Raw genomic sequence first — 69,813 nt, 5'->3', positions numbered from 1 at the left:
TATTCATGAAATTATATAAAAGATATAGAAGTGTCCGAGCTCTAATTTTTCTCTACTATTTGCGGGTACACAAAGATGAATTATCTTCAGTATTGGTATATCTGGTACAAAAAATTAATTAAAAATATATTTAATGCCCTTTTGTTAAATTTAAAAAACAATGACATTCAATTTTATAATTTTTTCATTTTAAAGCAATCAATAAGGCTGGAATTTGCTTTCGTCACTAGACTTTTACCTCGTGTATAGGTTTTTTTGTGGGTATTTTTTGCAATTGCTTTTTTTTACATTATATTATAACTATCATCAATGCAGACAGATAATAAAATATGAAAATTTATTTGCTCGCTTTGCTCGCGGTGAGGTGCGGCTACAGTCGTGCACACTCGACAGTAGGATAACCTGAGCCCAGAAAGTTGATTTGCGACCAATTGTTCCTATGGCAGCTACATTATATATGGAACCGATTTAAACCAAATCTGTACAAAACCAACATATATCCATATTCTATCAGTTTGGTAAAGATATCTAAAAAAAAAACATTTTCAAACGAAGACTTGATTTCTGTTTGATCGGTCCTATGACAGCTATATAATATAGTGGACCGATTTAAACGAACTTCGGTCAGGATGTTCAAATCTAAGTTAAATGCATATTCTATCAGTTTGGTTAAGGTATTTCAAAACAAAATACTTTTTCATACTAAGACTTAATTTTCGATTGAGCGTCTCTATTGCAGCTATATAGTATATAGCTATATAGTAAGCCGATTTAACTTAAATTTGGTCAGAATGTATAATACCAGCCCAGATGCATATTCTATCAGTTTGGTTCTGATATCTCAACAAACAAAAAACATTTTCATACTAGAACTTCATTTTCGATGTATCGTTCCTATGACAGCTATATAATATAGTTAATCGATTTTAACCAAATTTGGTCAGGATGTATAATACCAGCTCAGATGCACATTCTATCAGTTTGGTTTTGATATCTCAACATACAAAAAACTTTTTCATACTAAAACTTCATTTTCGATGTATCGTTCCTATGACAGCTATATGATATATTGGTCCGATCCAAAAATAAACTTGACCTGCATATGGTAACCAGGAACCTACATACCCAGTTTGAAGTCTCTAGCTTTTATGGTTTCTAAAATCAAAGCGATCAAACAGACGGACGGACGGACGGACAGACAGACGGACATGGCTCAATCGACATTCTACCAAACACAATATACCCTTTTTGCCCATTTTTTGGGCTCAGGATATAAAAAGAATAAATAAATTTCAGAAAGACACAACAAGTTCAGGTCAATTAAACTAGCTTAAGCTCGAATTGTCAAAAAAATAAAACTAAACTATCTGGCAGCACTGGCTTTTTCTGCAACACAAAACAGAATTTTCTGGCAGCACTGGCTATTTTTGTCGCGCAAAAGCTGTCTGCTACAGAGGTTTGCTGGTATGCCACTTTAAGGCTGCTGTCATCTTTGAACTCTTAGTAATATGTATATATACACTTGCCAAAACGAATTTTTACAGATAAGTGTGATATACTAGAAACGCGGAATTTTATTGACTATAACCTATTAAAATTTGATAAAGATTTCATGTGTCAATTTTTCAAAAATCGCTAAAATGTAATCTAAAAAAATCTTATTTTTCTTGTTAAATGTTACCTGAGTACTTTGAAAAAAAAGTTAAAGGTACGCCGAAAATCCCTCAAACTTACCTTTCCATTGATATATAGGACATATCTGTAGCTTCTATGGTTTTCCCGTTAAACTAACGGTTTTTTAAAAAAGTCGTAAAACAATCTTTTCTAGATTTTCGAAAAGGAATAAATCCCCATCATTACATCTAAGGTTTTTTAGCGCTTTGATGCAAACATACAAGCACACAAACTGACTTTTCATCTCATTTTGAGAAGTCCACTAAAATTTTCAAATTTAATTATCTTTTTAACTAGTTGTCGGAATTGGGTGATCGTGGTATCAATCGACGCGTATTTTTAATTAGAATTTTTAAAATAAAAAAAAATTGTTACCAAAAGGGTCCAACAGCTCCACTAGCTGCAATCATTTAAATGTTGCCCCTCCCACTTACACCCCCTTATCTCATGAACCAGGTGAGTTAGCAAAAGTCTTAGTATGCCATTTTGTTAGCTAGGACTAAACCTATCGATCGGTAAATAACTCGATCTAGTCAGACAGTCGTTGCAAATTTTCCATATTATCTGTATATATTGCTAATCGCCTTTCGCACTCTTCGTGCTGCTTTCGTCACTAGCGCGAACTGCCGTCCGCAGTGATTAAAAAGTCTGAGAAAAACAGTTTTCACACTTTCTTTTGTCAACTTGTGTTTTCGCGGCTTTTATTTTAATTATCGAGATCAAAATCAAATCAATGTGCAAAGGGGTCGTTCCTGAAACTGATTCAGATTTGCTTAAACCAAATCAAAACCAAATCTGAATCTGTTTTAGGAATACCTCTAATTTCAAATGTTCATTGGTTAATTTCCCATAGCACATTCAATAAGCTTGATTTGGGGAAATAAGAATTATCGATAGTATAATTAGTATATATAACAGCTTTATCACAGCACTAAGCGAATATCCACGGTAATAGCAAACAATCAATAACTTTCGATCAACTGTGTGTTTTACCGTCATTCAGTCGACAAAAAATAATATCGCAACAAACAAAAATTTACCGATCGCTGGTTGAGTGTAGGAACGTGCGTGCATAAAGTAATATTTCAATTAAATACTATAGACTTTGAATAACGTTGTCGATAAAAAAAAAAAAAAATATGAATTCCCAAAATTATAGCAAAGTGATAAGTTACATTAAAGAGAACAATTTATTACTATTTAGATCAATTTCTTACAGTCTAAATTTAAAGGTCGACAAAAACAGTATTTATGAGATATTGTTGACTACTGCAAATCGTGCAGATTTCTTAAAATTATGCATTGAAGAAGGCTGTGAAGCAGACTACGTAAGTTTATTTTTTGTTTAATACATATGATAGGCCAATATCTCAGTGAATATATACAATAAAAATTTAATAATTTGGGTGCAGATGCTGTTGGTATTATGAACACATTTACATAAATAAAAACAAATTTCGTCATTCGTTGCTCGATATATAAATCAAATCGCTTGTATTACGGACATACAGTGGCTCACAGTTTCTTTTGACATATTAAACCATTTATAAGAAATATAAGGAAATACTTTAATACAGTCAGTAATTGTTTTGACATTTTTAACTTTTTTATACAAAATAAAAATACTTTTCGTGATTCTTAGTAACTTATGTTTTTTTTAAATAATTAAAAAATATATATATAAAATTCAAAAGGCTTAAGTATTTTTAACAGGAACGGTAAATAATGATTATTTTGTTAATTTTATTTGAAACTTATATTATTATCCAATTTGCAATTCCTCCATGATCTTCAAATTTACGATTTTTATTATTTAACTTTAAAAAAATAATTAATTTTGAGATAACATATATTATAAATAAAAAATGATCATTATTTTTGAAAAGTAAAATAAAACTCATAAAATATTGATAATGATTCCCTGATTTTTAAAATAACTAGTATGAAATATATATGACAACAGTATGAATTTATTAACATTTTGTATGTTGGTACACTATTTTTCGTTCTATTTTTGTACGCCATTTTGTATTATCGTGTCACGAAATTTTTTACAATGGAAAAAATCAAGTATCGCGCAGTGATTCAATTTTATTTTTGGAAGGTTTAAAAGCAAAGGATATTTATGAACGAATGTCAAAAGTGTATAAGGATTCTTCGCCTTCGATAAGCACTGTTGAAAGATGGGTTTCTGAATTTAAGCGTGGTCGTATGAGCCTTGAAGATGATCCACGTCCAGGACGTCTTAAAACAGCAACAGCACCAGAAATTGTTAAAAAAAAAATAATGAATATCGTATTGGAAAATCGTCGAGTGACTGAAATAGATTTAGTAGAAGCCGTAGGCATCTCATTGGGGGAGTGTTAACAATATTTTGACCGAAGTATTAGGTTACAGAAAGCTGTGTGCAAAGTGGGTGCCGCATTCGCTAACAATGGAGCAGAAACACACTCGAGCACGACTTTCCTGAACCATGATCCTGAATCAAAACAAGAAGCTAAAGAGTGGTGTGAACCTGGTTGTTCGGCTTTAAACGAGTTCGTGTCCAGAAATCGGCAAAGAAGGTGTTAGCATCAGTTTTTTGGGATGCAAAAAAAGTTTTGTTGGCGGATTACCTGCAAACTGGTAAAACAATAAATTCTGAATATTATTGTAATCTTTTAGACTAGCTAAAAGAAAAAATTAATGAAAAAGGCCCAGATTGCAGAAGAAAAAAGTTATTTTTCATCAAGACATTGTCATTGTCACAAGAGCATTTTGACAATGGCTAAATCCAACGAACTAAAGTTTGAATTATTGGAGCATCCCCCGTATTCACCGGATTTGGCCCCTAGCGACTTCCATCTGTTTTCAGATCTTAAAAAAAGTATGCGGGGAAAGCGTTTTTCATCAATTGATGACGTCATAACTGCAGTAGAAGCGTATTTTGCATCCCTTCCAGATTCTCACTTCAGGGATGGAATCTATAAGTTGGAATTCCGTTGGAACAAATGTATTGACATTCAGGGAGACTATACTGAATAATAAAATATTTTTTAAGCCATATAAATATGTTTTTCCTATCGAGCCGCAATATTTTTTGAACAACCTAGTAATAACATTTTTTTCTATACCTGCATTTTCCAAACATTTAGACGCACATATTCGTATCGAGTATATTGTATTCGTTGCATATAAATAGATAGTAGAAGTAAGCGTGGTAAACTCCATAAAGTACTTGTATACATATTGTTACTCAACATTAATAGCCGAATCGATTTAGCCAAGTACTTCTGTTTGACCATCTTTAACACCTAAACACCTATTTCTTAGGGACCATAGGACCTAGAGCCACCAAAAATGTATGATACTGAAACTTCAATGTACTCTACGCACATGGGACTAAATTCTTCGAACTATACATATTGTGCTGAAAATTTATCCCAATTTGAATTGAATTCTTAGATGAAAGTTGGAAAGTGAATAGTCGCTTTAACTCTTTAAGATTATCACACTTTATACAATCAAGATCGTATTAAAATAAATGTATGCACTAATTATTATAATGTTGGGCTTACAAATAAAACGTATTTAAATTAAGCACCGGGTATCTAATAGTCGGTGGCTTAGGTAGAGCGCCCTTCATTGTTAAATTTAAAATTAAAACATTTTTAAAATGTCTTTTTAGGTAAATCCAAGCCTTGGAAAAGCCGCAATAAATTACGCCGTCGAATCGTTGCATTTTAGTAATTTGATTTTATTATTCTATAATAAAGATGGCAACAATAATAATAACATTGATGTTAATCGGAAGTATCTAGTGCAAACTCCACTCAACTACTTAGCCAAAAAATTAAACAAGGAAAATGCGGGTGAAATTCGTGAATGCATGGAACTGTTACTACATAAGGGTGCCTCTACAAATATTCCGGACAATGATGAAATGGTACCGCTGAATTATGTGATGGCAAACGAAGAACTTCTACCAAATGATAAATTTGAGCTGATCGACATGTTACTTTTGCGATATGAGCGTAGAGATGCACTGACAGACAAGGCGCGTATACTAGCAAACGATTTGCATACACAATTGAAATTGGAAAGAGAAAGAATTCCTGATGACATAATTTCTTATCGATTGAAACCGAAAAGAAATTATTTGAAGTTTTCTGATAAGTTAAACTATCTAATTAACCTGTTGGTCAATCGCAACGATGAACACGCTGTAGAAGTTATTTGCCAAACGCTTAATATAAACTCAGACGAAGACAACAGGGAAATTATCCTCAGGGCCAGAGACATTAAAAACGAAAATCTTTTTAAAAAGATTATAAATTCGAAAAATCTAAATCTCAACCAATTCACATCCATAGAGCTGACCAAAACCATTATTCATACTATGCCATCAATGTTAAATGACAAAGAAAAACATTTAATCGATTTAAAATGTCTTAAATTGCTGTTCAAAAGCAGACACATTGACGTTAGTGGCGTTGATAAGAATGGAATACCTCTTCTCAGTTATGCTGCACAAGAGCGCAGAGAAAATGTTGTGAAGGAACTGCTTAGGCATGGAGCCTACTTGGGCATGAGAAGTAATTACAGACAAAACCCCATGGCGCATATAAGACCCAAGATACTGGAAGAACACTTGAACTCCTGCATTACAGTGGATGAAGAAGAAACCCCAGACAATAATATAACCATAAGTCTACAAAATATTTGTCATCCATCAACTGGAACACAAAAAAACCTTGCTTACAATGACATGACGGCCATCTCGCATATAAAGAAGTCTAGAGATCTGCAACATTTACTAACTCATCCAGTAGTGACGACTCTTCTAACTCTTAAATGGCAGTTGTATTCCAAATTCTTCTATATTCATTTAGTAATCCATTTAATTTTTCAAGCTTTTATAACCACATATATTATTTTAAAATTTTACAATCAAAAGACTGGGATAGATACAATACGATATGTCTGTTTGCCATTCATAAGTTACCTGGCTTTTTGTGAGATTGTGCAAATTTGTTTGGGATCTCTGCACTACATAAAATCGTTCTTCGTTAATATCACGGATCTGGCAGTTATTGGATTATCTTTTTCAACATGTTTTTTTTTATCAGATGAAAATCAAAACACTATAGCTCCAAGCATAATACTGTTAACATTCTTCAAGCTTTTTTCATTTATGAGCTTACTGCGAATCAACTTTATATCAATGCCACTTCTTATGCTATTCGAGGTTGTCAGATCTGTACTTAAGTCGAGCATACTCCTTGCCGTGGTGGCCGTCTTTAGCGTATGTTTTCATTTGGAGTTCGGACATAAAACGAATATAGTTTTAACCAACTCATCGGAAAGCTTAAGATTGAATTTCGACTCGATTATTCCATCTTTCTTTAAGTCTATTATAATGTCAACTGGCGAATATGAGGCAAGCGATATGAATTTCCAAAGTATATTTAGTTTCATTTCATTATTTATATTCGTGATCATCGTGGGAATTTCGTTATTTAACCTATTGACTGGTCAAGCAGTACAAGACATTCAGGTAAGTTGCACTACATCGCATTTTCTCTCAAAATCATTTTTATTTTATATTCCCATTTTTTTTTTTTTTAGATGATCAAAGATCAAGCGGAAATAATTAAAGCCAATAACTGCATCAATTTTCTGAACACCTGTGAAGTGTTCCTCAATGATTTTAGATTAAAAAATATTAAGTTCTTGCTAAAACCGGAAAATGGAGCAGTCCAGAAAATTACCATTCGCCAATTCCGTTATCCCTTTAAAATGACTTGCCACATATATGTTCCCGATAACAACAAAGACTATACTTCCAAAAATGCGGAGAAAGAAAAACAAAAACCATATCGTTCGGTCCAAATATGTGAAAATAATAACCCTGCTACCGACGTTAATTATCATGTGCCACCTTCTTCCTCATTTGGGTCTGTCAAAATACCTTTTAAAGCAATTAAAGAATTTTGGTGCAATTTGTTTTCTAATGATTTTATAGACACTAAAACCGTCGAGCGTGCAGTTCAAATTGCTAAGAAAAGTTCAAACAACATTTTACAGACTGACATTGAGAAACTCCTTACATTTCTAGAAACTTTTAGACCACTGGATAAAACAATAGAAACTTGACGGAGATGTATAAAGCTGTACAGTGTACAATAAATAATTTTTTCAGTAGAGTGTGGAGAGTAGAGTTAGTGCTCAACCAACTTCGTTCAGACTGTAGAGCAAATCTACGACCATAAAGTAAATTAGTAAAGTATGGTATCAAAACGCTCCTATATGTGTTGTGCTGTGTATTTATTGTCTTAAGTTATTTTACATAATATTTATGCACTTTTTAAAAATTAAACACACACTAAAATGCTTTATTTTAATAAATTGTTAAAGTAATCGAAAATTGTACATTATCATTGTTATCAAATATTAAATAAAAAACCGTTGAAAATCAGAAGAGTTAGTCATAATTATCCTACCTACCTTTAAGGTATGTAGTCACTAAAGTTTGGGAGGAGCGAAAAATAAAGTGATATATATAGACGCCTAGCGTCGCAAACTAGTGTGACTAACGCAACACAAAAAAGCAACCAAATGTTGAGTGGTCACATTTTGGCGTCAGTTGTGGTTTGTTTACATTTTAAAATGCGCCAAAACTTGAAAAATAAATAAAGAGAATAGTTTTTAAGATATGGAGAAGGGATTGTTGGCATATTGCCCTAAGCTGAAGGAAAACGAGATCTATAAAAATTGCATCGATATGCCTTTTTCATCCAAGTCATATAGGATGGTGTACTTCTCCAGGTCTTTTATCAACTTTATCTTATCGTCTGATTTAAAGAAGTCCAAGCGTCTTCTTTTCACTTTAAATTTATTAATTCAATGTATTATCTCTTGTGTGCCAACAAACAGCTGACATTTTTCTAATGGCTGTCCTTGTATTGAACACCACATATAAATGGTCAGTAGACAGAGAAATATAAGCTGTTGCCTTTAGTGTTGAAAAACGCAGCATCTTATTTGGCAACTCTTTTTTCATGCCTTTTGTGAGTACCGCACCAGCGGAACTGAAGCAAGATAATTTATCTTGCATTCCGCCACTGTTATTTTTTAATGGAGTTTGGCTTAGCGAACGAAATTTTTTTTTATGTACAAAAGGTTAGTGTAAATTTTGGAGTCTTAAGTAATAAAACATACAATAAAAATGTGGGAGGAAACAACAAAGTGGATTTCTTTGACGATGAATGTGTGCTTAAGCAAGATGTATTAATAGTGGTCTCATGGTCTCACTATATTACACCGGCAGACTTGTAGACGGCACACAGCGATTGTCCGATTTAGAGGAGGAGAAAATTTTCACTTTTAACTAGCTAGCTGCGCGCCCGATAAACAGTTTTAAAAATTGCGAATAGCTGCAGTTCATCTTGGCCAATTTACAAAGAAGACAATCCATATTTTTAGACAAACGCCTACTTGTTTCAGGGCAACATGGGATTTACTTTTACTTTACCAAAGTTAAGGCTTGCTCCCAAAAAGAGTGTTATAGGCTTTTCCACGACCATCAAATTTACCACATTTGCTCACTTTTGAATGTGGCTCATTTTTGGCATTCCACGACCAAATGTGAAATTGTTAAGACATTGACCTTCACCCATAGCAAATCGGTTTCTGTGCACAAATTATAAAAAGCTGACAATAACCACATTTTAATATTTATTTTGGTATTATAATTGGCGCAAATTAAGTGCATACCGATTTGATTGAAGAAAACAACTGGTTAAGGTGATAATTGCTTTCTTTTACGAGCTTATCGATAAACATCGCGTGCTCGATAAAAAAAAAACTGAAATTCGCCGGGGCGAATGTCCAAAAATCTTAACATTACTTATGAATGAGCAAAAATGATCATTCGGATTTTGTACTGAAATGAAGTCAACATTAGGCAGAATGATGAAAATGGCTTCAAATGTGCCAAATGTTCTGTCGTGGAAATATGCTATTACAAAGGCTGTAAATTTTAAGCACAATTCAATAATATAACACATACATATATATTTTATTACATATTTATTATTTAACAATTTTTCACAACAGTGTGAGAACCTTTAATAAACGTGGCTAACAATTTTTGGTACACCTGCGTTGACAAATGCGGACTTTGAAAGCTCACAGCTGATCAAGAATGTTGATTAAATATATATACTTTTTTAATGTTAATTCCTGGGATTGATCTCTTGAATAATCGGTACCACAAAAATTTATCGAACAAAAAGTGTGATACCTGCAGGGTTTAAAAACTTACAGTCGAAACAGCAAAAGTCGATTGATTTAGACGTATTTATGACTTAGACTTTGACTTGAGATATTTAAACAGTCGAAGCAAAAGCTAAATTATTGTAAGTTTTTAAAAACTGTTTAAATACATTTCGATTTATGTTTCGACTTTGACTTCGACTTCAGATATTTTCGAAGTCGAAGCAAAAGCAAATGAAGTAAAACTTATTGTAAGTTTTTAAACCCTAAATACCTGATACTGACTGTTTATTACAAACGACGAAAGGAACTTTTTAACAAACATAGTAGGCTGATTTAACAAAATGGCATCATGTCATTCAGCAGATACTGATTACTGATAGTTAACAAGTAAAGGTGCGATTACTAATGGAAAAACCTTCTAATTGTCCCCAATTTGACAACAGTGCAAAAATTAAAAAGTGAACAAAAAAGAGCAAACTTAAAAGAACACGTTCACTCACTCATTTCAATAAGCAATCTGTAAACAAGGTTATAAGGAATGACTGTTAATTTGTTGAAATCATTTATTAAATTCTTATAAAACATTTAAAGTGATAAAAATTTAAAAATATATTACCCTTTGCTAGGGTATAAACAAAAGAATTTTGTTTTCTAACTGCATACGCCGCCGCCGCCGATTAATTCGACGGCTTAGTCGCCGCCGCCGGTTCTCTCTGCCGGCTACGTCGCACAGTGGGACAGAAAGGTGTGGGGTATGTATTTAAATCATTTTTTCGATGAAAGAGATTTCAAAAGCAATAAATGCATTCGATAGTGAAATCTTTTAAGATTACAAATCCAAAAGATTTTGAAATCAGGTAAATATAGTGGGCGTGGCAGCCTATCAAAGTTGACCCTTTTTTCAGTGCGCGCACAAATGTGCAAATTTTACTAAAAATGCAAACTTTAAAACTGTTTTGTTGTCAAGTTATACGACCGATCTATATGTTTTTGATTTCAGTTAATTTCATGTTAATTTTTAATTAAATGCCGTTTTGTTATTTTGTTTCTTCACTTATTGACTTTTTATTCCAGCAATGTTAAAAAAAAATAGTAAAATAAGGCTATTTTTTGACTTTAATTGACTAGAACTTCTAATGGACTCCTTTGGACTCTATCCCACTACTACAGGAGTCTTCGGTAATCAATTCACTAACTAAATAACCCCGGTCTTTCTTGCGTCTTAGGAAGTTATAGAGCAAAAAGTGATGCAACCTCGCAAAAAAATGGTGATAGAAGAGGAAGAGCGCAGTGCAATTACATACGTTTGAGCTATGCAAGCCATCATAAGAGATTAAAAAAAAAATTTTTTTTTTTTTTGAATTAGCGTTAGAATACTATTTTAAATACTACTAAATGTTCTTCAAAAGATGAAAAGAGAATAAAATGTATATTTTGGGGAAAAAAAATTGATTTTTTTAAATTTTACATGTAAAATATGCTCTTAAAATATTTTTCAACTTTGACCGAAAGCCCTGAATCAACCAGTGGGCCTATCACGCAGTGTAAAAAGTCATCTTAAAGCTAAAATGCTTTTTAAATTTTTTAAATATCGTTATTGGTTTAAAAGATATGATTTTTGTACAGCAAAATCAGAAAATGTCCCAGTGAAATTTTAAATCATTTTATGGCAGTCGGCTCAGTGACTTCGGAAATAAGCTCCGACATTTTCAAAATCCTTAAAATCATTTCTTGAAAAAATCTCTATAGATTTTCCGATATTCACCCGGAATATCATTCTAATCATCATTTGGTCCCTTAATTGATTCTTTAGCTAAAAATGAGTAGTTACTAAAAATTCTCATCAATCTCAAAAGCCATGTATATATGCTATACGGGCATAATATGTAAGTGACATTACATATTAATATAGAAGTCATGAAATTCATTTTGTTTGTTTAACATAGTATCTTATTACATATTAATATCGACGTCATAAAATGTACAGTATCTTGTTACATACCAAAATCAGATATCAGAAATTTTGAGGCTAGAAATTGCATTCGTCACTAGACCTCGTGTTGAGGTTTTTTTTGTGGGATATCAGAAATTTTTGCATTTGCTTTTGCTTTTGACATTGTAACTTTATCATTAATGCAGGCAGATAGTAAAATATATAAATTTAGTTGTTAAATTTCTTTCATATTTAATAATTTTTTTTTAATTATAAAGAAAACTAGGGGTCTGCGCCCACCGCTCGCTTCGCTCGCGTTGCTACACCGAGCATACTCTACTGTCGGAGACTCCGTACTTACTATAAAAAAAAAGTTTTTATACTAAGACTTGGATTTCGCCCGATCGGTCCTATGACAGCTATATGGTATAGTGGTTCGATTAGAACCAACTTTGGTCTGGATATATAAGTCTTACTTAAATGCATATTCTATTAGTTTGGTAACGATATCTCGTAAAACCAAAATGTTTTTCATAATAAGACTTAAAATTGGACCGTTCGGTCCTATGACAGCTGTATGATATAGTAGTCCGATTTTAACCAACTTTGGTCAGGATATATAAAACCAAGCTAAATGCATATTGTATTTGTTTGGTTAAGATTTCTTATAAAACAAATAAGTTTTTCACACTAAAACTTTATTTTCACCTGATTGGTCATATGACAGCTATATGATATAGTGGTCCGACATGAACCAACTTTGGTCAGGATGGATAAAGCTAAGTTAAATGCATATTCTATAAATTTGGTTAAAATATTTCACTAAACAAAAAGTTTTTCATACTAAAGCCTAATTTTGACCTGATCGGTCCTATGACAGCTATATGATTTAGTGGTCCGATTTGAACCAACTTTAGTCGGTTTTAGACTTTAGACTTTAGTACGAAAAACTTTTTGGTTTTATGAGATATCTCAACCAAACTGATACAATATGCATTAAACTTGGTTTTATATATCCTGACCAAAGTTGGTTCTAATCGAACCACTATGTCATATAGCTGTCATAGGACCGATCGGGCGAAATCCAAGTCTTAGTATGAAATACTTTTTTTTTATAGTAAGTACGGGTTCTCCGACAGTAGAGTATGCTCGACTGTAGCAACGCGAGCAAAGCAAGCAGGGTACGGAGCCCTGAAATATGAATATGAAATACGTTCAACAACTAAATTTATATATTTTACAATCAGCCTGCATTAATGATAAAGTTACAATGTCAAAAGCAAAAGCTATTGCAAAAATTTCTGATATCCCACAAAAAAACCTCTACACGAGGTAAAAGTCTAGTGGCGATAGCAATTTCTAGCCCCAAAATTTCTGATATCCAATTTTGTGACGAACAAAATTCAGTTTACTCTAAAAATTTTAAATAAAAATATAAATTAATAAAAAAAAAAGCGAAAATTGGCATTCGGCACTGCGCAAAAAGTTATTTTTATGCACAAAGAAGCTCACCTTTTTTGCTCACAGTGCCAATTTTCGCTTTTTTTTATTAATTTATATTTTAATTTAAAATTTTTAGATTAAACTGAATTTTGTTCGTAACAAAATTGGATATCAGAAATTTTGGGGCTAGAAATTGCTTTCGTCACTAGACTTCGTGTAGAGGTTTTTTTTGCGGGTTGTTTATTACTTCGATATTAGTATGATATGAGATACTAAATTTTTTTTTATATTCGATATAAACAATTAAGAGAATTCAATTATATAATATTAAAAAATAACGAACTTTTAATTCCAATACTTTGATTTCAAGAACTTTAAGAATACGCGTTGCGCTATGTGGAGATCTGTCATTCGGCTACGAGAGTCACATATGACACATTTTATAGCGTACTCTAGCCGTTCCGTAGGCACTAAGCTACCAGGGCTGATGAGGTACCTTAAAGCGATTTTATAAAGTCCCGGCATGGACGCCTTATGCAAATTCCAGAACTGCAAGCAGCCGGCAAGCTGAGATTTAACTTCAGCTGACTATTTTCGGGGTCGCTTTCGCTTGCTATCCAGACTACAGACTGACTAACGCAAAAATATCATAAAATATGCCAACAAAAATATCGCATATTTGATATTTGGACAAAAAAAATATTACGAAATAAATATATCAGTTTTGGAAAAAATATCGATATATTGATATATTATTAACAACCCTTCAAAAAAGGAAATAATAAAAATATCAAATATATCAATATATTAAATATCATTTTGATATTTTTTTAAAACAAAAAATATTATCGATACGATTTTTAAAAAATATTCGACAACCCTGTCCATTTGGCTGCCCCGGGAGGCCTTGCAGCAGGCCATCCGATCGACCCAATTTTTAGCATGGTCCTCAATGGCGACTTCAATCTTTAGGTCGTCAAGCGTCTCTGGATGGTTGTCATAGCATTAATCCTTGACAGCAACACGCAAAAATAATCCAACGGGGTCAAATCGTAGCTGCGAGTCGGCCAGTTGACATCGCCTCTTCGTCTGTTTATTTGATTTTCAAGCGTACGCTGTGTGACACGTAGCGCCGTCCTGCTGGAACCATATGTCGTCGATTAGTGATGTAAAAATATATCGAAATATCGACAACTCGATTTTCGCGGAAGCTATTATCGATTACTTCAACTCGATGATTTTTTTGACAATCTATAAAGCTGATTAAATCGATTTCCAAAAACAAAATCAACGACTCACTGTCCCAATTTTCTTCGAGCGTAAACTTAACCATTTCGTAAGCCGCAAACCTTTTACTTGGTATTTTACACACTGGCAATGTCATTCGAGCTGTCAAAGTTGAAATAATGAGTAGTTCGAAATGCAACCGCTAGAAGGGCCACCCTATATTAACATTCTTGATCGACTGCTCAGCAAGCAAAACATAAATCATGCACATAATGTATACCCTTTACCATTAAGGCCCGTATTGAGTAGCCCAGAAAAAGTTCTGGTAGGTCTAAAATCTATATAAAAATTTTAGTGCCGTAAAGAGAAGAATTTGCCAACAATTCCATAGAAAACTTTCTGTCGGCGGAAATTTCTGGTCTACTCGAAACTGGCCTTTAAATCTTTAATACCCGGAAAATTTGTATAGCAGTCAAAAAAATGAAGTGTTGGTAACGGGCAATAACAGAGACAAGTTGCACAAAGCAACAACAAAAAACGCAACTTTGTATGGAAACTTCAAAGATTAAAAAAAAACTAGTTGAGTTTCCAAACTAAATTTATGACAAATCGCCTTCTATTCGGTCTTTTTTTTTTTTGTTTTGTTTGGAGCTGGCCCAGGCTAGTAGATGTTTTACCTAATCAAAACCAAATCTGAATATATTTATGGAATACCATTTATAAAAAATAAATAATTACAAAAGTCTGTAATCGCCCACCGCCACAAGCTATCGGTTTGCATGCTGCAATATCATAATCGATATATATGTAGGGACTAGAGATGAGCGATATTGATGTGGTGTCTGGTATTGAGTTTTTCACTGCCACTTTATAATATTTTGTAGAGAATTGAAATTTGCTTTGTAGTACATAAGAATAGTAACAGCGCCGTAAATTTTTTACAAAAAAGTGCAATCAAGAAGGCTAATTTTAGCAAAATATTCACAATTCATACAGTATAAAAATCTATCGATGAAGTGCTCAAATGTATCGCATACGGCTCATATAACATCACTAACCTCGTGTTTTCCTTTCATCGCCATTGCTTTGTAGCCGCAAGTTAGTTTCACAATTTTAGAAATATATACGTCAAAATGTCTGCCGTGGAGACACCAAAAGTTGAGGCCATCGTGTCCGAAGTTGCTGCAACAGCAACCGGCGAGGATGCCAAGAAACAAAAGAAGCCAAAGCCGAACAACAAGAAACTGCGACAAGGTGAGTGACCTGCCAATTGCAGTTGTACTTTTATATACATATAGACATACGTATGTATGTATGTACATATGTAGACATATTTTACATGCGCAATTCAACCATATACATATGTATGTAATAATTCAGAGGCTGCTGCTAAAATTGTGGCTGAGGGAGGCGAGCCGGTCGCAAACACAAATGGCGATGCGGAGAAAAAGGCGCCAGCAGGAGCGGCTCAGCCAGCAAAGAAGAAGAACAAGGGCAAAAAAGTAGGTGGTGGTCAAACAGATCCCCCAACTATTCCCATTTCGGAGCTGTTTGCCAATGGCAACTATCCCGAGGGTCAGATAATGGAGTATCCCACGCCAAAGGATATGCCCGACGATCGCACGGCCAAGGATCGTTTCACATCGGAGGAGAAGCGCGCACTGGACCGCATGAACAATGATATCTATCAGGAGCTGCGTCAGGCAGCCGAGGCGCATCGTCAAACTCGTCAGTATATGCAAAGTTACATTAAGCCAGGCATGACAATGATACAGATCTGTGAGGAACTGGAGAACACCGCACGTCGCCTTATTGGTGAGAATGGCTTGGATGCCGGCTTGGCCTTTCCCACCGGATGCTCGCTAAACCATTGTGCTGCCCATTATACACCAAATGCGGGCGACACAACGGTGCTGCAGCACGATGATGTGTGCAAAATTGATTTTGGCACGCACATCAAAGGACGCATCATTGACTGCGCCTTCACGCTGACATTCAACAATAAGTATGATAAACTTCTCCAGGCTGTCAAGGAGGCCACCAACACTGGCATCAAGGAGGCCGGCATTGATGTGCGTCTATGCGACATTGGTTCAGCAATTCAAGAGGTGATGGAATCGTATGAAATCGAACTGGATGGCAAGACTTATCCTATTAAGGCCATACGTAATCTGAACGGACACTCAATTAGCCCGTACCGTAAGCGATGAATCCCAACTTAGTAATAAGACAGCTTATCATCATCTAATTATCTGCTTTGTTGTAGGTATTCATGCTGGCAAAACTGTGCCGATTGTTAAAGGCGGCGAATCGACTCGCATGGAGGAGGATGAGTTTTATGCGATTGAAACCTTTGGCTCCACAGGTCGTGGTCTAGTGCACGATGACATGGACTGTTCGCATTATATGAAGAACTTTGATTTACCATTTGTGCCATTACGTCTGCAGTCTTCCAAGCAACTCTTGGGTACCATTAACAAGCACTTTGGCACCTTGGCCTTCTGCAAGCGTTGGTTGGATCGCGCTGGCGCCACAAAATACCAAATGGCTCTGAAAGATCTGTGCGATAAGGGCATTGTCGAGGCCTATCCGCCACTGTGCGATATCAAGGGATGTTATACGGCTCAATATGAGCACACCATTATGCTTCGACCGACCTGCAAGGAGGTCGTCTCACGTGGCGATGATTATTAGATGGGAATGAACAAGACGAGTTTTGTCATTAGACTTTGTGTGATGCATTAAATACATAACTGCTGTTTATTTTATATAAGTTCATTCGATTGTTGGATTTGTGTAAGAGTGAAGCGATTTCAATATACTGTGTATTGTGCTAATCATTCACATAAGAAAATTGCATTATTATTTAGTGCTGCCGCACGGACGACCCAGTTCCATGGGGAAGCAACTCTTCCCAATTAAGTGAGTAACTTTGAGAATCAGTTTTACTGGTTTCCTTTTTACTTTTAAAGGACCTGTAGTAATGCACAAACCATTTGCCCGTCAAATAGTAAAGAATTTCTATGTAACTAATAATGCTAAAGCCATACATCAGTGAGAGAATGCCGCCAAATCGATCTGTAAAGAATGAAAGATCTGAGTAAAAAAAACAAACCAATTGTATTCAAAAACTTAGTTGGTACTTGAACTTGACTTGGATTTGGGAAACGCTTTAGTGTCACAGAATTCTCTTTCTTATAGAAACATATTTTAATTGGACAAAAAATCCCCAGTCAATTTAATAATTTAAAAAAAAAATGTATTTCTTTCACATTTTGCATTCTAATTTTTTTTAAATAATTCTTTTGTATTTTAATACCTGTTTATAAATATCACATGAGAAAGGAAAAATTGCTACAGTCTAATTAACTTTGCGTGAGATTCCGTTGTGCCGCCGACCTGTTACATAACTAGAACCAGTTCAAATAATAACTGGGTTCGAATCCTACACTGCCATGTTGAAAAATCTGTTTCATACATATTCTGTTAAATCTTGCTATGATGTTTAGAATGTAGTGTTGATAAATAATTTTAATAATAATATTATATGTAATAAGAAAAACTTTAAAAAACTTTGCTAATGCTTTTTGAAATTCTTTCAGAATCTATCTGCATTGGTCAAGTATTTAGAAATTATGCCACACTATTTAGTTTCCAATCCAAGTCAAGGCAGTATCAATGGTTTAAACTAAAGTAGACCCAACTCAACAGTATAACCCAATCTCCAACCATATCCATTTGTGTGGCTTGAGCAAAGCGTAGCCTGAAGAACAACTTGATTATGGATAACGGTCGTTCGTTAGTCAATCCCTTTCTAGAAGTAAAGCATTGCTTGGATATTAATCAGTTAACTATATAATTGACTTACAGCAAACCGTGAAAATAACCGGACGAATTGTAAGTCCTACGCAGTGGAGCCACATTGCTAACTATATCAAAGTTGACGCCATCGCAGGTGGGCAAACAATGTTTACATTGTTCAATGCTGGATTCATCATCCTGATCGTCCAGCTGCACATACGGATACTCCGTGTAGCCATACCATATGCGCTTCCACCTCATCAGACACGGCAAATCTAGCAGCGTGCAGTAGGCGACGTTTATGGAACTACCTGCCATTGGTGATGAGGCACAACCGCAATGCTGCACCATGCTCTCAATGCGACACAACAGTAGGCACTCGTCTAATGAGTAGTAGGATCTGTAAGGCATAAGTGGCTTACAATTAATCATATAATGTCTACAAATTATCCACCAACTAAGATATCTATGGCTTTTACTGAGCTTTTTAATTATCAATATAGTTCAAAGGGGAGCCCCTTTATTTATTGACAGGTACTTGTATTCTTAAATTTTATGACCGGTACTTGCACCTATTATAGGGCCAGGCCATTACACAACCTCTTCACAACCTTATTACAAAATTAATCAACCTAAAAAATTCATTCAAACATTTGCCAAAAATAACATGCCTTCTTCATACATTGCACACATTCAAGAGCGTGTCAGCCTCAAATGTAACGGATTTTTATCTATATTGTTGCTCTTAAAAAATCTGTAAGTCCAATGTTTTTCCACCGATCTTAACAGTTGATATGGTCTTAGAAAGCAAACAGTTAGGGCTTATTACAAAAAATTATATTTATTTTTTAAATAACTATCTTTTGGGATTAAATGACGGTTTTGTCGGATTTTTTGAGTTTTTGACTGCCGGTTAAAAAGTGGCCGTCTGAACTGGGCAAAACGAAAAAATCTAGTAGCAGTCACAAATTCAGAGCAGGGCTCATACAAAAACTTGACAGTTGAGTTTAAAATAGTGAATGCCGCTGTTGTTAGCGACTGTCAGAGCCAGTGTTGGTAATTAAAATGTTATTAACAGAGTGATAACATTGTCAATTTTATATTTTGCAACAATGGAAAGTCGAAGCGACAATTTTGAAGAGCTATTTTTCGACAAGTGAAAAATAAAAAGGTATCATTTGTTAACAAACGACAAGAGTAAACGCAATTTATTTTACGAAAAAAAATGTATTTCATTAATACCTTAATTTTATTAGTGAACAATGGTAAGCAGCGCAAGAAGTGAATGGAAGATCTGGAGCATATACTTTTAGAGGAATGGTCTGATCGGATTGGAAAGTTGCGCGGCTAGAGAAAAAATATGCATGTATTTTCAGAGATGGCGCTGTCTCTCAAAACCATGGAGCCTCAGTCACAGCAATGAAGCATCAGACGATCCAAGGGATGCTGGGGCAAAAGTTCGTTTCTTTTTTCTCCAATTGTGGTAGCTTCTTCACTATCTCCTCAAAAATTAGCGCTCCATTTTTAACTGCTGTTTTCCCAAAAGCAGCCGCTCCGTTTCTATGCAAGAAATATTAGTTCCACCTTACTATGCGCATAAATAAACATAATAAACTCACTTCCATGCAAATGACACTTTCCACTGAAATCATTTTAGATAAAATTTTAATTGTGATACTACAAACGTTTGTTAAAACAACTCAGCTCTCAGTTAGTGACTATTTTTTAGTGGCTGATGCGGTGTGAACGAACTTTGTAACGCAGCTAGCGACTTTGCTTAGTGACTCCAGTCTAAAATGGGTATTAAGAATCGTCTGTGGGCTTTGTTTTCACTTACTGATTTAATAGTCGTCTGCCCTCCTCGGGAAAATAACAGCGCCGTGTCTGGTTAGTTACACCACGCACCGCTTCACTGCTGTCAAAGAATGTAGGTTGTATGGGTACTTCCACAATGGTATTGTGATCGACGAGAATCCCTCCATTTGTATTGGACTGAATTGTCGCATAATCTTCCTGAGGAAATATTTGCAGCTGAAATGAAGTAACGTAATGTTAAAGTTAGACAGGAAAAAACGTAAACTTAACGTAAGGTAGACTTATTAAGATGCTTATCAACATTGTTACTGTTGAGCTGAGCGCCATCAATTGATAAATTTTTTTTTGATTTGAAAACGTCTAGTAATATGTAAATCGATATTGTTTCTTGTGTGCATTTCATGATTAAATTATTTGGTATATTAAAAATTATCCAATATGTAAATCGATATTATGTACGTTTAAGTTCAAGAAGGTTATGCTGGGCTTACATAGGGGCACGGAGAGTCATATTTGACAGGCACAGAGAGTCAATGTGAACACAAATGCTGTGACATAAAATTCAAATGTTCTGCACCGAGCTTGCTGAACCCGGTTCCGTTCGGGATTTTAAGCAATCCGAACCGGATCATGAACAGAACATTTGATGTTGTATACTCCGTGCACCCGCACCTGAACCGAACCCATTTCTTAAATAAAAGGTTCGGTTCGAAAAAAAAAAATAAATACATACTTTTCATTAGTGTTGTAAACATACGTCGAAATATCGACAACTCGATTAACGTGAAAGCGACGATATATCGAGTTGATTGAACCGGTTTTCATGAAAACATCGACAACTCACTGGAGTTTGCTCATCGAAGCGCATTTGCGGAACTAAATGATCTTCAATCGAAACTTTTCTTGGAATTTATAATTTACTTAAATTATATTATAACATAAAAAATAATAAAATAATAGTTCATCTTAAAACTAATTTAGACTATTATATTTTATTTTATTTTAAGGTACTTCGATAAAAAAATCAAGAAAAATTATACAAAAAAAATATTTTTTTTTTTTTGTGATTTGCATCCTTGATATCGACACTAAGCAAATAACCTACAGAGAAGTAATTTCATACAACGAAAATGCACCCAGACATTGCTTCCACCTGTGAAATTTTCTATGGAACTTAAAAACAGAACCGGTTTTTTTTTTCAGGTCCATAGAAATTTTCACCGGTGAAAATGACTTCTTTATAGGTTATTTGCGTAGTGATATCGAGCAAGTTCGATTTTTTGGGACATAGACACAGAAAATTTCATATCCAAATTTTAAGAACAATTTAATAGCTAGTGACACCAAACTTGGTAAGCAGATTCCTCTATATTGCAGACAGATCAAGCTTGTTTCTTTTTTCAGTATATCATGTAGCGCCCATAGGAACAATCTGGCGAAAATCAAGTCTTTGTATGAAAAACTTTTTTGTTTATGAAATATCATAACCAATATATAAATAGAATATGCATTTAAGTTAGTCTTATACATTCTTACCGAAGTTGGTTTAAGTCGGACAACTATATCATATAGCTGCCTAAGTCTTAGTATGAAAAACTTTTTTGTTTTTTGAGATACGATATCTGATACAATATGCAATTAAGTCAACTAAATATTTTTTAATTTTTTCCATTCTTAGTTTTTTTCATAGTATGTACGGGGTCTCCGACAGTCGAGTATGCTCGATTGAAGCACCGGCCCACTAGTTTTTAAATTAATGTGATCTTGAAATTGATTCTCTAGATAAGTAAAAGGTGATATTGGATGAATATATTTTATTTAATAATGTTAATTAGACTCGCAAGAAAGAAGGGATGCTAGCAAAGTTATGTGGAATGTTCAGAAATAATCATTACTTGATAAATATGCAATAAATTTATTATGTTTGCTGGGCGAAAAAACACGTCAATTGTTTGTTTTTATTCATTTAGTGGAACTTGCCTATTGCTCTTGAACATGTTCAATGTTAAATTTTTGTAAGCTTTTCGAAGCTGTGTGAAAATGACAAGTAGTGTTCACCAGAGAACTGCAACGGGTAAGAGATGTTCGATCAGACTCGAACATTGACTCTTACTCGTTGTGATTTTATTTATTACGGGCTGCGTATACATACGTACATACATATGTATATACATACATACATGCAATTACACATGCCCATAATAAAATAATACTATTCTAATTTTTTTAAAGACTGGAAAAACTATCAAACTTTAAATTATTTAAAATAAATTATACTTTTATAATATTAATTAATTTAATTTTTTCATTTTACTTTTAATTTAAAACTTAATTTTTTAACAGACATTTTTCATCATTTTATTTTATATTTTATAAACTATTCTAAGTTGACATTAAATAAATAAAATAAAATTAAAACTAAATAAATAATTAATAATAAATAAATAAATTATAAATAATAGTTTTAATAAAATGTGTGTACATAATTGCGTTCATATAAATATGCATTTACATAAATATAATATTATTACATAAATGTAAATGTATGTATGTACATATATGCGCACATTTACTTAGAAGAAGAAGCAGGAAAAAAAAATAAAAAATCAACACTGTCGTTTTCGATCGTACTCGAACAATCACAATCAAATCAAATCAGTCAGCAAGTTCGATCATGACTCGATCATTGCTACTCGAACGTGATTGGATCGAAACGAACGCTCACAAACGATCACAATCAAATCAGATCGTATGACTCGAACGCCACTCGACCCGAATTGTTCGAAAGCAAAAAAAATCATACCCGCGACTCGATCGTAAACAAAGAGACCCGTGACTCGATCGAACCCGTTGCGACCGAGTCTCTGAGTTGATTTGATCGAACTTGTCGCTGTGGTGCTCAATCAGTTGCAGTTCTCTGGTGTTCACATTGACGGCAGTCATTTTGGCTTGACACAGTTCTGTGAAGCAAACACTTTGACTAATGTCATGAGTTGTAAGAAATTGCCGCAGAATATGATGCCCCTATGTAAGTTCAGCATTAATCAATAAATACATTAGTGTGGACAATTTTAATTGTCAGTAAATAAACTCAATTGCTAGGTGTTCGATAGTACATAATTAACTTATCTCACCCGAAATGCCGTATTGCTAAAATATGTCTGTGTATAGTCATCCTCATTTGTGTCCTGCAGCACAAATTGTATGCCATTAAGTATGGAATTCGATTCAAAGATTAACTCTGGCAAAGAAGCCATCTCAGCATTATCCTGAGCACGTTTAGATCTAAGCGAACATATATTTCGTAAGTCTATTCTATATTTCGCAACTCTACACTCACGGATATTGCGAATAACTTGGCCGTCGATAGTTAAATATGCAGCACACACCCGACGAGGTTGCACGTTTGAGAAATAGTTGACTTGTGTCAACAGGCGAGCCATAGATTATCCCACGCGGCACCAAGTCAACACAGTCAGGCGAAAGCTCCCGCAATATATCATGCACCGAGTAATCGCTTCCATTGTAGTAACTGTTGAGCACCCAATGAAGTTGACCCAATTCAACGAGGTCCAACGGCGTCTCATCGTGGGCATTCAGGTAGAAGTTGGCCAACACCAACAGGCGACGCGCCAAGTCGTCCACATCTAAAGCCAATTGGGGGGTATCCGTCGGGGAGTTGTCGCCCCTCTTGCCAGATGGTGAATTGCTTGTAGACTGGTGTAGATAGCTGTCGATTAGATTGGACATTAGCATGCAAGTCGAGCGTAAATTCAAATAGTAGTGTTCTTTGCAAATTCATAATAAAAAACCAGTTAGAATGCTACAGTCAGGTATGAACTGTAAGATACCCGTTATCAATTTATTTATTTAACGTCGACTAATGCCACTCGACAAAATAAAAAATTCTTGAAAATAAAAATATAACTTTAAAAAAATAAAATAATATCAAGTAACAATTAAATGAAACGACTTATATACAAATTTTGATGAATAACTCAATAGATACAAAAGTTACATTAACACCTACGTTCTAAGTTGGTTTTCGATAGGTTACATCTTTTTTTGCCTGGTACAGAATTGCTGAGATACAATATACTTTTGCTCTCTAATGCAATAAAGCTGCGAAACTGAAGTATACTTGTTTGTTTAAGATTCAGATCTAAAAAGCCTTACATTCTTTATGATTTTACTGAATACGATTAAAACAATGGATTTCACGACGGAAAATAAATAAAAGTTGCAATTTTGAGTGCACGTCATATTTCAAGATTTATAATGAAGGTGTTGTTTGATAAGACATACTTATACATATTTATGTACGCGTACGTTATCCCCGTACTTTAAGCCTATAAGATTGACAAACTCCAAGGACTATAAATAAGATGCCCACAATTCAATTATCAGCTGCAATCCATCAAAGACAAAGAATCAAGCGGCAGCACACCTAGCCTATATAAGACCACCGCACACCTTAGCCAACCTCATACCAACGACAACCATGTCGCTGAACAAGTGTATTCTATTCGGTCTCTTGGGCCTGTTGGCCACCGTCGGATTTAGCCAGGCGGAACGTGTTCGCTACGATAACTATCGCCTTTACAAGGCCAAGGCGGAGAACGAGGTTCAACTGGCAGTACTGAAGGACTTGGAGGGTTCCACTGACTCCATTATCTTCCTAGATGGTGTTCATATTGTTGGCGCTGATGTTCAGATGGTAGTTGCACCCCACAAGGTGCCCGATCTACTGGAGCTACTGGGCAAGGCTGAGATCAAGTATGAACTGCAGTCGAAGGATTTCCAAAAGTCAATGGATGAAGTCGATGAGAAAGTTGCTATCAATGGACGAGCTGGCGCCGAGTACAACTGGCAGCAGTACTATGCGCTGGAAGATACCTACTCCTGGATGCAATCCTTGGCCAAACAATATCCCCACGTTGTTACACTGATCGAGGGTGGCAAGACCTATCAAGGTCGCTCTATTCTGGGTCTAAAGATTTCCAAGAGCGGCACCGAGAAACCCGGTATCTTTTTAGAGGCTGGCATTCATGCTCGTGAATGGATCGCTCCTGCAGCCGCCACCTACATCATCAACCAACTGCTTACTTCAGATGTGGCATCTGTTAAGCAATTGGCAGATAACTACAACTGGTACGTGATTCCCCATGCCAATCCCGATGGCTTCGTTTACACCCACACCAAGGATCGCATGTGGCGCAAGACCCGTGCTCCTTATGGTAGCTGTTATGGTGCTGATCCCAACCGCAACTGGGGTTTCCACTGGAACGAGGTGGGCGCCAGCAACAGTGCCTGCTCGGATACATATGCTGGCCCCTCGGCTTTCTCTGAAATCGAGACCCGCTCGCTGTCCGAGTACATTAAATCGCTGAAGGGCAAGATCCAGCTGTACATTTCCCTGCATGCTTACTCCCAGTATCTACTGTATCCCTATGGCCATACCAAATCCTTGCCTGACAATGTAAAGGACTTCCAGCAAGTCTTCAAGGCAGCCGTCTCCGCTGTCTCCAAGCGCTACAACACCAAGTACACTGGTGGCAACATCTACGATGCCATCTACCCGGCAGCTGGAGCAAGTGTTGACTGGGCCTATGGCACTCAGGATGTGCGCATGGCCTTCTGCTATGAGCTGCGACCTTCTTCCAATGCCTACTTTACAGGATTCCAGCTGCCCGCAGCTCAAATCAAACCTGCCAGCGAGGAGTTGTTGGACTCCATTGTGGCCATGGTTGGTGAGATCAAGACTTTGGGATACTTTAAATAATAATCTTCAAAATAAATGACTTACATTTTCGCAGCATAAGTTTGCATTTGCCGTTTGCTGATCATATTTGAGCTGCAAACAGCGACCGCGGGAAAGGGACTGTTTGCCACATGCACCAGATTGGGTGCCATATGGATCTCAGTGGGTTGGTCAATGTATTCAAGTGTCAGATTGACGATAACGATGTGGGTCGATACAACAATCGCAGCTAGAAACGTTAGCCAGAGTGCTCTGTCAATAGACATTATAGAATTAGATACGCTAAGCCAAAATAATGGGGAATTGGAGCATTCACTAGTATCTACTCACTTGGCATAATGCACAGACGTTTCGAGCAGAAAGGGCTGTAGTCCACTGATATAACTATTGCGCAGAAAGTCTTTAAAGAGTCGTCGACTTTTGGACTCCACTTCAGATAGTTGATCCATTTCGACGTCTTCTCCTAAACAGAATCAGCTGTCGAATTAATCTATTCCTGAACCTCATCGGAAGCGGATTTGGTGTGCTCATCAATCAGGTCGCATGTCAAAGGGCCGTCATGGGCTGTCAAAAGATGATTGATTGATGTGCATTAATGTGCTCTGAAGGGATGGACTGCTCAGTGAGAATTAAGGCTAAATTTTGTGAAAATAGTTGGACTAACACAAAAAATAATTCAAGTACTCTTCAAGATTTTAATTTATATATCAACCAGGGATTAAAACCGTCTTTGAAACTGTAAACTTGAGGCTGTATAAACCGATTGAAAATGAAAACCGTAAACGAAACCAAACGTTTTTATTATACCGATACCGAAATAATTCATATGAATCACCGATTAGTAAACGATTCTTGTATAAAGGTTAGTTTCTGTTCAACTAAGCATAAACCCTTTCGCCCCCAACTTTTTTCCTGTGGTCTCAAACCTTTTTTTTACTTTGAATCGTTTTTTAATAATTATAGGAGTATTAAGCCAAAATTTGAAGTTGCCACGCCCATTGGTTTGGGTGCTACCACAGGAAATTTGATGACGTTAAAAAATTAATTTCTTGAAAATTATGCTAATATTATATTTTCAACTATTACTCCTATAAGTTTAATCTATTCTGAAAACAATTGCTTTTTTACATTTAGAATTTTTTTAACGATTAAAAAAAAAAAAAAATCAATTTAAAACGTCTTCGATAATTTCTCAGTATGTTCCACAACATTTTCTTTGAAGCAGGCTCAGTCATTTGAAAGTAATTTCGTTAAAAAACTTCAAAATGTGAGTTTATTTACTCACCCATTGAGTAAACATATATACCTCACGATATTATAAAGAATCATATAACAAAAACATGGGGATCGCTCACAGTTATTTGTCAAACAGCCGAGTTGCTCACAGGCAACGTTGGGAACGAAAGGGCTAAGTTCAATTATGTTGATAAAGTGTAATCATCGTTTTTCAAACTAACACAAGAGATTATTTCGATAACGTAATTACTCTACAGTCAGCTTCTAAGAATTTAGTCGAAGTTCTGCAAGAAAATACATAATCCCTTTGTGATCTATAAGGTTCCCTCAAAGAACTAAACTGCTATGAGAATTTTAGAAGTGCGTATTCAACGTATTCAATTTATAGACTGAAAGTCATTGAACAATACACTTGATAAACGATCTTGGTTAAACCCAAATGGTTTATGACCAGCTTAAATATAACTCTTGCTTTCGAGAAACTTACGAAAACATTATTGATTTCCAATAGAAGTTTGGTGCGGACATAAGATACGGATTTGGCGTAATTTATACCTCAAGAACTTGATAACTTTTGAACGCAGATAACTATATGATTATATTTATGTTCACAAGAGAGGTGACAATATAAGCCGAAGGTTATAAATAAGATTTGGCTAATTGTCTTATCGGCGCTTATCAGAGACGTTTTGCCCAAAACCCCATAAACTATATAAGCCACTTATGTACTCGTGAAAACCTCATACCAACGACAACCATGTCGCTGAACAAGTGTATTCTATTCGGTCTCTTGGGCCTGTTGGCCACCGTCGGATTTAGCCAGGCGGAACGTGTTCGCTACGATAACTATCGCCTTTACAAGGCCAAGGCGGAGAACGAGGTTCAATTGGCCATACTGAAGGACTTGGAGGGTTCCACTGACTCCATTATCTTCCTAGATGGTGTTCATATTGTTGGCGCTGATGTTCAGATGGTAGTTGCACCCCACAAGGTGCCCGATCTACTGGAGCTACTGGGAAAGGCTGAGATCAAGTATGAGCTGCAGTCGAAGGATTTCCAAAAGTCAATGGATGAAGTCGATGAGAGAGTTGCTATCAAGGGACGTGCCACCGAGGAATACAACTGGGAGGAGTACCATGAGCTGGAAGATACTTATGCCTGGATGATTACACTGGCTAAACAATATCCTCATGTTGTTACACTGATCGAGGGTGGCAAGACCTATCAAGGTCGTTCTATTCTGGGTGTTAAGATTTCCAAGAGCCTCTCCGAGAAGCCCGGTATCTTTTTAGAGGCTGGCATTCATGCTCGTGAGTGGATCGCTCCTGCAGCAGCTACCTACATTATCCAGCAGCTTCTGACCTCGAAGCTCGATTCCGTTAAGCAGTTGGCAGATAACTACAACTGGTACGTGATTCCTCATGCCAATCCCGATGGATACGTCTATACTCACACCAAGGATCGCATGTGGCGCAAGACCCGTGCTCCTTATGGTAGCTGTTTCGGAGCTGATCCCAACCGAAACTGGGGCTTCCACTGGAACGAGGTGGGCGCAAGCAACAGTTCCTGCACGGATACCTATGCTGGTCCCTCGGCGTTCTCTGAAATTGAGACCCGCTCGTTGTCGGAGTACATTAAATCGCTGAAGGGCAAGATCCAGCTGTACATTTCCCTGCATGCTTACTCCCAGTATCTACTGTATCCCTATGGCCACACCGCTGATCTGCCAGATAATGTCGAGGATTTCCGGCAAGTGTTTGATGCATCTATTGCCGCAGTATCTAAGCGCTATAATACCAAGTACACTGGTGGCAACATCTACGATGCCATCTACCCGGCAGCTGGAGCAAGTGTTGACTGGGCCTATGGCACTCAGGATGTGCGCATGGCCTTCTGCTATGAGCTGCGACCTTCTCCCAATAGCTTCTTGACGGGTTTCAAGCTCCCCGCTGCTCAAATCGTACCTGCCAGCGAGGAGTTGTTGGACTCCGTTGTCGCCATGGTTGGTGAGGTTAACCAATTGGGTTATTTCAAATAAATTAACAACACTTTTCTATTAAGCCTTTATATTTGAATTTATTAGCTTATATTAGTAACCAATTTACTCTTTTTAATGCATGTTCTCGATTCGTGGCGTGGCGTTCACTCGAAACGATTTTCAATCAAATGTTATTGCAATGTTTTTAACAGAGCCAAAATCCAGCACATTCTATTATTTTAACAGTTGCTGTTGAACAATTTTCCATGAAAAAGTTAAAAAGAATAAATCAAGCACTTTGGTCAATTTCCGTTTAGAAGAAAAAAAATGAATAAAAACAATGACAAATTTGTTTTTTCGTGCCCATAACAAATTTCAGTTAGCGAAATTTACGATTACTGTTTATAACATAAGCTCCACAGGCCGAAGTTGCAGTCCACATTTAGTCACGAGACCACCTACCTATACTTATTTCATCATGTTGTAAACTAAGACAAATTAACTTTAAACGTGCTGTTATGTTGTTTGAAAATTAGTCTCGATCTCTGTTGATATAGTGGAAGATGGGCCGAAAAGTAAGGAAATACACAAACTCAAAGGCAGTGACAATGCTGAAGCCAAGAATGAGACCCAGCAGGCCGCCAAATGACGCTGTGGATGATATTAGAACTTATCAATAAGAACAGTGATTTTAAAGCATAGATTACTCACCGAGTGCTGAAAGCCAGTTCTGAAAGATTTCCATGCGATATCTGGTGGACATCAAGTCGCTAAAGAAGACATGCACTAGTATGCTATCGGTGTGATTGGAACTGTGAATTGTAAAATGGAATATCCGGTGTTATGCTAGGTTCAAACTGCGTCACAAGTTAAAAGGAGTCATATCAGTTGTGCGGCAAATCGATAGACAAAACTTTGTCAATATCAAAAAGCTTCGCAAAAAAAAGTGAATTTTAAACAAGTTTACGAAAAGGCAAGTTTCACTAATCCAAAAAAAATAAATAAATAAATAACAAGCAATTACTTTTGAGAGTCATTTTTGTGTTGTCGAATATATAATATCTAAACAATTCAACCTTTAACACGTCCTGGGAAAAACTTCCGATATTAAAATGAATCATGTAGCACAATCAACAAATCGGTCAAACAGGAACGTTAGGGTCAAAAGGGTTAGAAGTTAACAGCAAACAACTTGCCTGCTAGTCATTTTGTTGGCAGAGTAGTTAATGTCCAGTCTGCCCATGGTGCTCTCGGAAACATAAAGGTTTGACTCACAGTCTGGCAGACAGTCACAGGGAAAGCTGACTGTATGACGTACAATAGAGAGCGGAGAATCCAAATTGGCCATAGCGCGAGAATAAAGACCTGAAAAAGTAACGATACTAGTAAATTTTAATTGCCGATTATATTTCTATTATTTTCTTACGTTTGCTCTCAATGACGCAGTTTAAATGTAAAACCCCACAGACCTTGACTGTACCGTTGTTAGCTACGTAGGCGGGAAGGCAACCACAATTGTTCAGAGTCATCCGCATTCTGCACTCGAACATGCAGTTGATGAAGGAATAACGCCTAAGTCCATCCAACTGTCGTTCACTGCCAAACAGACAATTCCTCGACTTCAAGTCCATGCGTCGTATATCGCTAGTGGCATATGTCGACTCTGGATTGATGCGTACGAAACTTTCCCGTGTTGAAGTGACCACCTTGGTTTCCGAGTTCTCATCCGGAAAATTATGGGCGTTATGTATGAGCAGGCGGAACCCAAAGCCGCTAAAGAATGTACCATAATAATCAGAGACCATTGGATCAAGCAGCACTGATAGTCCAGTTGGATAACCACAGCCTGTGACACGATACGGCCGTTTTGGCACCTGATAAGCAATTTTCCTGTGAAATAGAAAGTTGGTGAGTTTTTGTCGATGGAGCGTTACATACGATTCAGGCTAAACCCACTACATATTTTTGTATCTTTGAAAATAATCAATTGGGTAGACCTTGTAGATTTAAAAGATAATTTTATTTAAAATTAAAGCTGGTTTTCAGTAAGAATATCTTTAAATGTACAGATTTATTTTTATCAGAGAATAATACCGGAACCGTCAACCGAAATGAACAGTTTCATGTTGAGTACTGGAACCGAAACCGGAACTGAATTAAATTATTGTGTATGAACTCGAGGGTTTTTGGGGTCGCTGATCACGAATTTTAAGTCAATTTTTAGAAATTCAAAATGGCGGATCTATTAAATACGTTCTTAAAAATTCGCCATTTTAAATTTTGAAAATTTGACTTCAAATTCGAGATTTGCGACCATATAAGCCCCCGGATAATAAAATTGACTTCGGATTCGGATTCAGCGACCCAAATTCCATATAATAAGCATAGTGAGACCCCCAGATCGGAAAATCACTTTTTATTGGTGTGGCTGTGTTATGAATGTGCCTAATGTAGAGAAGCTAAAGTCAAAGTAAAACAAATAAATTAGGCTATGAATTATTCTGAGCCCACCATACTCTCCGGAGTCTCTCATTTATATTTTATCCTTTTACAAATCTTAAAAATATGGAATTGCTCTTAAAGAGGATAACGTTTTCAATTAACAAAGTTTCGATTTTCTAATATGCTCCCATATTTTGTCATTAGATATTATTTATGGACCAACTGAAATAGCCTCTTTCACGTTTTCTCCTCGGAACTCTCTCTCCCTTCCTTGAAATCCTCTCTGTTCTAATACCTTTCGCTAAATCCCTGACCTTACTAATACTAATAACTTGTTATATTACTAATACCAACACTAAGTTTAATTGATCTGATTGGGTATTTCTGGGTTTTCCCCAATCCTTGCAACCAATGTTGAATCATTTATAATTTTTGTATACCCCAGATCTAATTTTTATTTCGTCTTTACATAATTTATATTTTATTTTTATTTTTAATTCTTAACTTAAATTTTATGCTTAGTAAATGGTCGTGCATAAATAAATAAATAGTCTTTCTTCATATACACTTGGATTAATTTATACTTCAACTTACTTGGGAAAATTATTGGTTAATGCACCAAAATAGTTGAAACTGCAGCAAATTCCCTCCAAGGTAATGATGCGTTGAAAGAGACTCTCACAGCGCGTATTGATCCCCTTCCAGATGCAACGAGAGATCATTTCCAGACAGTCAGGCGAGAGTTGATTTGAAAGCTCTGTAAGGGTTATATTATTTAGATTTAATATTTTGTCATAGATCTGCAGTGAGTTGTTGCTGATTGTGTTGCCAACGGGTAGAAGTGTTAAGTTGAAGAGCTGCTGCAGATGCTGACTTGTAACATTGGGTGGTAGTTGCCTATGGAGACGAGAAAAATTAAGAGAACGAAATAGAGTCTATTTATCTAAGCCACAAAAATGTTTTTAAAGGTTCGGTTCGGAGGTTCGAGCCATAGAGCAAGACTTAGGTCCAGTTCACGAACCGGGTTTTGCACCCCTGAACCCAAGGATTAGGTTCGAACCTTGCTTGAATTGATTGCAAAAAAATATTTTAAATATTACATATTTATAACAAATTAAATTTTGAATCCAAAAAAATTAGATTTTTGATAAAAATAATAATAAAAATAATTGATTAATATTAGAAAATCATGAAATGAATGTAATTATTTATTTTTTGAGCCGAAGCTTTTGTTTAAAAAAGTGTTTCGGTTCAGGTTCGGGTTTGCTGTAAAAGGTTCGGTTCATGATCCGGTTCGGGTTGCTTAAAAACCCCAACCGAAACAGTTCTGTGAGGTTCGGTTCAGAACCGGTTTGCAGCCTTGGAATAAACAAGCCGACCAACATTTTTCCGCAAAATGTATTTCATTAAATGCCTTAACTAGCCTTTAAAAAAGTATATAATTTAATCAGGTATGTCCTTTAAATCTCTAACAGCGCAAAATTAACCAAAATGGAATTATCAGTGCTCCTGAAACCATGCAACTAATGCATTATAATATCAAAAACAAAAGACTTGAAAGATATTTCTATAATGTTACCCGTTACTTAAAAGACAAGTAAAAGGGTATATTGTGTTCGTTTTAATGTATGTAACATCTCCGACCCTATAATATATATATATATTCTTGATCAGTCTATATAGCCACGTCTGTCTGCGAATCCGTGTGAGCTCCTAGATCTCAGAGACTATAAGAGATAGAGCAACCCAACTTGGCACGCAGATCCCAATTGCATTGGAGCAGGTGAAGTTGGTTTTAAATTTTTGACATAATACGTTTTTAGATAATACGTTTTTTATGGTAATTAACGTTAGCTATTTATATTATCTATTATCTTACTTAATCGCAGCAATATCGGACAAGTAGAACGGCAGTAATGGCCAAGCACCCAAAAGTATGCAGTAGTTTTTTTTTATAGTCATTTCTATAAAGTACTTTTATATATGTATATTGAAATAAGTAACGGGTATTCCATGGTCGGGATCTCGACTATAGCCTTTCCGACTTGTTAAATGGTAGTTTTTTTTATAATTAATTTAAATTATTTTTAAAAATGATAAATATCAAAAACACCCTAAAACTAATAATATTGTTAAAATTGAAAATAAATTTGCGGCAGCCGACATACAATCTTACTTACATGTTCTTCAGCATGCTCAGCGCTTTGGCCTTTGAAATCTTGTTGAAATTACAAATGGTTACCGCCGGAAATGGTATGTTCCACGTGGGAAAATGTGAGCTCTCGATGACAGTCACTGTGGGCGTCTCGCGATTTGCATACAACGAGACCAGGACCAGAGATATTGAGGCTACAATTGCCGCCAGGACAACGAAAAGCCAGAAGCATCGCTCATTTCGACTAATATCCTGGCGTGTGATGTAGCTAAAGCCATGCAATGATGTGGTCTGACAATAGTTGCGCAGACTTTCCGTGAACCAATTCCTAATCAGTCGCAGCTGATACAGCTTCCAGCGCCGTCGACTGTTAATCCGACTGGGATCTGAGAGAGTTGCGGAAATTCTGCTGCTCCTGTGTCCATCTATTGCCTTCTCCAGCTGCTGTTGCGATTGCACTACGCGCAAATCAAAGATGCGTCGCTTTTTGAACGCCATTGCGACCAGTTAGAACTGCGTCGGCCAACTGCTTGAACTTGGCCATCAAATTAGGGCCGCTAATTAGGCTGCCCTAATTACCATTTGTCGCCCCAATTTGAAGGCGACGTCGACGTCGCAGTCGATAACGTACTTGCTGTCGGAGCAACCAGTTACATGTGGGTCGCACACACACAAAGAATATTAGCTCGAAGACCGATACGAAACTGCAGCCCATAAACAACCCCGTGATGCCTCCAAAGGTGCCTGTCCCGCCGTCAAATGATATATACTTAGTTAAATATAGGTCTAATCGCTCGTAAGACCGTCTGCCGAACAGTCGAACTTCTCTATAACGAACCATTCTTACGGTACTTTCTTTAAAGTAAACTGCGTTTTTGTGTACATTCAAACTATCATTAAATAAGTATTTGACGTTAATGTGTTCAGTCTATCTTCTCTACAACGAATGTTCTAAAGTTATCTACAATTCAAACTTCTTTATAGCAAACATTGCAAGTGACAGAAGTTTTATCTAAATAGCTAGATCTTCTTTGCAATGATAAATTTAAATTATTTTTTAAGGTGAACTTCTTTGCATTCGAAAGATGCAAAATGATCTCATTTCAGTAATGTAATAAAGTTCTCTTTAAAGTAAATTTTAATTTTATAAATGATCTCTGAAAAATCTGTATAAACAACGATTATAGTTGAAGTTATAAAGTAATATAGAGTAATAAATTTCAGTTAGTTAGTAAGTTAGTTAGTTGCGACTTTAACAAGTTATTGAGATAATGGGTTCTTATATACCAAATATAATAACCCTAACTGTTAGCTTGATGTGTGTAGTCAAAGTTAATTTAAGTATACTGTCGGGAGCAGAACAAAATATCTTATTCTTTGCATAATTAATATCTGTTAAAAGTCTAGCCTGCACATTTGCATAATCATGTTGCTAACATTATGTAAAATAACTCTCTTAATGTTCTTTGCTGGCTTGTGCAGCGTCATACAATGTTATCACTCATAACTCAATCGCTGTGAACGAAAATATACGCATGCACACAACGCTGCCTAATCGAAGCCACGCTTGGTTTGTTATAATCGATATTTAATTCTCAAAAAGTGCTCACAAAATAGTGAATCATAGAAACATACATAGTATTAAAGGTCTCTCCAATTTTCCAGATTTTTCCATAATAAATCTCTGAAATATATATAGAAAATCTCTCAAATGTTTTCTAAATCGGATCTGTTAAACTTTTCCAACAAATTTTCTTAAAGCATCTCCCAAACCAGAGCGAATAAATCGCAGAGGCAGCGGCGCGAATATATAATTATATTGCGTCTTATGAACGTATGCACACCAAAGCGGAGCGAATTCGTTTCGACGGCGAATTTGCAGCGTTTTTTCCAGAACCGCGCATGCAGCGTTTTTTCCGCTTGCCGCCAAGAACGATAAAATTAGATTGCGCAGAAATTTGCTCATGTTCTGCGCTGATGACGTCACATGTGATGCATGAGTTGAATTTTTGCCTTGTTTACATGTTAAATTACTATATTTAGGCTTTTAATACAATATAATTATAATAATATAATACGAGAAGCAGTTTTTAACTTATAATCATTCACTTTTATTGAAAAATATTTATTAAAAATCATCACATGTGACGTTTATGCGTTTAGCTGTTTATGCGCAATGTCTTTTTTCATGGCTGTCATTTGACGAAGACATTTTTGCGAATAAAGAAACCGCGAATAAATTCGCCGCGGTGTGAACACACTTGCGATTTTGGCGCGGAAAACATCACGCGGTTTACTCGCGCCGCTGCCGCTGCGATTTATTCGCTCTGGTTTGGGAGATGCTTAAAATGGATTTCTCAATCGCCTCGCAGATAGGTTCTTTTTTTAAATCTATTAGTTCGTCATAGAGCAGTTTGACTGTACTTGCCTATAAAAGTCAGCCAGTTCTCAAAGACATCCAATCGCAGTTGCTCGGCGCTCATCGAGTCAAAATAAATGTGCAGTATCAAATCGTCGGAGACATTCAAGTTGTTGCTGTCGAATGATATTTAACTATTTATTCATCATGAGTATGGAAGGGTCTGGAAAATTAACTTTTCACTTACAAGAAACCATTATTAGTATAAGGCATAGGATGTGTGGCATCCAAGTTGGCCACATCGCTGTGAACTTCATAGCGGGAAAACTGACAAGTTGGCAAGCAATTGCAATTCATCTGAAGATCCTTCCAACTGAAATCTATAAGAAGTACCCATCAGTCCACTTATAATGACATTAGCGAAGTAGGTTCTTACTTTGTTCCTGCAAGCATTTAAACTGTTCCACTTGGCACAGAGGCCAATCCCTTCTACTGGGCATATGGGGATGCACACAACCGCAAATCTGATAGATCCTTGCACTACGACACTCGGCTAGGCAATTATCCTGACTATAGTTGGAGAAATGAAACATCTTGCGTTCATGGGTTAGATAACAGCGACGTTTGTCGATGGGAAGGTTGCCCAGGTAGGAAGAGGCGTGTGTTCTAAAGGCTTTCACCATCAACTGAGACTCCGTGCCCCTTGGCAAAAATACGCGCTGTGTAGCAGCATCAATTGTCGATTCTGCCTCATGTATAAGCAACTGAAAACCAGCTGTGACAGCCAAGGTGCTACCATAATCCTCCAGCATTGCAGCCAGACGAATGGTTAATCCCTTGAGGAAGAGTGCGTTCTTTGGCTGACTTCTGAAGCTGCAACAGCGACCTTCACTGACGCTCCAAGTGGTGGCAAATAGCTCGTTGCAGCTTTGATTTTGACCCTGCCACTTGCAATCCAACAGCTGTGATTCACAGAGTTGTGGTGAGAGTTGCTCCAAGAGCTGCGACCAAGTTGAGTTGCCTAAGCTCAAACTGCTAAGCAAAGTCGCATTAATTGGGTCTAATCTGCGACTGGTTAACCAGGGAAGCTGTTGCAGTGTTTCCTTTTCCACATTCCACTCCTTAGCCTTGATCAATAGACGCCGCTTGGCCACGCGATTTAAACTGCAAATCGTTACAGCCGGAAAGGGTATTGACTGCTCGGCCCTTGGCTGCATCATACTCTCTATAAGGCGAATAGTTGGCGTATTCGCAGTCATTCCATGTGACATTATCACCACGAGGAGCGAGAGAATCAGTGCCGTGCATATGAAGATCCACCAAAGAACACGTTGCCAGGTTTTTGCGCCCACAAACAGATGAAATCCATGGATGCTGGACATTTCACAGTAGATCTCAAATCCAGTCTTGGGTTTGCATAGACCATCATCGTTACGCTCTCGCAAAAAGCCCAAGAACCCGGGCAGAGGCACTTGTTCCAGTCTTTTCGAGAGTTTCGTCTGCATCTCTTGTAACCATCGAACTAACTTGAGGCGTTTGTAAAGCTTATAACACTTTGTTTTCGATTTTTTGGGGTTATCGAAGCATTGTAGCGGCGTTGACTTGTGCGGTCTTTTGGGTCTCAGATAATCCTCAAAGTTGATTAAATATATAAGTTGCTCTGGATTTTTGATCGACATCTTGAAAAACTTTGGAGCTAATTCCAATACTGAAATCAAGATAAAAAGGTTAGCTGTGACACTCCGATTCTATGACAGCTATATATTGTACAGCCGTCCAATTTTAGCAAAATTTGTTCAGCATGTAGAACAGTAGTCGACAACAAATTCAATCAATTTTCAGCATTGCGTTTGCCAGCAGAGTCACCCAAAAAAACTGAAGAGAAAGATCTTATCTTAGATGAGATTTCAAACAATTCACGAAAAAAAAAACATTCAGAAGTAAGCTTGAGTTTTTGATTATTTCTCGTAAACTTTTAAGACTTAAGTCGATATAATTAGATGTATAATTTTTTAACAGAAAAAAGTAGGTTTTTTTCAAATATACCTATCAATATATTACAATTTTGTTGAAATTGTTGACCCGAAAATAAGTCATAAAAAAACCCCACATTTCATTTGATTGTTTTTAAAATCGATTGGCATGAAAATATCTAGAAGTTTGTGAAAAATACCTAATATTTTGTTATATTTACAATTTATTTAAAGCAACGTTAACTTACGGTCTCTTTTTGAATTCCCTTTTTTTTAACAATGTTCTAATGTCAGAAATGTAATGCAAGAATTTCAAAATGTTATTTTGTTTTGGTTCAGTTAAACCAGTCCTCTGGGCTCAGAACTGGTTCGACATCTTTATGCACTCTTAAGCGGAATAATTGTGAAACTGGAATAAGAAACATGATTGAATAATCTTTTGAATGGATTAATGATATGGCATAAACAATATTCAAGAACTGCATGCACAATACCAAAACAATTGTTGACTTTTCTATTCTTGTTGTGTATAAAATTTAAATATTTATTGTTATTATAAAGTTATGTTTATTTCACTTATTTAACCACTTGAGGCGCTTCTTTAAAACCGTTTCGTTGACAAAAGCAATCTAATGTGTGTGCGGCGACTGCAATGGTTTTATAAGCAAGAATCGCAGAGCTATTACCAGGCCCCCAGAAATCATAATCGATACGCCTACCAATATTAAGTATCCGCAGTAATGCCCTTTTGTTGTTAAGCGTGTTAATAATATGGGTTGATTTTATATAGTTTCATATGCAATCAGTACAATGCAATGTTGGTTACCTTCCCACCTGGAAAACAGAGAGACAAACATAAATCAGAACAAAACAATTAGCAATGTTTTTATTAGTGGGAAGCCCGAGCTACACAACGATAAGCATGGTAAATAAATATTATATGAAAATTATTTACACTATTGTTTCCTATTCGTTGTTGTTAGTGTTCCTGAAATTACATTACATCTCAGCTTTGTTGTTATTTAACTAATATTATCGTTACTATTTGTACTTTGCACACAACCAGCTACCGATCCGACCATCTCACCCACCGACAATGCACACTTTTATCAATATTTAAAGATATATGTAGGTAATACTCCTATTTAAATATTCAACTCGTGTCGTATTCAGCTGATCTTCGCAGCTGCTAACCCCCTCTCTCTCCCCAAACGGTAAAGTTGAAAAGTTATATACATAAATAAATATTATCAATAGTAAGTGCGTTCCTTAAAAGATACATCAAAGTCACGCGCTAATAGGGCGTTAGAACTGGATATGGACTTGGATATGGACATGGACATGTGATTCATTAACGGTCTCGTCAATCATCATTATACTCGTGAATAGACATATAGACGTACTTATAAGCTTTATTCGCAATTCCGCCTATATACATAAACCAAGTATCATTACAGTGTCAGAGGGATAGAGATCTGCAGAGCAAGAGACTCTGAAATACAGATGGAAAGACAGAGATAGATTTAAGAATCAATAAATAATTTTAAAGTTAAAATATGTTTAAGTTAGTCAACTAAAGCCACAGCTAGACACTAAAAAAAATTGTTCTAAGTACACGTACTCTGTAGTATTGAGATTGAGACATAGTGTGTACCATGGAAAAATAGAAAAATTTTAAGTTTCTATTTTTGCGCATGGGAAACGATAGGGATCTCCAACATATACCATGTTTACCATGTAACCATAAATCACCTTTATATCGCTAACAGGTATTTAGCGTAGCTTGCTTTTAAAACCTGAAGTTCGTTTTTCAAGTCTCTTTAAATGAGCGTATAAACACTTATCGCTTTGAAATGTAATAAAAAGCCAGCTGTCTCTCATATTCAACTACTAAGAGCCATTAAAAACGCTACGATTTTTCAAATACTTAATCAATATACAATAATAACCAAATTATTTCGCAACTAAAAAAACCATTTTTGTTACATCCGGTTTAGCTGCTCTATCAGTTCGTGTTGATAATACGTTGCATACTTTTAAGCGCAACGTAAAAAATCTACACTCGTGTGTACAAATATTTGAGTCAATAATATTTACAAAAGATTCTGCTTTCGAATGGGACAAATATTTGGCTTCTACGAAAAATTGAATGCCATAAATTTTCGCCGAATCGACGTTCGTATGGATTTAATTAATTATATTTTTTGTTTTTTTGTCCATTCTTTTTTTGTTTTTAGCTAGGCACAAGGCACAAGGTTGCCCAAATATGTACACGAGGTGTATCTCTAACGATATTTTAATAAATATTCCGCGAACATTTCATTCATTTAGAAGCCACGTGCCCGACATTGTATGTCTGGCTGATATACCGACATATCGACATATATAGTAAATGAGCCACCAATATATACGAGTATTACAAAAATTATGTGCTCCGATGTCGTGTGTCGATAAGCCCCGTTTGACAGCTGATCTCAGCGTGCTCGAAGTGGAAACTTCAGACGGACTGCTTTTGCAATCCTACTGCAAATCCAAAAATATAACTTGAGCAAACTTTTTAAAGCCTAAAATAATTATATGGCTTCGGTAACGGTAAACATGATGCCATATTGCGTCACGTCAACGGTAAACCTGCATCGGATTGCAAACTGACCGACTGACGTGTCGCAAGGGCTATTTTTGGACCTGTGCCTTGTAAAATTAACTTGTGATAAGCCGACGACTCTGTTCAGATTATGGGATGGGTAGCTGACTTTGCTTTTTCCTCTCTGATTTTTGTTTCTGCTCAGCACCCCCCGCAGCGTATTTTGTTTGTATTATCAGACGTTGCTTTATATAGACGTAGCGCCTCATCATTATACAAAACTAGGGCGAGGCTAATCTTTCGGGTAATTGACGCAAATTGAATATGATTCGATTTTGCAAGCTTTTGTTTTTGATTTTAAAACGTTCCATCCATCTATCACACGACTCGACTCTGGCCAACGCCATTTGAACCCAAGCCCCCAACTAGTTTCCGCTGAGTCAGCATTATCTTGGTCCTGGTAGAACGTGCCTTATTATTATTACATTTAACCCAACCGTGCCACTTATACAATGCTAAAAGTCGTAAATCTTTCAATTATTTTATTTTACTTCAAGAAATCGGCTGATTAATATTATACTTTCGCTCAACTGTACAGTTCTACAGATACTACGTGCTAGACAGATCATACGTCGTGACGTAGCAATTACGTACTACAAATGTTCTTAGGAACTCCAGAATAGATTTAGTATTTCATGATTTCATTTATTAAAACTTATTTTAGAAAACCTTTTGACAATATTATTTTAAAGAATATTTTATAATAATTGAATCAAAACTAAACCCCTTTTAGCCAAGTAATTTAAAAAATGTAAAGATTATAAAATTTTTTTTAATGAATATAAATATTTCTATTTTTTTTTTTTTTAGTACGTCAACAAAAAAAAAAAATACTTTGACTGTAAAATTTTGATTGTTGTTTTTTTTCTCTCTTAAAGGTGTTTTATATTAGTTGACAAAAAAATATGTTCAGACCTATTTAGAAATATACAATATAAAATCAGTATCTTTTATTGGGTTATATCATATTATTTAGATTGTTTTTATAAGATAATAAATTTTCTTTTTTATAAATAAGAAAAAAATCATTTGGTAACTTTAATTTTTATAAGTTACCTATTCTAGTATCTGAATAAATTTTCACAAACTAATTATTGTAAGAACATTATGCAGAAATAAGCTTAAATTTCTGTGCTCTTAAAAAATAAGAACGATTTATTCAAGTACTGATATTTTCAGTTTTTGGAAATTTTCATATTTTTTCTCACGCAATAAAAATGTAATATCTTTTTATTGCTTCTCGTAAGAAGTTGTTATTTGTAAATTTTGGAAAGTTTTCTCGTATTTCGTGGGATGACAAATGAACGATTAACTTTGTTCACGATTGATCTTGCAATTTTCCTGAGATAAACAATAAAAATCCAAATAAAATTGGCAGCCTTCATATCTGATTTTTATAAACAAAAGTATAAGAAATTGCGTATTAAATTGTTGAAATGATTCTGAAATCAAAATCTAGAATAATGTGAGATTATTTACAAATTGTGAGTTACGATCGATGCTTAGAAATTGCTGTTTTCCTATTAGATCAGATCGTATGTTAAGAACCCATTGTATTTAGATCCATCAAAGTGTTTACTCGCACATAAATAATACCATTTTGTTGTTTTAAAAATTTATTTAAATTATTTATTTTTTTTCGTATTTTTTGTATATTTATACGATTGATTTTTATTTACATTTTTCTTGAGTGTTTCTTTTTTACTTTCAGCGCTGTCATTAAATTTGAGAATTTAATTTGGGCTCGACCTTAGATAAGCACATCGTCATTCAGTTTGCATACATATCTACACGTATGCATGTAGCGTTATTTTCTTTTAATATTTTTTTTTCGTCGTTTCTTATCATTTTGGCTCGCGCCATTCACATGTTACTAAGCTATTTTTAAGATTTAACACTCAAACAATTATATGAATATCATTGATATTCACTGACAGAATGTGCTGAGTGTAGCTACACAAATTAGCAGGTTGATAGCCCCAAAGCAAAAAAAAAAAAAAAACAAATGTAGTTTCTTTATCAGCAATGCCTGTTACCAGGGGCAGGACGTCCAGATAGGCAAAAAAAAAATAGTTGTTGTGCATTTCTAAATTATACCTAATGGTCTTAATTGTTTTGTTTTCGGTATTGCTGCTACAATATTCTCACTCATTTGAAATTACACTTCTCTGACGTACTTAGTTGGTTAACTTATGTATTTGTTGCTATACCCTGTAAAAGTACGATTGAGGGTGTATATTATAATTCTATTAAGCCGAACATATTTTTCATTAGGCCTAATATCTTAAAATTACTTGAAAGTCAGTTTACAATCGGATAGTAGATACTTAATTTATTAGTGGGAAAAATGCTATAGTCAAGAGTGCTCGAATACAGTATTACCTGATACTCTGAACAAACTAAACATGTACATAAGTATGTACAGCAATACACATTGGATTATTTCAATTCTGAGTACATTATATCAAGAAGTTGAGCAATATGTACCTTAGTACTCAACTATAATACTGTTCTTATCAAATACGTAATTGGATAGCCAATGGTTGACGGTTTCTTCGAATTTTGTCAACAATCTTTTTACTTAGAATTTTGGTATGATGACGTAGCAACCTTTTGAATCCTCAAGTGTTAAACATTTCGGAGAAGCTTTGACAGCTAACAGTCAAATGCAAATCCCGTTTCACAGAAAAACCGAAAGCCGTATATAGACGGCTCATCGACGTAGTTGATTAGTGCGATCAGCGAACGGGTCTAATGTCTTGAGTTTCATAAAAAGAAATTATAGGTAAATCGAATGATTATGTTGTGGATTTAAGATAATGTACAATTGGTAGGCAAAAAGTCTTGGTGAAGAAACAGAATACCAGTTTAAAATTTAAAAGCGAAATCACAGTGGTGGTCACTTGATCGAAATTGTTCTCCATAAATAAATGACATGAAGCAACCTTTCCAATAAATGTTCAACCTTTGAAAAATATCGAGCCATATTTTTTTTTAGCAAAATTAAATTTTAAATGGATGACCCTATACAATCTTAAGTTTCGTTTTAATTATTGGGGAGTGTGTGAAATTAAGTTCATGATTAGATGCTCAGTAAAGAAGTTTTAATCTAGTTAGCGAAAAGTGCGAGAAATAATACCGAAACCGGAACCGTCATTTGAGTATCATTTAGAGGACCGGAACCAGAACGAAGAGCGAAATAATTTATTATTATTTTTTCGGTACCCGTTACTATATTATTTACTATTATTTGTTGATTTCAGTTAATAAATAACATTAAATTTAAAAAAGGCTTATCGTGATCAAATACGTAAAAATAATATCGTTCATTTACATTAGAATTTTTTTTTTTTAAAACCAACTTGTATTAGTACTTTCCGGTACTGATGCCGAAACCGAAAGAAACAGTTTAATTATAATTTAGAACAAGACATATCTTTTAATTTAACACATTAAGTTATAAAGGTATTTTTTTCAGAAAGTTCTTTAATGTCTAGATAATAATAAATTTTTATTGTGGAGAAAGAGTTTTCATAAAGTTTGTATCATCTGGTTGCTGCTCCAACTTAGCCTAGACAAAGCAACTCAATTCTCAGTGAAATGTAAACAGAATGATCTTATTACTGAAAAATTTCCGAATAATGTTTTAATATTTGAACCACAGAACATTTGGTCGATTTTTTTTTTTTTTACTTGTGATTGTTTACCATGGAGCAAGTTGGTGGTATGGCGCCGGCTGTTCACAAAAATACACATACTCAAAGAGGAACATATTTGTGTACATCTACGAAAATGTGTGCTTTGAGTTAACAATCCGACTCACGCACATACACATAGACACATACACCCACACACTGCACAGCTTGACGCTCGCACAACAAAGCAAACATGCTAATGAGGCATCGTGTGTTGTTGTTGTTGTTGCTGTTTCTACTGCTATTGTTGAGCTTAATACTGTGACGTCAGTAAAGTCATTGAATTATAAATTAATAATGAGCGCCATGTCAGAAATATAACAAACATTTTGTTGAACAGTGCGTATTAAAAAACATTAATAAAATAAACAAATAGTTCTCCTAAGTCAACTGAAAAATGTTTTAAACGGCGCGGAAGACTCAGCGACTCAACGAAGCGATGCTACCTGAGTAAACTATTAAGTTACAATTATGACGAACAGACATCTTCCTTCCCCGCCCCCTTGGCCGTAACCCAACGCGAAGCGCCATGTTGTTGTTGTAGTCTGAGTCCAAATGCGAATCGGAGTCGGAGTCCGATTTCGATTGCGATTGCAGGCCCGTAAGCTACGATAAAGTCGCGAGATTAAAAAAGTCAAGTGACACGCAAATGCGTCAATCGAAAGCGCAAAAATACTACAACAAAATAACATTAAAATTAAAAAAGAAAAAAAGCAAGATCAAGCAAGCATAGTATATTTAGAGTGCCGAACACTTAATACACTTATTTGTAATACACTTAGTTATAATCGAATAGTAATTATCACCATAAGACAGTTTAATTTTATAAGCTCACGCGATGCTTTCAGTTTGTTTAGGATATGATAAATCGTTTACCTTTATAATTTCCTTAATTGATCTTCAAATTTCATTTTTAGACCCCGTACTTAAAAAAAGTACGGGGGTCTATTAGGTTTGTTTTAACGAACAGGCAGAAGGAGGCGTGGCAGACCCTATAATGTATTGTTGATCAGCATCAACAGCCGAGTCGATATAGCAATGTCCGTCTGTCCGTCTGTCTGTCCGTCTGTATGAGCGCCTAGATCTCAGAGACTATAAGAGATAGAGACACCAAACTTGGTATGTAGGTTCCTCTATTTTGCAAGCAGATCAAGTTTGTTTCAGAATTTGGCCACGCCCCCTTTATCGCCCACAAATCTAAAAAAATATTTCATATTCAAATTATAAGAACAATTGAAAAGCTAGTGACACCAAATTTGGTATGTAGATTCCTCTATCTTGCAGGCAGGTCGAGTTTGTTTCTTTTTTGAATCGATCGGTCGAAAATCAAGTTTTAGTTTGAAAAACTTTTTTGTTTTATGAGATATCTAAAGCAAACTGATACAATAAGCATATGACTTGGTCTTATATATCCTGTCCAAAGTTGGTTCATATAGCTGTCATAGGACCGATCGAGTGAAAATCAAGTCTTAGTATGAACAACTTCTTTGTTTTTTGAGATACCGTAACCAAACTGATAGAATATACATAGAACTTGGTTTTATACATCGTGTTTAAAGTTGGTTCAAATCGGACTACTATATCATATAGCTGTCATAGGACCGATCGGTCGAAAATCAGGACTTAGTATGAAAAACTTTTTGGTTTAATGAGATATCGTAACCAAACTTATAGAATATGCATTTAAGTTAGTCTTATATATCCTTACCGAAGTTGGTTCAAATCGGTCCACTATATCATATAGCTGTCATAGGACCGATCGGGTGAAAATTAAGTCTTAGTATGAAAAACTTTTTTGTTTTATGAGATATTGTAACCAAACTGATAGAATATAAATTTCCTTTATATATCCTGTCCAAAGTTGGTTCAAATCGGAGCACTATACCATACAGCTGTCATAGGACTGATCGGGCGAAAATCAAGTCTTAGTATGAAAAACTTTTTTCAATTATTAGTTTTTCCCATAGTAAGTACGGGGTCTCCGACAGTCGAGTATGCTCGACTGTAGCACCGGCCGACTAGTTGTTTATATATGGGCCCCACCAGTTCGGCATTTATCAGATTCCTAATCCAGTTCCCTTTTTTAAACAGAAGGTTCGGTGCGAAAAAAATGTTTAATTTAAAATATCATAAATATTAAATAATATCTAATATTCTTCAAATATTGACAATTATTTATAGTAAACAATTTTATCGGCTTAAAAATCAAATGATAATAAAAACAATTGATATCTCAATCATTATACTCAAATAAATTGTTACATTAATTGTAGTAAGTAGAAAAGCTTTTTTCATTTAACAGTTCAGCTTGACTATATGCTGTTGGCTATATAATAGTAGATAATTCTATATTAAAATTAGTATATTTAACGTTTTTCTTATAAAAATCTCTTCAATTATTTTAATTCTATAAGAAATTGCAACTTTAAGGTATGCCGCAAGCCTCCTCCTGTTATTTCAGTTTGGTTTCCATGAAAATTATCAGTCCAAAGTGATTATCTCAAATCGCAGCCAGAATGGGGCATATGGCAATTATGTATAGCGGGAATTCTCAGAACTCCCTACGTCACATTCTACATCGTTTACTTAAAATAGTGCAGCCCATTTCTTCTGCTGCAGCCCTGGGTAGTTTAACATGTTACGTTTGTCACTTATATTCATACTCTTCATATTTAACCACATTGTAATAATGCCCATATTGCAGTGTATATAAATACAGCCGTCAAATGAGCTCAGACTGAGGGTAGAACAAAAGTGTGAGCTAAAGCTGAATCGCTGAGATCTCAGTCTCTTTGTCTTTGTCACTGTCTACCGATGGTCACTGAGGCGCACAGAAAGCCACTCCACGCGTCAATCCACGCACTCCCTTCCTCTTTAAAGCTCTGGCTGCTGCTTCTTCAGCTGCTTCTTCAGCTGCTGCTGATGATCATGACAAAGAAATGTCAGTAATCTTTGATGTTCCGTTTGTTTGCTTTAACGTATTCCCCCCAATCGTCGTTTCTCTCAGAAATATTTACGTTTGACGTCAGTCGTTTGAGGCTTGGGCTTTTCTCGCGGACTTCCACAAAGTGTGGTGCTTGCTCTAGAGAGAAAGAGAGGGAGACGAAGAGATTGAATGTTACAGCGTCTGGAAACGCCATTCAAACAACAGATCTGAGGCATTGATAGAGATGGGTAAATTGATATGTAGCCCCAACAATGCAGTTACAGCTCTATCTAGTGCTTTAACACGAGGCGAGTATTATGAATGAATTGGATTCGCTCTTGATGATGAGTAACTGCTCAATTTGTCACATAAATAATTACTAAATTTAAAATTTTACAGAAACACAAGGCGTCAAGCATTACAAAGTATCACAGCAACATTCGAGTAGAAAGGTACTTCTCAATTACCCATCTTCTCGAGAGCGCAGACGGGCAAAAATGATAAGTTCTTTTGTAACTTTAAAACTTACAGCTGTAACCTATTTACTTCTATAAATTTTAAACAACTTATGAGATTTTCAGTCAAAAGCTGAATACCATTAAAAATCATTGACGTCAAACAGGTATTTCCAAACAGCTGGAAAAACACGTTATCGGATCTAAGTGAAAACTGTTTCAGTGCTTTGACTTTAAATTTAATAATATTTGAGGTAAGCTTTGTAGATTTTTAACTGTTGCTTTCTAATACTGTTAATTAATTATTTTTATATAATTGCGATACTTTAGGGTAATAAGAGCTTAAAGGTTCCTTGAACTTTTTCAGGTCTTTTAGAGTTGAAGAATATTATTTATTATTATTTTTCTTTCGTTAGTGAACTCTTTATGACTTCAGATACTTATTTGAAGATTTTTAAAATAATTCACAAAAAACTATTGCTGAGTTTTATTTCTGTAGAGTATTTGAAGCTTTGAGAGCTTCAGACTTTCAGTAGAATTTATTTTAGTTCTCTTAGTTGTTGTAACATATAACGCAATAGTATTTCTGCTTTTCATTGAGAACTGTAGTCGAATCCAAACCGATTCTTTAAACTATTTCGCAAGTATCCGCTGATTTGCCAACATTTCAATTTGTTAAGCTTGTTCATTAGAATTGCACAGCCTCCATTGAAATGTAAGTATTCCCCATTGCCCAATACAATGCACTTAGCTCCGGTCACGTGCAATTGTTAAATCTGTTATTATTGTTACTCATACGCCACGTTGCAATGCGTTGGTAAAGTTCAATGCATTCGGAGAGCGTTCTTGAGTGTGGGGCGTAAGTGAAATTTGCATTGCTATTGGCTTCGCATAACAATGGGCGGTGTTTGACGTATGTGGTTGCCATGTGGAGCAATGGGAACGAACATATAACATGCAACTACTCGCACAAGGGCAGAGGAAGGCAAAGAAGTAGAAGTAGACACTCAACTTGGGGGTTTGTATGTCACTCAACATGGGACTGACGCAAATCGCAGCCCCGTCCCATAAATATGCGCATTTTGCACTCTCCCTTGCGTTGGCCATGAACCGCGTGGCCTGGTGCGGGTGACCGAGAGTGGGACAGGGAGAGGGAGAGACTGGGGGAAGGACAGACAGACAGACAGAGAGAGAGAGAGAGAGAGAGGTACAAAGCTGATGAAACTGGCGCAGATCTTATCGATATTTACATAATCCCCATTCCCTATCAAGAAGCTGCGCAGATATGTTTTTACCCACATATTTGCAATGCAGATCTGACCATCCCGAGTTCAACAATTTCGATAAACAACTCGCAGACAGTTCAATGTCTGAGTCTGACCTTAGATGGCGCCATATTCGAATATTCGCCTGGATGACGGTCTATCTTCTTCTTTTAGAATCCGATCTTATCTATGTGCGACGCAGCACATCTACGCAATGGAAATATTTGGGGAAAGTTAAATTCAATTTCAAGTAAACACATATGTATATAGAACAACAACAAGTATTTGAGTACAGAACTTTGGTAAAACAGAAAATATAAGTTAAATGTAGAAAAATAAACTTACACAAAACAAAAGACTAGCTATTTACTTCTTGATCTTTACGAAACAATCAAAAATAGAATTGATATTACAATTCATTAATAATAAATTGATAATCTACAATATGCATATAATTTGCATATATTATTCGTTAGTCGTTAATTGAATCATTGTATTTTATTTTGTAGATGACCGAACAGATTCTTTCACATTTTGGAGTAAATATCTTTGTCAAATCTGATTCAATACTGAAAACTGTGTTTATGCTTATGTAGTATATATATTTTTTTAAGTATTTTTATTAAGTCATATTTCTGGTTATATATGTCCCACCTTTTCAATATAAATATTTAATAATGTATCGCAGTAGATAATCCCAAAGAAATCAAAACAAGCAAATCAACAGCAGCATTGATCACGCCTTACCATAACATACTGCTCCTTCTATTTCTCAATCACTCTCTCTACGGTTCCTCAGTTCTATCCTCGGTGAGCGACTATTAACTAATATTTGTATCATTCTCTTACTCTCTCTGCTCCATAACGCCTTTGTTAAGTGCTCTCCTAGCTCAATGAACGTTGTTCTCTCGAATCTAACAATACTGCAACTGCTTACTGCATCCTCTCCACAAGTCGTTAATTACTATCCTCGCTCTTTATTCTCAATTGCGCCCACACATTGTTTTCGCTCATTCACACCTCCCCCGCTGCCAGCAACGCTTCGTTTTCCGTTTCGTTGCGCTCTGAGCACGATCATGCGAACATTTCGTTAGGTTCGTTCGGTTCGTTCATCGTGTGCTTCGTCGATTTGCTCCAGCACAAAACTGGCAGCCATATGGCCAAACCAGTTAGTCGTCTCAAAGAGCTGCACACGCCAGCAACGTCTCTACTTGCGTCGATAAAGAAAGCAAAGTATATAAAAAATATTAATATCGCGTTTGTCGTGCCAAAAAGATTAAAAAGTAATTGCAGTCGAAACAACTGTAATGCAAAAGTGTATGTGCAAGAAAGATAAAGCAAAGGAATATAGAAAAATGTGCTAAGCAAAAAGAAAGTACAGCGGACTAGGAAATACATAAAGAGAAAATGCAAATCTGTTGAGTATAAGGAAAAAATATCAAATACACACGATTATAAATAAATCCATAACCAGCTGTAAACTGTAAAAACTTTAAGCCAAGTGCGATAACTAGAACTAAAGGCTAAATGACTATGACTTCAACTGTGCTGCAGCGTCCGGTAACAACAACAACAATAACAACAACAGTGGATAAACAAGCAGCAAAGGCAACAAAAGCAACAACAAGAAGTCGCAACACAATGGCCTGGTCTCATGAGAAATTGCGTTTCTCATGCATCGATAACATTGGCCTAAAGCAACTATGGAAACTGATTGCATTGGACACGGCCAATGCCGCAGCTCCAACAACCAACAATAACAGCAGCAACAACAAATCTGCCAGTGTGGAGCGTCCAAAAGCCAGCAGCAACAACAACAACAGCAACAGCGACATTAACAATGAGGTAAGTTTACTGGCCGAAAAGAAAGCTTTACAAGAGAGTCAAACAAAATAAAGACTGTGACGTCAATGCAAAGTCACATCCGTGTAGAAAGCAATCGTAGCAGAGAAAGTGACCCCCCTTCCCACTCAATTTTCATTCACGGATCTTTATTCGTTTTCCCTGGCAGAGGGTATTATAATTTCGTTCAAAAGAAAAATCCCACAAAATTCAAAAACTTGATTGTTTTAACAAATGTCTTAGACTTTTCAATTTCAGATTTAATTTGTATGGTCTAAAATATACTCATTTAATTTGGGTCATATTTGACTATATTATAGTATAAGGCTGTACACTGATAAAAAAAATTTTCTAAAATCAAGATTTTGGTCTCAGAACTAAGATTTTTGGTCTAAAAAATGCGTCGAGAACATCAAATTCTTGAATTAAGAGAACACATCTTGATTTTAAGAACATTTTAAATAAGACCAATTTCTTATTTTAAGAATAAATGTTCTTAAAATTAAAATCAAAAAATAAAATAAATGAAAATTATTTTTTATATTTATATATTTTTATTTTTAAATTTTGATTTATTTATATTTAATTCTGTTTTAGTGATTTTTTAAATGTTATTTTAATTTGTTACGAGGGATTCAGACCGCCGCCTACTGCTTCACAACTGAAGCGGCCTCTCTAACCAGAGCGCCACGGTGCCATCATTTGCTTGATACGAAATAGTACCTATTTATACATTCCTAACAATTTAAGATTTTTATTCTTATATTAAGGTTTTAAGATTTTTTAGATTAATAATCTTAGTTTTAGTAATTTGGTCTTAAAATAATCTTATTTTAAGAACAAAATATTTAAGATGAATGTTCTTGATTTTAGAACTTGGTCTTTTTTTTCAGTGTATGTCATGGGAACAATCTGTCGATAACTGAATACTACGCACTGCAAGGGTATAAAATCTTCGACCCGCTAAAGATAACCTTTCTTTATTGTTTATCTTTCGTTTTGTTGAAACAACTGTTGGAATACCAGTATTTGCAATGGGCTCATAGCTATGAGATATATAAACAAGCCCCTTGCCTGGCATCTGCACTGGAATTCCAGTAACCCACGTAATGTCAATTTGCATACGCGTATGCCTGGCGCTAATTAAGACAAAAGCAGTCAAAGCTGGCAACAGCGATGTATATATTGTGTTGATACTTACATATAGTATAGAGACAGAGAGGGGGACTAAACAGGGGTATAAAGAAGACCCAAGCAGTCATCTGCCTTGCGGACAACAAATCAATTCATTTTATTGAAAACAATTGAATGGCTTTTATTATTATATCTTGTTGTTGCTGTTTTCCAGCAATTTGGCACTTTTATTATTGTACTTTATAAAGATGCTGTCTACATTGTTAAAGTCCTTTCAATCACTTATAATAGCTGTCAGTTTATTAACATTATTGTGGCCTTAAAACAAAGTTCAGGCTTCATAGGCTGTCTTAATACGCCGTGTCATCATATACCCTGTATTGACAATCGCAAAGGCATACTGCGATTTATTAAAATGATGTACATATATAATAGCCACTTTTACAGAGTATCTCCTAGTCGGGCTGTGTCTTTCAGTCTGTGTAATTTCTTACAGTGTACGCCTGAGCACTCGAAAATGTTCAACTGTCAAGTGCAGCAGCCCACGCTGACATCAGATGTTAGACTCAGTATTATCAGTCCCAGCATTTAATTCATTTGGATTTGATTTGATTTACTTTGATTTTCATATATTTTTTTTGGGGCTTTTATTTTTTGTGTGGATCAAGACGCTTGATAAGTGTGCTTAGTGCTTTTTAAGCTATTGTCTGTGTCGAAGGTTGTCTATGTGTCTATGCTAAATGTGGAGTAAAGTTCATGGCAGTTGTGAATACCCTGTAAATTCGATTAATGTCTATCACTTTCCATTTTTTAATGAGTCTTACTTAGTCACAGCTTGTCATATTTTTTAGTCGAGCCTGACGTAGTTTTTTTATCCGAAATTCATAGTGAATCACTTTAACAGTTCGTGGAATCGAATATTAAATGAAATCAAAGGAAATTAATCATTAAGTTTCAAAAATTTAAATTTCTTAACGCGTTATTAGTAATAGGATGTTGTGTGAAATATTTCAAGCAACTCTTAATTTTTGTATTTATGTAGTTTTCACAAATTATTTCTAAGTCTTTTTGGCTTTTAATATGAGCATGTGTCGAGTTGAGTATTTGACAGCTGCTAATGATATATTATGTAGTATTATTGTAACCATGAAAGCTTCTAACTATATATTGTTGTTATCGTGTATCGGATTTATAGGACAGCCACGAATCGAACTCGTTGACCCTGCGTTCATCTTCTTTCGCCTCGTTTCAGATTTCGTTACTACGATGCTTTAAGTTAACGTTATGTTTTATAACACATAACTGGTTTCTGATGAGATATTCCTCCTTTTCTCTTCCCTCTGCAGCCAGTTCCCCCTTTCGCCACCTCACCTCTTTTCTCTCTGCTGTCAATGCATTGACGTCAATGCAAATAAAGCAACTTGTGACTTTTTGCCGCCCGTCTCCGTGCAGACACTCAGTCTTCCCATTCGTTTGTACGAGGGCTGGCAACCACCTCCGATCCTGTTTACCAATGTCAGGGTTGTGTTCCAAAAAAAAGTATTGCTGTGACTGAATCACCTACACCTACAGGCCCAGAAACTAGTTTACACTGGGATCTGCCGGATGCTCATTCCAGAGAGTCAAGTGCGGGTAATCCCCTCCTCCTCCTTAACAGGGCAATCTGGGGTAATGAAGGAGTAGAAGAAAAAGCTTAGACTGATAGTTTCAATTTGTCAAATTCGGCAAGTTGATTGTGCTTAATTAACAGTTCAAACGCTTTGACGTCACGTGCATAAATTTAATCAAAATAAAAAAAAACATATATTTTGTTGTATCTTTTATTCTGTTGTTATTGTTGGTTTTGTTATTCTTTTTGTTTTATTATTTATGTTTCGTTGGTTTCTCTGAATTAACACGTTCAGCCCGGGGGCAATATACAATTTTTTAAGTAGTCATAAATAAACACTACTAAACTGTTAAGTTGGTTAAACAGCGCGCTAGCTAAAAATAAAACGGCGCGATTTAAAACGCGCGCCAATCGCTCACATGTCGCGCCTGCTCACTGAAGCGTAAGAAAAATATGAAAATGCTGGAATTCCTGTTAACAATTATTATTGTTATCAAATGGGTTTGCAAAATGTCACATCTAATTATTGTTGCGGCCTGTCTGTCATTTTATTTTAGTTATTTCACTGAGGTTTTCAAACCACAATAAGCAAAAAAAAAAAAATTATTTAATAAAAAATAATTGCATATTAAAATTAAATAATTATGCAAGCACTATTATCAAGTGCGGCAAAGCTTTGACATTTGCCCTTGTTGTTCAGCACTTCATTTAAAGCCTTGTGCTAATTGTGGTCTTAAAATGTGTACTAAAACCTCAAAAACCGTTAAAGTCTACGTGCTAAAATGCACTTACTTCAATGTAGTCTCCATTAAAAAGTTAATTGTCACATATAATTGCATTTTACATAACCTATAGTGAGAATTTTAGAAATTTAATAAGACCCGAACCCAATAAAAATTGCAATCAATTTGATCAATGTGACGTCTATAGAGCTTGAATTCTATATTTAAACCTTGTCAACTCTAACTAGCGATCTACCTATCTCTTTCTGTTGCATGTGCTGATGTAAAGGTCATCGATGACGACATACATTTGTCTCTGTACTAAAAATAAAGTTTTCAACACTTGATTTTGAATCGCATGTTGGTTAATAGGATTCAGTATACTCGTACATTGATAGACTGCGCCTTAAGAACGAAATGTGATTGACATCTGAATAGACTGATTTGCATTTAATTACTTAATTAGTTAACAGAACATCTATGCTTTATTCATGTTGAAAAGCTTACATTTACCAGAGCAGCCAACTTAACAAGCTCCTTTTTAAGTTGAGCCGCTGTTTAACAGGCTCAATTATTGTTTCAATATCATAAAATGCACAATGGCTGCCGCAGCCAACTTAACAAGCTCATAAAAGAATAACTTGCCAATGCAAATTGCGATTTAATTAATGAGTTTTGGTTTGAAAATATTTACTTAAAATTCTCCACTGAACCCTCTATGGATTGGTTCATTATCATAGTTGTTGAACCACTGTGCATATAGCAACCTTGGCCTAACCGCTATTATCTAAATCCGTTGATAGTCGTTATCTTTATACCAATATATGTATTGGTATACCCGCAATATATATATATATAAATATCTATATGCCAGTTAATGCCATTTAGTACTCAAACATTTGCACTCATACAGACAGTCACAAAATGTCAGCTCCCTAGTTGCGGCACAAACAGGCACCACTGTAGCTACAGTGGGTCATGTACAGGGGCAAGCGTGACGAATTTGTGCTATAAATGCAAATGTTATTAGCTTATGTAAAGGAAATAAAAAAAAAAAAATATAGTAAACAAGGTAACAAAAACAACGCGTGCCAAAGTTGATCTGAGAAAAGACGCAGTGCTATCGCTTGCTACGATAAAAGATAACTGATAACAGATAATAAAACAAAGCCCAGCAGCCTATATAAAGTTGATCTTTATAAACAATTGAAGCACAGCCGTCCACAGTTAGTATAGAGATATTAATTAAAACATTTGGAGGTTTGATTCGCAATTTGTTATATCTCCCTGATACTGTGCGAGCATCTTATAAGCTAAGCTTTAATAACAACAACAACAACAATATCAGAAATTACAACAACAAGATAATAAATAACCATCTTTGCATACTAAGTGACTCATTAGGGGGCACGTTTAAAAGCCACACACATCGAAGTGGAATGACATGGGACTTCGAATTGGGATTGAGTGTGTGGTATGGTCACATAGACCCATAAAACAGTCAGCCGTTTTATAAGCCACATGCAAATTGAAGGCAGCGTAAATAAAATAGAATTTTTTGCACTTTGCTTGTGCATTTTAATTGTATAATTAACAAGCTTCCCATTTCTTGGTTCATTCTTCACGCGTGAGTCAGAGCTGTTTTGGAATTGCATGGATAGTTTATCCACTTAGAATATCCCATAAGGTTTGGTGAAAAAATTGTATTTATAATTTAAAAATTTGAATTACAAAATTAAGGATACTTTTACCGGCAGCTAAATATTTCTTGTTTGCTTTCATTTTTGAATTTTGTTCTGGGCTCAAACAGTGCACTGACATCAAACTACCCTTCTGATCTAATTCACAGCGCCTAACCATACCCTACGATAATCTGGGCGACTATTTGGGCCAACACAGAGCCGACCAGGGTCAAAATCAACAGCATATGTCACTGCTTAAGTTCTTGGCCATTGTAAGTACTTTCTTTGCCCTCTGCTCTCTACCTCTTCCTCCCAACACCTCCAATTCAAGTGATATGATGTTTATGTTCTTTGGGATGATCAAGCAGTATTAACTGGCCTTAAACGCTTCCTGCTTGTAACCTCAGACAATAAGCGGGTGATTGGCATGCTGCTTGCATTAATTTCTCATTACACGTCACATTAAATTTTTGTTTAATTATTTATAATCTTAAGCAGACGGTAAATACTTCAGTAACAATATGTTCACAATCGATCGACTCTTGCTATGAAATTGCTCTGCTTCTGTCTCTATCTCCTTATCTCTCTCTCTCTCTCTCTCGCCCCGTTTCTATCTCTCTGTTAACCAGTTTCATCAGATCCGCCTTCTGAGGTCTTGTCGCTGGGGCGTGATATCGCCGCAAGTGTGAAAATGTCTTTATCAGTTGGGTTTTTGCACCCTTGCGATATACTTACGAAGATATATATATATATGTGTATAGGAATATATACGTACATAGGTATACACGTAGTATAGACAAATTAACATGAGCTTTGACTTTGAAATTTGATTCAATCAATGGTGGGATAATTGACAACATGTGACTAGAATAATGATAACCAATTTATTGTCATACTGATCTTAATTAAACTCTGCTTAAAGCTAATATTAATTCTAATTACTTAAGTAGGTTGCAAATATCGCTCAGCACTTTAAAGTTGTCCATCAAATAACAATTATTGTCAGACACATAGACAATAACTGTCACTTTCAATTCTGTTTTCTGGTTACTGCAGTCATTGATCAAGCAAAATACTTTTTTTTCCGAAAATAACTTTTAAATTATTTATAAAAATAAACACAATTTATATATATAATATTGTTTCAGTTTATTTTTGTCAACTTAAATTGTGTGCAGTTTAGGCAAATATGTATAACAAACTAAAAGCATCGATCGTCGAGATAAAATTCTAGTTTCAAAAGCCACGAATTTCAGATAAATATGTTATCTAGTATTTTTGAATATCAAAGAAGCCACTAACGCACTCCACATTTTTCGTTCTGTTCTTTACTAATATTTTTTTTGTGTTATTATAATTTGTTACTGCTCAGACACTTTGTGCTTTTAGTCAGACAAAAACCGAAGCGATCCAAGAGGTGATCAAACAGACTGCAATTAAAATATGTTTTGATGTTATTTCTATCTATTTACTCTCGATTTACACCTTACTCATTATCCTGTTTTCAATTCTTCATTGCAGAATGCTTTGGAACTGAGTGCACCTGCCACACCCTTGCTCCTTCAGCAACAGCAGCACAAACAGACGCAATTGAAGCCACTCGGCTGGATGCAGCTCTCCGGGCATCCCGAAAGGTAATTATCCAGACTGAATTATCTATAATAAGTGTAATCGTTACTAATCATAATTTTTTCCTCTGTTTAATTGCAGCATTGTGCCCACCACGACGGGCATTGTGCGGAAACGGATCGTTGGCATCGAGGATAGCGAGGTGCTTGCCTATCAGTTGATCTCTCAGGAGCCAAAGACTTCACAGATTGTGCCCGCCTATTTGGGATTGCGAGAGTTGCAGTCACAGCATTATATTGAGCTGCAGGATCTGTTGGCTGGTTTCAAAGATCCCTGTGTGATGGACATTAAGCTCGGCAGCCGCACATTTCTGGAATCGGAGGTCAGCAACAAGACACTGCGTCCGGATTTGTACCAGAAAATGATCGCCGTGGATGCGAGTGCGCCGACTGAGGCAGAACACGAGGCCCAGGCGATAACCAAGCTGCGTTACATGCTCTTCCGCGAGTCCTTATCTTCCTCACACTCCAAGGGCTTCCGCATTGAGGCGCTGCGTCTGCGAGGTCGTCCACCCCTCAAGGATCTGAAGACGTGTCGCAGCGGCGAGCAGATATCACAGACCATCGAACAGTTCCTCGCCGCACGCAGGTCCGTGCAAAAGGAACTGCTCAAGCGGCTTAAGCACATGCGCCTCGTCATCGAGCAGTCGGCCTTTTTCAATCGCCACGAGATTGTTGGCTCCAGCATATTCATTGTGTACGATGATCATCGCGTGGGCGCCTGGCTGATCGATTTCGCCAAGTCTCGACAGCTGCCGCCCCAGCTGAGCGTCAATCATCGCAGCCCCTGGACGCCTGGCAACCGTGAGGAGGGTCTGCTCCGTGGCATGGACGAGCTGATCCATGCCTTCGAGGAGGTCTACGCACGGAGCAGCAGTCATCGTGGCTGCCTCAAAATCTGAATTGAGCTGCCAGCTGTGAGGAACAGCCACGCCCACCTATATAGGCATTTTAAGACTGATTTGCACTACAATTTTTTATTGTACAGATCTGGATCTGAATAATAATCTCATTGCATCGCCACACAAACAAACATATCCCGACCCGCTTTGACTATTTTCCATATTGGAAGCATCCATCTAAGCGTTAGACTTGAAATATTTATATAGAACGATTAGTATTGACCACCAAGCAGCATTTGTTTGATTGAAAACAAGTTTAACTTCATTTAAGTATTAAGTGTAGAAAAAAAAAGCAATAAGAATTTTACAACTGTGAATTTGTACGCAAGAAATAAAATCTCAAGAGAATAAGATGAAAAATATTAAAAAAAAAAAAAAAAACATTAAGTTTACATGTTTATTTTCTTATAACATTAACTTATTTTCAGCTGAAGCTTAATTACATACATCAAATATTGGGATGTTCCGAAATTCTTACAGATGTTACAATTCACCTTTTTAGCGGAATCACATATATTTTAAACAGTTTTAATGACTAAATAGATTTTAGTATTTCTATGGAACTCCTTCGATACTTGAATAGAGTACAGAGTATTCGTAGGTATTACAAAGTGCATATAAAATGGTCTGCATCAATGCTCGAGTAGATATGACCCTCCGATATCATAAAGTCCAAAATGTTGCTAAAAGAATGGATATGATTAAAGTCAATTATAGTGAAGCTAAGCCGTAAATTAATTATAGTATATTGTGTTTAACTGCATTATTAGTTCCCTAAATGAGCCCCAAATTGTTCTGGTAATGTGTTTATTAGGGTGCATCGATTACTTTCACAATAAATGGTAATTTAACTTCGTAATCTACGGTCAATTCTGAGATGTTTAACCAAACAGCCATAGTTAATCATTTTTGTGTTTTTAGTCCTTTCGTGGACGAAAATTATGTTCTAAAAACAATTTTTTCTTTGATTCTATAAAATTTTTAAAGTCCTGTTTCTAACAAGAGTCTTAACACCTAACTTGTCAGGATAGGACTAAAAACACAAAAGATACGCTAATAATAACATGCTGTAAATTTCAAACAAATTACATTTTTTTAACTCAAAGCGGGGTTCTGCAATTGATTTTAGTAATATGGTTTCTTGGTGATAGCATCTTAAAATTGACCGTAGATTACGATTTTGGGTTACCATTTTGTACTATTTTTTGAGCCCATACAAATGGATGCAACCTAGTGTTATCTGTAGTTGACGATTACAGTGAAATTATGCTGACAAGAGTGAAAACCATTGCCGACTGCCACTACCGACTGTACGCAGCATTTACAGTTGATACTTACTTCATTTCGGAAGCGCTTATATGCGAGAACTTGGACTTGAGCTCGCTGCGGTGGATGCCCTCCTCAGACTGTTTGGATTTAATTGCCTGGAACACAGCCAGCTGTTTGCTGTCCAGACCAGCGACCATGGCGTTGCCTTGGCTGGAGGTGACGTTGGACGACATGCCAGCGGCGTTGGTCGAAGTGGAGTCGCCCTTGACATGGTACTCCTCGGCCTTGTACCTGGAGTGCATGGCCTCTAGCATGTGGGTGCACACCTCGTTGGGATCCAAGACATTCAGCAGCTTGAAGACCATGAGAACTCTTTGACCCGCCTGCGAGCGCACAGATCCATAGATTTTCACATAGTTATTGATCATGACATCGGGGGCGTTAATAGCGTCGCCCTCTTCCAGCCAGTAGTGGGCATCAATACGTCCACTGTGATCCTCCAGAGAATACGTTATCTTCGTCGAGGACGTCTCAATGTTGCGCACAATACCCACAGCACAGACCAGGGCGTAAGTAACATCGAACATCTTAAAATTGCCCTCAGGCGATTCCAGAATTTGTTTCACCAGCAACGAAATGATTCCCTGCACATTGTATACATTATTAACTGCACAAATACAACAGGGAACATTCAACAAACCTCTCCGGATGCATCTTTGGTGGCTCCCGCTGTCGCCGTTTGGGTGGCATTAAAATCACCGACTTAAAAGACAAAATCATATTTTACTAAAATCTCTTAATGTCAAATACTTTCACTTACAGGAATCGTTCATTCTGTTTAAGGAGTAACCGTTAGATTATTAATTTATTGTAAGTTATTTATTGCAATCCGCACTAAAATGCTAATTGCGCCAAAATTGTGAAATGCACAACACACGATACAATCGTTATCGATATCGTATGATAAGCAATACGATTAATACTGGGTTCACATAGCGTCACATCAGTGCTGCCATAATTCGATAAGAAAAAAGGACAAATATTTAAAAAGAGTCAGAAAAACAGGACAAATCTCAAAATTTCAACTTTTTCATAGTTTTTAAGTAGACATGAATAAGATCATGCATCAGTATTTGTGTTATTGCTGTTTTTGCAGCGATTTTGTCAATTTTTGCAAGTTAAAAATTTTAAATCGGAAAAGAGGCTTTTAGATATTCTATATTAAAAAAAAACAAAGAGTAAGCACCCAAAATAAAGAAAATATATGATCTTAAAAACAGCTAAAAAAAAAAAACGCTTAATTTGCAAGATTTGTAGTAGGCGTTACTGCAATCGTTAACATCGCAACCAGCCCTATCAATCACGGTTTCCGAAATATGTGCAAACTTTTTTAGAGTCGCTTACACGTAAATCGAGTCAACTTTAACATGGATGCCACTCCCTCTTTTTTTATATTAAAAAATATTTTAAGCAAATATTTAAAAGTATAACAAAAATTTAAAAGGACAGATTTTCGGATAGGGTATGTTTCAGAAAAATTCAGGCAAATTCATTTTAAAAAGTGACAAATCTGTCCGGAAAAGGATGATATGGCAGCACTGCGTCACATTTCAATGTCACAGCACCAAATCCATTGTAACTGGAGTGAAATGTAAAGAACAGTGACTTTGCGACAACACATTTAGCTCAAAGCAAGTAGCTCAAATGACATCTATTACTCAGTGACAAGAAAACTGCCACACCATTTATCATTTTGTTTTGAGCGGTTTTATCGTTTTGAAAATAATTTTTATACATTTTTTGAAACTATTTTGTTGCATGAATTTTTCAAAGTTTCTAAGTGAGCTATGCTTGGACAAAATAAATTTGATTTGAGTGGGAGAGCTTGCAGAGCTTGTCAGAGCGCTACAGCATCATTTTGTTCACAGAAAACGAACACCCCTTTTTTCATGAGAACATTAACATTGTCAATTAAAAAATTTTTAGCCAATCATTTTTTGTGTCTTTGAGGAATCAGTTTCAATATCTGGTATAAAATGTAAACAAAAACACTTAAGAATCCATTCCAATATTTAAGAATTTCTTAAATTAATCGTCCCAAAAGAAGTAAATTTCTCGATATGATTGCCTCGGAAAAAAAGTGTTGATTAGAGCAGGTCTAACTTAAACAGTTGTTAAACTATTTTTTGTCATATACGTGACAGCCTCTGCCGCAGAAAACAGGCGCCACCGAATGACCCTGGTGTTCACTTTGAAACTGACACATTTTTGTGCCACTTAAATTTGTATGTCACAGCATTTGTGTTCACGTAACTCTGTGCAGGTTTACCCACTTTAACTTTGTGGCTGTCAAATATGACTCTCTCTCTCTCTTTCCGTGAATCTACAATGAATCGTATCGTGTATGACGCATAAAGTTGTTAGAGCTGCCAACTTGTTTTAAAACTCAGCTGACTTGTGTTTAGCTCGCGAATTTGATGAAATCCAATATCTATAGTTAAAGCTTGTTAATAACTTAACATTATGAATACGTTGCGGCCTTGCGGTTGCAAAGGCGTGAGAACCTGCCTGTCCTGTGAGAAGGACTTTGAAATCGCGAAGCCTTCGCTTCACAGCCAGTTTCAAGAGCTGGAATCCTGGTCCTACTGTGTGCAATGCAAGCGTCTCTACACCGGATGGGACACGCAGGCGGTGCAGGCGGCGCATCCACATCACGAGCCCGCCAGTGGCTTGCCACTACCAGGCATATTTGTGCAGGAGGGGTTCCTTGCGCCCGAAGAGGGCGCTCAGCTGATGTCCGACTTGGATGCGCTTCCCTGGGCGATATCTCAAAGTGGACGACGCAAGCAGAACTTTGGGCCCAAGACCAACTTCAAGAAGCGTCGCCTGCAGCTGGGTGCGTTTGAGGGCTTTCCTGGGAGCACCCGCTACGTGCAGGAACGCTTCGAATCGGTGCCGCTTCTGCGTAACTTTCAGACGATCGAACAGTGCTCGCTGGAGTACGATCCGAGCAAAGGAGCAAGCATAGATCCGCATGTGGACGATTGCTGGATCTGGGGAGAACGCGTCGTAACCGTCAATTGTCTGGGCGATGCCGTGCTCACATTAATCGCATACGAAGGACAGCAGACGGGGAAATATAATTTGCATTTGGTCAACCAATACGAACAGCAACTTCTGGAACCACTGCTCGCTCCTGAACAGTTCGCATCCTACAAGGGCAAAGTGTTGCGCATACCTATGCCAAAGTAAGTTATTCCAGATTCGAATTCGGATAAGAATTGCAATCTTTAATCAACTTAAAGCGTTACTTAATAATCAAAATTGACTTTTTGAAATATTTATTTTGCATATTTAAGAAAATCCGTAAGAACCGTGTGAATCATGAGAGATGAGTACATTAGGTGCAACGATTTGTATGGGACCAAAAAAAATAAATAAAAATGGTAACCCAAATTCTTAATTTACGGTCAATTCTAAGATGTTTTAAATTCCTGTTCCCTGCTTTTTAAATTGAAAAATGTATTTTTTTTTAATTGTTATCATGCTATTTTTAGTCCGATTCTGACAACATAATATTCCTCCATGCAAGAACTAAAAACATTAAATTTTTCAACTCCGAGAGTAGGGACTAGGAATTGATTTTAGAACTATAGTATCTTGGTGATAACATTTTAAAATAACGAATTTGGGTTTCCATTTTTTGTACATATTTAACCAAAAGTTCCAAAATTGAAAAAAAAAAAAAACTAGAAAGCACGTTTTGAAAATTGGGTATAGTCATAATCATAAGTATTATATCAACTAAGTTTTTTTTTTTAATTTTTATTTCTCGATTTATTTTATGTTTATATAATTTGTAGAAAAAAATTCGGAATTCGTATGAAGTACCAAATCATCACTCAAATGTATCTTTAGGTAAAGGTATCTATCAGGTAGACGCAAATAGTAAGAATTGGAATTTATAAGGATTCATGATTGAAATGAAAATGAATTTGCTTAAAATTTAATTGATAAAATCGACTTAATTGCAATGTTGTACAGCTTTGGAAGAGTTCAAGTATTCACGAAATTTTAAATAATACTATGATTGTTTTCTCCAGTCTCTCGCTCATTGTGCTCTATGGACCAGCTCGGTATCAGTTCGAGCACGCCGTGCTGCGTGAGGATGTGAGTGAGCGTCGCGTCTGCATTGCGTACAGGGAGTTTACACCTATGTATATTGATGGCATGGACAAGGAGCAGGGAGAACCCGTAAGATTAAAATCCCAAGTATTTTGGAACACGCCAGAAGCAATTAAAACTATATGAAATCCATGAATGGTTATTCGGAATTTATTTATACACTTAATCGTACTCGGTAAAGGTTCTCGGCTGTCCACTTTCCCTATGGGCTGGACGATAGTCGAGGAGGGCCACTTGGGCGGGCAGCTGGACACCGTGCATCCGCTTTAGATGAGCCCGCAGATTGCTGCTGGTGCTGAAGCTGTTCATGCAGACCACGCACTGATGGCTATTGGCGTGCTTGTCCCGGATGTGGGCGTTGAGATCCTTGACTTTTTCAAATGCTGTCGTGCAATATTTGCAGACGTGCGACCTGCGCACGTGTGTCTTCAGGAATTGCTGGGACGCATAGGCCAGCGGACAGTATTTGCATTTGTAGATGGCCTGACTGCCGCTGGGTTCGGTGTTTAGCAGACGATTCGTCTCGTTGTACTCGTCCAGGTTGTCGTGTTTCAGCTCAACGGCTGCATAGTCCAGAGTGCGCAGCTCATAGCTCGGAAAGCGCACCAAATTCTGATCTATATCCGCTTGTTCCTGTTCGTCCAGCTCAGTTGCGGGCAAGAATTCCGATACTATCAGCGAGTCCTCGTTTGCTAATCTCTGCGAGGGTCGCGCCAGTTCTTCCGACTGCAGCTCTATAAACTCCAGCGGTAGTTGATGATCCTTCCCCTCCTCCTGCTGCTCCTCCTTCTTCACATCGAAATCCATGTCCGCTGTCACAAACTGTATGTTATCCTCCAATATTTGTTCCCGCTGCTCACATAGCTCCAATTGGGCTTCGTTGTACAATTGACGCAGCTGTCGATTGGCAATCATCAGTTTGCTGAAGTACGCGTAGTGCACCAGACACTCCTCCAGGCAGGCATTGCAGATCATTGGTAGCTCCGACGTCAAGTCCAGAGTGATGTGATGCTGGCAAAGATGGTAAAAGTGTGTTATGCATACGAGTAAACTTTACTTGTAAAGTGAACTTACAAACATGGCCTGCATTATCTCGCAAATTGTGTGCTCCTCATCGATATCAGCATCATTTGATTGTCCTGCAGTAATTACTTTATGATCTGTAATGTCCACTTCTGCATTGTCAACAAAACAAATTCGGCACAATTTCCGTAAATCGATGTTCATTATTTTTAATTATGTTTTGTAAATTTGGCCTATTTAATTGATTTGTATCATTTAAAATAAATTTTCCAAACAGCTGATATGCCAGGGCTGACGCAGTGCATTAATTCTGTTAACGCAAATAGAGCTCTGTTAAAAAAAGCAATGTTAATGTCGAAAGCTAAATTGGGATGGTAAAATATTATTATCAATCAATGTTTATTTATTTATTTTGTTATTATTATTTTATATATTTCGCCAAAAATTCTCTTTAAACATTTTGTCTTAATTGATATTAATCTTTCATACAGCTGTCAACTGGCGCATTCCTTCAATTCTGTTAACGCTAGAAGAGGGCTGTTAAATTGGCTTGTTAACGTCGATAATAGGTTTCGATAATAATTAATCGATGTTTTTAAGTTAAATCAAACAATGGGGAGTTACAGTTACATTTTGCAACTCGCTCTGAAAGGCTATGTTTTTAATTTTTATTTCTTTCAGTTTCAGGCCGTTCCGGTTTCCCATTTAATAACATGTATTTTTTCCTGTGCATTAAGGCTAAGTATTTACTAATTACGGGGGTGGTTCGAGAAATGTTGAGCCTGATAATAATAAAATAGTTTTAAAATCTTCTATTTATTTTAATTTTCAAAATATACGATGTTTATATAGGAGCTTAAGCTGATTTAAGCAAAAGCGAGTTACCTTAAACCACATTTATAAACACTGTTTTAACGCGCTTTAACGCTAACAGTGATTTAGCGAAGCTTGCTTTTTAAACCTGTCGCTAACTTTTCAAGCCGCTTTAAATAGACGTAAAAACACGTAAACAAAGTTTTTCATACTAAAACTTGATTTTAGACCGATCGGTTCTATGGCAGCTATATGATAAAGTGGACAGATTCGAAGTAAAATTGGTAAAGATGTATTGGTGGGCTTACATTGGGGCACAATGCAGCATCACATTCTGCGACAATTTCTGACAGCCCGTGACACTAGTCAAAATGTTCACATTGACGTCACTTCAAATGTGCTTCACAGCGCTGTGCTAAGCCAAAATGACTGCCGTCAATGTGAACACTAATGGTCATTTTCACACAGCGCCACGGTTTCAGAAAGTTGATTTGAGCTGGTTCCACTGAATCAGCTGTCAAACTATTTTCTGTCAAATCCGTGCCTTTTTTTTATAATGGTGGGATTCCTGAAACCGATTCGGATTTGGTTTCGTTACAGATTTGATTTCACCGATCAGCTGTTCACAGCTGCTCCATACAAAATATGTTGGGCTGCATGACAATTAAAAAAAATTATACGGGAAGTGTGGTAGCCCTAAGTAAAATAATCAGGTCTGAAGCTGATTTCTTATTGATTTCATTTCGATAATATGTGAGACCATGCATTTTGATAACAATATTTGGTCACACTTGGTGTTTGTTTACATTTTGTGGTGATTTTAATTTGGAGAATGTTGAAAGTTTCTTACATTTCAAGAATAAATAATTAAAGAACTATATATTTATGTTGAATAATTACTAAAAATGTCCCAGGTGGATATGACAGCTAAGAAAGGGCTGTGAGAATTGAAGTTAGTTCCCGAAAATTGCTTAAAAAGACGCAGATAATAAAAGAGCTGTTAATGTGTAAAATTGCAGCTTAAGCATTATAAACAAATAGTATTATTCTAATTAAACTATTCATGCAACTAATAATAAAGTCTTAGGAAAACAGATTTCACACTTTCATTTGTCAATTTGTGTTTTGCCGCCGTTTTTTTAAATTCTTGAAATCAAAATCATTTGAGTGTGCAAAAAGGGTCGTTCCTGAAACTGATTCAGATTTGCTTAAGCCAAATCGAAATCAAATACGAATTTGTTTCAGGAATTCCACTAATATCACCACAAACATCTAGAAATTTTTGAAATAAATAATTTTAAAACAACTGTTTGAAAATTATCGAGTTATATAAATGTTATTTTAGGTATGTTTATACAAATATTAAATTAAATCTAAATTTTATTCAATTTAAAAAAAAACTTAATACCTTAATCTCTCCAAAATATTTTTGTGTTGCTTTTAGAGATTTTTAGAATACACATTCCTATGAGCAATATAACTTCGTAGTTAAATTAGTCTTTGTATTCATTTTAAACTTTATATACGTTAAAAATATTTCGAAAACTAGCCTTTCTTGTGCCCATAGCATACAAGATCCTTAAATAAAAGATTATACAGCAGAGTGGGTCATTTTTTTTTTTGTGACAAAACGACAAATTCTAAGAAGGTTTGCCCAATAAACCATCGGTCTAAAACCAAAAATAGAGCTTATGAAATAAAATAAATTTTTTTTTACTCCATACAAATTGATCGACTCTATCAGGGTGCCACAGAAATCAATCAACTGAAAATCTCCCAAAATGTATGGAAATTTGGGAGATTTTCGGTTGGTCTGGACTGTTTTTCAAATTTTTTACAACCCAAAAGTACAAAAAATGCGTTGTCGAGGCCATAGAAATGAACAATGGTTGTTGTTAAATGGAAAAATTATAAAATTAAATTAAATTGTTTTTTAAATTTAACAAAAGGGGAATTAAATATATTTTAAATTAATTTTTTTCCAATAATGAAGATTCTTCTGTATCTTTTATATAGCTTCATGAATAGTACCTTTGTTGGAATTCATACTTGACAACTTTCAATCAATGAAAGATCCAGAGCTTCAATTTTATTTAGTTATTTTATGCTTACAGCATTCAAACGTTTTTTGATTTAGCTGCTCGATCGATATTGCTGTTTTAAAATTTTTTTCGTTCGTTTCCATACGTTGTCAAAACCAAATGAAGAGTCAGAATAGGCTGAAATTGAATTATGTTTTTTAATCTGAGGTAGCCAATTTTAAAATTTTTTTTTTTCTATTTGTATTATAAAAATTGACAAGTAATTATTATTTTGGATTTTTATAATAAAAATTGAAAAAAGGAGTTTAAATGTTTATATAAAAATTGAACTATAATAATTATTTTTGATGTGTTTTTTTGCTTTTTACTTTTTTACTTTTAATTAAATTAATTTAAATAATTAAAAATGATCTAAAATAATTTTGTGCATTTTTTTTTGGACTTAAATTTTTTAAACTCGTAATTATTATTATTTTTTTTTCAAATTTTTGCATGAGTTTTTTTTTCGCACCAATAAGGTGCTGACTCTTTTAAACTAAAGTCTTTTTAGAAAAGTCTTTTGAATATTACAGACTATCATCCCAAAAACTGATTTTCTACTGTGAGAAATAAGCACATTCCTCTTAAAACTATCTCTGCTATTAAAGCTATGCATGTCGTTTTTCATGTCACCGGTTAAGATGGTTGATGCTACGGTTAGTAATACTATACCCAACTATACCTAATAATACATTAAGCTATTAGTTAACCGCAATACTTTCGATGCCTTGCAAATTCTAAACCTAAATAATAATTGTGGCTACGAGAATATATTACCAAAAACATGTATTTCCTTTTGCTTGTTCTGCCTCAATTTTCAAGCTTCTGGAGAAAGAAATTTAAACTTTTTGGCTATTACACGAAGCAAACACAATTTTTAAACCCGTTACTTATAAAATAAGTAAAAGGGTATATTGTGTTCTTTGAAATGTATGTAACAGAGAGAAGGAGTCATTTCCGTATATATATTCTTAATCAGCATCAACAGCCGAGTCGATATAGCCATGTTTGTCTGTCCGACTGTCCGTCCGTGTGAGATCCTAGATCTTAGAGACCGTAAGAGATAGAGCAACCAAACTTTCACACACAGACTCCAAAGGCGTTGCAGCAAGTCAAGCTTGTTTTAATTTTTTTTTACGGCCCCTTCCACCTCCGCAAATCGCCAAAAGCCACCACACCCACATTTTTTAGGATTATACATTTTTTATTGTAATTACTTAAATATATTATTTTTATCTATCTTCCCATTGAATCGCAGCAAGATCGGACTAGTAGAAAGACAGTAATTGCGAATTAATTTTTTAAATCAATACAAGTAATTTCTTTAAAGTACTTTTATATATATTGAAATAAGTAACGGGTATCCTATGGTCGGGATCTCCACTATAGCCTTTCCCACTTGTTTTTTTTTTTTTTTATAGATATGGAGCCTCCCATGAAAACAATATTATTTCATCGCCGTTTCTCCATAGATTTTAATGAATCATATCTTAAACGACGCGTAACTAATGCAGCTATGTAAATAAAATAGAAAAGAAAGATCGACTTTTCCTAGAATTTTAACGTAAAATCAAATAAAAAAGCTAAGCAAAAAATAATAATTTTCTGAATTCGAAAAGTGATGTATCTTAATCTACTGGTTTAAATATGAAACTTTGTATGAATGAATTAGAGATATATTCATTATCTTTCATAAAAAGAAATACCTTTGAAAATTATTTTGGAATTCTAGAGTAATGATGTCAAATGTGAGCGAACCTCTAAAAAAGGTACGAAAAAAATATATTTTTTAAAAATTTAAAAAAAAACATACCATAGAAAAAAAAATGTTTTTTTGTCATATGGGACCCCATATCTATCTAAAACAGGGGGTTTATTTCGT

The 69,813-nt window shown here is 35.8% G+C and overlaps 10 protein-coding genes and 1 long non-coding RNA gene across 14 annotated transcripts; 6 read left to right on the top strand and 5 right to left on the bottom strand.

Annotated features, from left to right (window-relative positions):
- The first annotated feature begins 15,558 nt into the window (after positions 1-15,558).
- On the top strand, positions 15,559-17,385 carry LOC117782404 (methionine aminopeptidase 2). Its single transcript, XM_034619521.1, has 3 exons — positions 15,559-15,790; positions 15,917-16,735; positions 16,803-17,385. The coding sequence occupies exons 1-3, from the start codon at positions 15,670-15,672 to the stop codon at positions 17,228-17,230; spliced, it is 1,368 nt and encodes a 455-aa protein (XP_034475412.1). The 5' UTR covers positions 15,559-15,669; the 3' UTR covers positions 17,231-17,385.
- Positions 17,386-17,402: 17 nt separating this feature from the next.
- LOC117781293 (sodium channel protein Nach) lies at positions 17,403-26,362 on the bottom strand. Its single transcript, XM_034618044.1, has 9 exons — positions 26,244-26,362; positions 25,959-26,165; positions 23,871-23,882; positions 23,493-23,840; positions 23,287-23,437; positions 20,175-20,368; positions 18,405-18,737; positions 18,241-18,350; positions 17,403-17,614 (listed from the first exon to the last, which is right to left on the bottom strand). The coding sequence occupies exons 1-9, from the start codon at positions 26,360-26,362 to the stop codon at positions 17,403-17,405; spliced, it is 1,686 nt and encodes a 561-aa protein (XP_034473935.1).
- LOC117782405 (zinc carboxypeptidase A 1-like) lies at positions 24,639-25,973 on the top strand. The gene has a single exon (XM_034619523.1). The coding sequence runs from the start codon at positions 24,654-24,656 to the stop codon at positions 25,932-25,934; it is 1,281 nt and encodes a 426-aa protein (XP_034475414.1). The 5' UTR covers positions 24,639-24,653; the 3' UTR covers positions 25,935-25,973.
- Positions 26,363-27,881: 1,519 nt separating the features above from the next.
- LOC117780216 (zinc carboxypeptidase A 1) lies at positions 27,882-29,209 on the top strand. The gene has a single exon (XM_034616658.1). The coding sequence runs from the start codon at positions 27,907-27,909 to the stop codon at positions 29,185-29,187; it is 1,281 nt and encodes a 426-aa protein (XP_034472549.1). The 5' UTR covers positions 27,882-27,906; the 3' UTR covers positions 29,188-29,209.
- Positions 29,210-29,329: 120 nt separating this feature from the next.
- Positions 29,330-34,547, bottom strand: LOC117780215 (pickpocket protein 11). The gene is made up of 6 exons (XM_034616657.1): positions 33,750-34,547; positions 32,164-32,466; positions 30,554-31,017; positions 30,324-30,492; positions 29,839-29,939; positions 29,330-29,778 (listed from the first exon to the last, which is right to left on the bottom strand). The coding sequence occupies exons 1-6, from the start codon at positions 34,220-34,222 to the stop codon at positions 29,660-29,662; spliced, it is 1,629 nt and encodes a 542-aa protein (XP_034472548.1). The 5' UTR covers positions 34,223-34,547; the 3' UTR covers positions 29,330-29,659.
- LOC117780217 lies at positions 30,374-31,156 on the top strand. The gene is made up of 2 exons (XR_004617065.1): positions 30,374-30,512; positions 30,574-31,156. It is a non-coding gene; the product is annotated as an uncharacterized LOC117780217 (long non-coding RNA).
- A 1,579-nt stretch (positions 34,548-36,126) lies between the features above and the next one.
- On the bottom strand, positions 36,127-37,956 carry LOC117781292 (pickpocket protein 11). Its single transcript, XM_034618043.1, has 3 exons — positions 36,520-37,956; positions 36,331-36,463; positions 36,127-36,259 (listed from the first exon to the last, which is right to left on the bottom strand). Exons 1-3 carry the CDS (start codon positions 37,760-37,762, stop codon positions 36,127-36,129), a joined length of 1,509 nt encoding a protein of 502 aa, XP_034473934.1. The 5' UTR covers positions 37,763-37,956.
- A 12,202-nt stretch (positions 37,957-50,158) lies between these two features.
- LOC117779635 (inositol-trisphosphate 3-kinase homolog) lies at positions 50,159-58,919 on the top strand. 4 transcript variants are annotated; one of them, XM_034615898.1, is made up of 4 exons: positions 50,176-50,886; positions 56,198-56,302; positions 57,552-57,664; positions 57,741-58,919. In XM_034615898.1, the coding sequence occupies exons 1-4, from the start codon at positions 50,569-50,571 to the stop codon at positions 58,558-58,560; spliced, it is 1,356 nt and encodes a 451-aa protein (XP_034471789.1). In that variant the 5' UTR covers positions 50,176-50,568; the 3' UTR covers positions 58,561-58,919. The 4 variants fall into 4 exon arrangements, with proteins under 4 accessions (XP_034471790.1, XP_034471789.1, XP_034471791.1 ...); XM_034615900.1 differs by lacking the exon at positions 50,176-50,886 and adding an exon at positions 55,242-55,574; XM_034615901.1 differs by lacking the exon at positions 50,176-50,886 and adding an exon at positions 55,591-55,608.
- A 24-nt stretch (positions 58,920-58,943) lies between these two features.
- On the bottom strand, positions 58,944-60,778 carry LOC117779639 (replication protein A 32 kDa subunit). The gene is made up of 4 exons (XM_034615904.1): positions 60,650-60,778; positions 60,530-60,591; positions 59,899-60,473; positions 58,944-59,243 (listed from the first exon to the last, which is right to left on the bottom strand). The coding sequence occupies exons 1-4, from the start codon at positions 60,660-60,662 to the stop codon at positions 59,165-59,167; spliced, it is 729 nt and encodes a 242-aa protein (XP_034471795.1). The 5' UTR covers positions 60,663-60,778; the 3' UTR covers positions 58,944-59,164.
- Positions 60,779-62,280: 1,502 nt separating this feature from the next.
- Positions 62,281-64,150, top strand: LOC117779638 (alpha-ketoglutarate-dependent dioxygenase alkB homolog 4). The gene is made up of 2 exons (XM_034615903.1): positions 62,281-63,077; positions 63,933-64,150. Exons 1-2 carry the CDS (start codon positions 62,353-62,355, stop codon positions 64,138-64,140), a joined length of 933 nt encoding a protein of 310 aa, XP_034471794.1. The 5' UTR covers positions 62,281-62,352; the 3' UTR covers positions 64,141-64,150.
- LOC117779637 (zinc finger protein 236) lies at positions 64,145-65,319 on the bottom strand. The gene is made up of 2 exons (XM_034615902.1): positions 65,089-65,319; positions 64,145-65,025 (listed from the first exon to the last, which is right to left on the bottom strand). The coding sequence occupies exons 1-2, from the start codon at positions 65,239-65,241 to the stop codon at positions 64,177-64,179; spliced, it is 1,002 nt and encodes a 333-aa protein (XP_034471793.1). The 5' UTR covers positions 65,242-65,319; the 3' UTR covers positions 64,145-64,176.
- Positions 65,320-69,813: the final 4,494 nt, after the last annotated feature.

Source organism: Drosophila innubila (genome assembly GCF_004354385.1).
Source record: "Drosophila innubila isolate TH190305 chromosome 2L unlocalized genomic scaffold, UK_Dinn_1.0 4_B_2L, whole genome shotgun sequence".
Lineage (NCBI taxonomy): Eukaryota > Metazoa > Arthropoda > Insecta > Diptera > Drosophilidae > Drosophila > Drosophila innubila.
Note: the sequence above shows the minus strand (reverse complement) of the source record. Positions and strands in the feature narration are given on the sequence as shown.

Bases quoted from the DNA above. Each gene is read 5' to 3' on its own strand.
- LOC117781293 (XM_034618044.1), bottom strand. From the start codon at position 26,362: ATGGATCAACTATCTGAAGTGGAGTCCAAAAGTCGACGACTCTTTAAA. The intron at 26,166-26,243 runs GTGAGTAGATAC...GTCTATTGACAG, and splicing joins ACGTCTGTGCATTATGCCAA to AGCACTCTGGCTAACGTTTC. The intron at 17,615-18,240 runs GTTGGGTCTACT...CATTCTTTACAG, and splicing joins AGATTGGGTTATACTGTTGA to ATCGATTTGGCGGCATTCTC.
- LOC117780215 (XM_034616657.1), bottom strand. From the start codon at position 34,222: ATGGCGTTCAAAAAGCGACGCATCTTTGATTTGCGCGTAGTGCAATCG. The intron at 32,467-33,749 runs GTAAGTAAGATT...TCGTCTCCATAG, and splicing joins CTGAGCATGCTGAAGAACAT to GCAACTACCACCCAATGTTA. The intron at 30,493-30,553 runs GTAAGAAAATAA...TTACTTTTTCAG, and splicing joins CTGCGTCATTGAGAGCAAAC to GTCTTTATTCTCGCGCTATG.
- LOC117779638 (XM_034615903.1), top strand. From the start codon at position 62,353: ATGAATACGTTGCGGCCTTGCGGTTGCAAAGGCGTGAGAACCTGCCTG. The intron at 63,078-63,932 runs GTAAGTTATTCC...TGTTTTCTCCAG, and splicing joins TTGCGCATACCTATGCCAAA to TCTCTCGCTCATTGTGCTCT.
- LOC117779639 (XM_034615904.1), bottom strand. The intron at 60,474-60,529 runs GTTTGTTGAATG...TACAATGTGCAG, and splicing joins CCAAAGATGCATCCGGAGAG to GGAATCATTTCGTTGCTGGT. The intron at 59,244-59,898 runs GTAAGTATCAAC...CCATTCTTTTAG, and splicing joins ATAAGCGCTTCCGAAATGAA to CAACATTTTGGACTTTATGA.
- LOC117782405 (XM_034619523.1), top strand. From the start codon at position 24,654: ATGTCGCTGAACAAGTGTATTCTATTCGGTCTCTTGGGCCTGTTGGCC.
- LOC117779635 (XM_034615898.1), top strand. From the start codon at position 50,569: ATGACTATGACTTCAACTGTGCTGCAGCGTCCGGTAACAACAACAACA. The intron at 56,303-57,551 runs GTAAGTACTTTC...TCTTCATTGCAG, and splicing joins TGCTTAAGTTCTTGGCCATT to AATGCTTTGGAACTGAGTGC. The intron at 57,665-57,740 runs GTAATTATCCAG...GTTTAATTGCAG, and splicing joins CTCTCCGGGCATCCCGAAAG to CATTGTGCCCACCACGACGG.
- LOC117779637 (XM_034615902.1), bottom strand. From the start codon at position 65,241: ATGAACATCGATTTACGGAAATTGTGCCGAATTTGTTTTGTTGACAAT. The intron at 65,026-65,088 runs GTAAGTTCACTT...CATCTTTGCCAG, and splicing joins AGATAATGCAGGCCATGTTT to CATCACATCACTCTGGACTT.
- LOC117781292 (XM_034618043.1), bottom strand. From the start codon at position 37,762: ATGTCGATCAAAAATCCAGAGCAACTTATATATTTAATCAACTTTGAG. The intron at 36,464-36,519 runs GTAAGAACCTAC...TACTTCTTATAG, and splicing joins TAAATGCTTGCAGGAACAAA to ATTTCAGTTGGAAGGATCTT. The intron at 36,260-36,330 runs GTAAGTGAAAAG...ATCATTCGACAG, and splicing joins TATACTAATAATGGTTTCTT to CAACAACTTGAATGTCTCCG.
- LOC117780216 (XM_034616658.1), top strand. From the start codon at position 27,907: ATGTCGCTGAACAAGTGTATTCTATTCGGTCTCTTGGGCCTGTTGGCC.
- LOC117782404 (XM_034619521.1), top strand. From the start codon at position 15,670: ATGTCTGCCGTGGAGACACCAAAAGTTGAGGCCATCGTGTCCGAAGTT. The intron at 15,791-15,916 runs GTGAGTGACCTG...GTAATAATTCAG, and splicing joins CAACAAGAAACTGCGACAAG to AGGCTGCTGCTAAAATTGTG. The intron at 16,736-16,802 runs GTAAGCGATGAA...GCTTTGTTGTAG, and splicing joins ACACTCAATTAGCCCGTACC to GTATTCATGCTGGCAAAACT.